General features: G+C 34.3%; 1 protein-coding gene across 1 annotated transcript; it reads left to right on the forward strand.

Annotated features, from left to right (window-relative positions):
* Nucleotides 1-27169: 27169 nt before the first annotated feature.
* Nucleotides 27170-32015, forward strand: LOC118744195 (protein krueppel). The gene is made up of 2 exons (XM_036477027.1): nt 27170-28335; nt 29821-32015. Exons 1-2 carry the CDS (start codon nt 28299-28301, stop codon nt 31437-31439), a joined length of 1656 nt encoding a protein of 551 aa, XP_036332920.1. The 5' UTR covers nt 27170-28298; the 3' UTR covers nt 31440-32015.
* Nucleotides 32016-72089: the final 40074 nt, after the last annotated feature.

Raw genomic sequence — 72089 nt, forward strand, 5'->3', positions numbered from 1 at the left:
AATTTCAAATTTGTTTTTTGAGTTTTAAACATTTATTGTTCACATTTTCACAGTTTACACATAAAATGTTTAAAATTTCCTCTAAGAAATTTTCGTTTAAATTTACGCATATAAAGAGAGGTAACCAGTTTCCTCTCCTAGTGTGTGCAAAATTAAACTCTGTCTGTTTACTTTTACATATCAAATTTGTCACGTAGCGCACACAAGGGGTGGGTTTTGGGGCTAAATTTATTATGATATAAGAAATTTTGATAGAAAATATTTTCTTTTCCATTTCTTGTGCGTCATTTTGTAAGAATTTTTCTTTTTTCTTGAGAGCTCTTTGAAGTTTAACTGCGAATGAAAACATTGTCTTAAAAATATGCAATGTAGGGCCGGTTACTCAATGTCTGGTTAAAACTAATCTGCGGTTGAACATCGTTATCGACGTTTTCGACTCCATGCATACAACAGGGAGTCGGTAACGTCGATAACTATGTTTAACCGGAGATTAGTGTTAACCAGACATTGAGTAACCGGCCCTTACTGTGGGTTTTTACACTTTACAGCTTAAAAAAGTTTACCACTGATATGTACTTAATAAGCATTCGAAGATTTAATTCGCTAACTTCGAATTCGTTCCACCAAAATGAGCTACATGATAAAAATACAAGTTCAGTTAAATTTTCGTTATTCGAAGTATTAAAAAATGAGAAACCAGAAATCGACGAAAACGAATAAAAAAGTGTAAAAATTTGGTGAAATTATTTAATTTATTTATATTAAAATTATTTTGTATTACTTTTGAAAGTTGAGTGCATATTTAACCGTGAATTTTTTCATAATTTAATGATCGGATCTAAACCAAATTACGAGACGACCCTTAAGGTACCATCTTTCCGGTAGAAAAAATAATTAATGGAATCGGTTCACGCGGTGCAAAGTTACGCGGTGGAATAAATAAAAGAAGTAAAAATACTCCGAAGAATTGATAACCTCCCCTTTTTTGAAGCCGGTTTTAAATAGTCTGAGTTCTTTGTAAATTTTATGTAAATAAAATGCAATTGATGATACTTAAAAAGTTTATTTATTTATTTCATACTGTAAATAAAACTTTCATAAATGTATTTTAAAGAGCGAATTTTGGGTATTTGCTGATGATATATATTTAGAAGTATAAACCCTTTCCCCCCAAAAATATATTCCTGCGTGCGCCCCTGGCACTCAGTATTTATTATTTGTAAAAAATATATTTTTACTTTCAAAATGTTTGTAATTTTAAACATTTCATGTGTATATTTTAAACAACTCATGTTCAAAATCAAATCTTGAACATCATGTGCGTATTCTTGAACAGATTCTGGTTGAAAAATAAACACTTTTCAGTAGTAGTTTTACATGCACTTTTTAGAGTGTAGTATAGATGTGCCCGTTGTACTAAAAAAACGACAGCTAACGAAATAGCTGTATAAATCCATCAAAAAACAAACCCTTATACCCACTGTTAGTAATTTGATTAATTTACTCTTTTCCACTTTATAATAGCAGATATTTTAAGGTAAAGTGAAATAATTTAAGAAAAACTCGCAGCTTTTCATGTGGACCACTTCTAATGTGAAAAGTCGATTTGTAAGTGTACAAATCCGGTATCCCCAGTTATACCTATTTATCTTTTATTCTATCTGAAGTGAAATTAATACCAGTATGTGCAAACTTATTAAAGCAATCTGATTAAGATCCTAAGTAATTACTGTTTACTCAAAAAAAAAAAATTATTTGAAATCTGAATAACTTTGATAATTTTTCGAGTTTGCTTTCAAACCAAATGAAATTTTTTATATGTATGTTTGTATGTACCAGTGTACGAAAATAAACTATATTGTACGTTACTATTTCATTTCGTTTATTATTTCAACAGTTCGGTACAATACGAAAACAAAACGGCTGAGTTTACTTTGCGATAGTACACTACAGTAGTTTAGTAGTTACAGACGAAACAACAAACGAAATGAATCGTGCAGATAAAAATATATGTATGTATGTAGTACATGTTTTTTAATTGATTCGGATATGAAAATTGACAGAAAAAAATATTTTTCACTTAATTGAAACGTTTGCATACATATAAAACGTACCCTATGGTACAATTGTCACAAACGAAAAGCAAACGTTTCTCGTTGGGGAAAATGACAGTGAATCTTACAATTTGTTTCTGACTACTGTACAAAACCACAAATGATATGATGATCGATGAGCAAATGGAATTGTTTTGTACAGTTTATTTTCGTATCCTGGTATGCACATTCAATATTTTCCTTATTAATAAACAATTTTCATTATTAAAAATAAAATTCCAAACAAGTAGGTACGTACTGTGTAGCACATACCATGTAAATATGTACATATTAATCAGGTTATGATTATCAGTTTGTTGCTCAATCAAATTAAATTAGAATCTGATTAATCAATAGGTAATTAATCGGAAAATTAATAATTTTGATTAATCAAAAATAATGATTCTTTGATTAGTTAAATAATCGGCTTTCGATTAATCAGCTTGTTCGATTAATTGATTAATCGCACATCCGCAATTGATACGCTTCTAAAGAACGTGTACATATGTGTTATATAAGAATGTACATGTACATACATATACATATATGCATTTCGCTTCCATTGCTATGGAGCGGGTTCACCCAGGTTTGTTATGTTTGAGATTATTGCATTGAATGCATTTTTCATCTTCAGTCGATTGCGAAAAATACTTCTCGACACTTTATTCAAAATAGTATTCATAATCAGTGTTGCCGTTGAGAATTTTCATAAAGTTGGTCATTGACGAAAAAAAGGGTCACCATATTATTTTTGCTTCTCATTACTAGTAGAAGAATAAATCTGCTAAATTTTAAAAGAAAATAGTGGGACAAGCTTTACACAAAACAGGGTTGCAAACATACACATAAATCTAGTTGATGCAATGAGAAGAATTGCATTTCCTTTAGAAAGTTAAGTGATGCATTTTTTCGTACTTACAGGTGGAAATATTTTCTAATAGCTTGGTTCTGTTAACGTTTCCTAAAAAATCTCTGAAAGGGGGCAAAAGTCGCACATAATTTTGGAAAAGGGTAAAAAAAATCAAAATTTTCAAAAATTCGGGTATTGGCGCTTAAAAAGGGGCAAATTGCCCCTTTAGTCCCACAACGGCAACACTGTTCGTTTTGAATCTAATAATAATTAATGTACTCCAAGCTTGTATAACCTTTGAACACTACTTACTCCTATTACCACTAACTTTAACATCCAGTCGATATCGTGTTTTTTTAGCAAACAGCGATTTCTTGATTATTCAAGCTTAATTTTATAACCATACCCTGTGGGGAAAATCTCTAGTTCTGAACTGGTGCACTTCTAGTACATTTAGACCCAGTACTGATTCGCGATAAATCTCTTTTGCATGCAAGCAACTGGCGAATTTAACATGGCGATGTCCTAGGAAGTGTCAATTGCCCCCCGCTGCATCCCTTTTTCGATAGTTCCGAACTAGTCCTAAATTCTATAGTTCCGAACCAGTTCTAAACTCGACAGACGAAAGAAAAAAGTATCATGATTTTTCAATCTTTTTGGTTCTTCCGTGTGTGCGGTTTTAAGTTATTTTGGAAGAAATGTGTTTTCAATTTGAAATTAAATTTGTTTGAATGATTGTAAGAAATGTACGTTTACATACCTTTAGCTGTAGCTGAGTTTGCAGAGGTGCTCGCTGTTATTTCTTAGATTCCAGACGGTCCCAAGATGTTGAAATGTTAACACAAATTTTAGTTTTGTATTACCAAGCTATGAAAAAGCATCTGCGAAGCACAGAATAGAAGCGTATTGGAACGAAAAAGCCGCCGAACACATATCTATGTAAAGTAAACAAGCCCCCGCTGCATCCCTTATTCGATAGTTCCGAACTAGTTCTAAATTGGACAAATAAGATCTAGTTCGTTCTGCATCCCTTTTTCTATAGTTCCGAGCTATTTCTAAATTCGTCACTTTAGATATTGATTTCTAGTGAAAAAAACTGAAAAAAAATTGTTTTTTAAAAGTACCACTTTTTGCCGATTTTGGACTGGTGGGGATCTAGTTCCTATCGGCCTAGTTCCTTTTTGGCGATAAAGCCCTAGTACGGAACTAGAAATTTGATTCACTAGTCCGCGGTTTTCCTGCAGGGCAGGTATGTACAACACTTTATGGTATTCGCAATGTTTTCACATTAGCCCAAACTCTTAGATATGTATGTAAAGGTACAAATTTCATTGAACATAAATATTGTTCTTGAAAATCTATTTAAGTTCATACATTTACAAAAATTGCAATATGAATTGTACAGTTATGTAAATATGTATCAAATATTTTGAAAATTTTAGTTCAATTTTTCCTTAAGAAGACATAACTGCAAGTTAAAGATTATTTTACACAAATCGTCTACATCGTGGTTGATTGCCTTTTTCAGATTCAGTAAGGATGAATATTTTTATGGCCTCGAAATTCTCTTCAAGTAAGATATAAAAGTAACTGGGGCAACCCAACTTAGATATTTTAAGTATCATTAAAATAAGCAAAGTGACGACCGCAAGATCGAAAATGTAGCATTTGGGAGTGCTGGATTTATAAGTTTCTTCCATTATTTCTTTATTTTTTTTTTATTTTGCTGATCGCGAGAAAATTTAGTACATACACACATTTCCACATAGGTGGACGGATTCTAATTAATCTTGCTTAAGAAAGAAGAGAAGGTGTAAACAATTTTTTTGTTGAACTTCCTCTGAAGTTCAATTAATTAAAAGTTTCTTTAAACACCGCCAAAATTTATTTCGAGCAGCTCTAATATAGCTTACATATGGATGCATGTTCAAAGGGAATATCCATACATACATATTTATATGTATGTATATCCATGTGTGCATATTTACATATGTACTACATCCATATAATCAAGGTACTCTTACTCCAAAAAATTTTACTTTTGTTTGTTGTGGAGCTGTTATATCGCAGCATGCGCCGGCAGAACGTGTCAAATTCATCCATTTTAGCCTCCTTTTTACGTACATACACGCACTCATATGTATGAGTTTAAAAGTGAAATGTACAAAAAAGTGAAAATATCCCTTAAAAAGCGAAAGGAATCGTAGAACGTGCTGCCTGCCACCACACAATCAACAGACAGCAACATTTGCGACACCAACTTCTAGCAACCCCAACCGATCAACAAGCCAACCAAGCGCGCAACCGACAATTAAATTGATATCAAAATGCAACAAATTTACACACATGTGTGTATTCGTACATATATACATATGTATACAAGCATTGGCGTACCCAAAAGGGAGATTTTGAGGTTCAAACCCTCCTCCGAAAATCTTGACTGTTGTACGGAACGTAGTTCTATAGAGGAAAAACTTGCTAAAAAATCGAGTAAAATAGATATAAAACTAATAATTTCTTCGAACTAATATATGTTATCTACTTCACCGTAGAAGGAAGATCGAACATTTTCTTACCTAGATTCAAAAGTATTTATATAACATTAGCTCCGTTAGTTTTGCCTTTCAAATAACAATAATAATAATATTTTTATGCTATAATGATGATATAACATAAATGGAGATACCTTCAGTTTTATGCCGCCTCCGAACAGCAAGTCGCCTTGATCAGAAGCTTTTTCATGGCAGAAACACACTCGAAGGCTTGCCATTGCCTGCCGAGGGGTTGACGCTGTTAATAAGTAGGAAAACGGCTGGAGCAAAACCGGTTGCTAATCAAAAAAAAAGAGGGCAGGAAAATAATGGAGGCAATCCAAAGGGCGGGTGTAAGCCATTCCCAAACGACTCGCCCTCGCAAAAGAGTGCATTAAAAAGTCCATAGAGTTTTGGTACAACATTTTTTCAGTACATTTGGTGATATATCTTTAGACGAGAAGTGTAAACCCCCCAAACTAATTTTCTGGTGCGGCCCTGTATATACAGATAGGAATGGGGACTCGCGGTATGAAGGATGGCAACTGTGATCGGCTGCTACCAGTTGTCAGTAATCGGCTGAAATAAATAAGCGTTGCATTACTGTAACTCAGACCCCCATGCATCATTTTAAGAGCACGCAAACCATTTTAACATATTCATACATAAATGATTGTATGTATGTATGTATGTATGTATGTATGTATGTATGTAGTTGCATAATGCATGTGTGCATACACTTAACAACATTTCCTCCTTTTCCTTTTAGAAACCTACCTTTCTGTCACGGTAACACACACCTCCATCCTATATTTTCTTTATAATCTCGTGGGTATCCATTGAAGTGTTTGCAGGAATTCGAATATCCTTCTTTTCACTTTTGCTTTTTATCCCGTATTTCGTATATCAAAATGTGATCATATGTTTATGTATGTATGGAACATTTCGATATAGAGATTTTCGTGCTCTCTCACTAAAAAAAACTGCAACATCTCAGTGATTTTAACTTTGGGCTTAATTTACTTACGCAGATTTCTTGCATTCTATATAATGTTCATTAGTTTTTTACCACCACCTCGACACCAAATATTGAACAAAAAATATTTAAAAATCCTGGAATTTTTCTATATGAATTTTTTTTTACTATATTGCAGCCATGTTTATACTTGACTTAATTTATCCGAAGAAAAAATAAACACAGCACATCATAGCAACAACTTTTTACTATGTTTTCGATTTTTTATATATCTGCTGTTGTACCATATACGTGGTTCATGTGACAGACATAAACTGTCATATATCATGAACCGCTTGACCGACTTCGGGCACACTTCACATAACCCATATGCATGACAGTCCGAATATACCGTTTAAATTTTGTAGAATTCGTGCACTTCTTTTTTTATTTAAGAAGGGTGGTGCCACGCCCCCTTTTCCAATACCGCACATTTTTTCTCCATGAGTATGGAATTATTTCATATGTCTCTATACCAATTTTCAGTAATCTACCATAAATATTTAAAGAGATATACCAGATGGAAATTTTTGTTTATGGGTGGTGCCACGCCCCCTTTTCCGAATTCCGGGAAACTTAACACAAACCATCTGCATAATAGCCCAACTATGCCATATAAATTTGGTTGAAATCTTGCATTTATTTTTTATATACATATAAGATGGGAGGTGCCACGCCCTCTTTTCCAATACCGCCCATTTTTCTCCATGAGTATGGAATTATTTGATATACCTCTATACCAATTTCCAGTACTCTACCACAAATATTTCAAGAGATATACAACATAAAAATTTTAGTTAGTATGAGAGGTGCCACACCCCCTTTTACGAATTAGGGCAAACTTCACATAAACCATCTGCCTGATAGCCTGAATATGCCGTATAAATTTGGTTGAATTCGGTGAAGCTGTTCTCAAGTTATGCAGAGATGTTACAAAAAAGATATCGGAATCTCAGATTGTCGAAATTTGAAACCGATATCGGGTTGAAATGGTGTTATTAAACCGACTTGATTTTACTTTTTTCGAAGATAGCAAAACCGATATTCGAATCAGCTGTTTTGTTTATTGTGAAGTAAGAAATTAAATTGAAAAGTGAACAAATATGACTTCTGCGGTGATAGTGTTTCTTTTAATGAATGGCACTAGGGAATACACTCAAAAAATACAGCGAAAGATTTTGCGAGACAAGAGCAATCCACTGGAGCAGCCAGAGGCAACGTAAGTGCATTCGCGTAGATCTCACATTTACTGCTTCATTGACAAACGTCTACAATTTTGCAGGTTTATTGACCAATATCGCCTTAATAAGGAAGCTTTTGTAATGGTGTTAGACGTAATAAAATGCAAGCTAGATTGGTTATCCATTTCTCCGGTGCTGCAACTTGCAGCGGCTTTAAGATTTTTCGCTGAGGTATCTTATCAAAGATCTGTGGGTAACGATTTGAGCGTATGCTTAGCGAGGAGCACGGTGTCGATGGTGATAAGAGAAGTGCCGAAAGCCCTAGAACAGTCAATTTGCAGACGCTGGGTTAAACTTGAAATGAACGACAACGAAAAACGAAGGGCAAGGGAATATTTCTACACAAAATACCGCATTCCAGGCATTACTGGATGCATTGATGGAACGCACGTAAAAATTGTAAACCCCTCGGTTGATGGGCATTTATATTTGAATCGGAAAGGGTATTTCAGCATGAATGCGATGATTGTAAGATAAAAAAGTAAAATGGTAGGTACATCTATTAACTTTTTATATTTTTATTTTTATTTTTATTTTCGAAGATTTGTGATAACGATATGTTAATTCGAGCGGTTGATGCAAGATATCCTGGTTCAAGCCACGACTCTTTTATCTGGAATATAAGCAGCGCTCGACTATTTTATCTAAGCCAATATGAGGCCGGCGAAAAAAACAACAGGCTGTTAGGAGACGGCGGCTATCCCATTGAACCATTCCTTTTAACGCCATACAGAGATCCACAATATAACTCCCGCGAATATAAATTCAATATGGCACACTCCTCAGCGAGGAATATTGTGGAGAGAACAATTGGAGTGTTAAAAAGCCGCTTCCGCTGCTTGATCAGAACGCTGCATTATAGCCCACAAAAAGTGGTTCAAATTATAAATGCGTGTTGTGCACTCCACAACATTTGTAGGCATTATAAAATACAACATGGTGAGAATGTTTTGGGATCGACCGAACCTTTTCCTGGGGAGAATGTTTTGGAATCGCCCGAATCATTTCTTGATAATAGTGAGGCGTTCCCTACCTTGTCATTACAAAATGAGGGACGAAGAATAAGGGATGAAATAGCAGCCAACCTTCAATAAAAATATTTAAGAATAATTTAATAAAAAGTAAACTCAAAATTATCACATTTCATTTATTTGAATAAAATAACTTATAAAATTTCATTTATTTGTATAAAAATAATACTTCAAAATTCATTTATTTGAACAAAAAAACTCTTCATGCTTGTCGCAAAACACTAATTTCTTTTCGTTTGATGTTCTAGTTTTAAAATTTCCAGATCTAGCTGTTTTTGTTTTAATTCATTTTTCTCCTGCATGGCAGTTAACATGCGGACACTAACGTTATGCAGTTCATTTTTAAATTCTGTTGCTGTCCTTTGAAACGATTCAGTACCTTTTTCTATTGCTTTATATACTCTTCTTATATTGCTAGCGTTTTCCTTTTCTACTTTTATTAGTTCACCTATCATACTATTTAAGCCTTTTTTGTTGTCAGTGTCCTCATCTAAAAATGATGTCAGCCGCTGCGAGACTTCGGGCTTAAGTTTCTTTGGAGTGTTGGGAACGTGTGGAGTCTCGGCCCTCCTCTTTGACGATGTCGTAGGAATGTCGTCGCTAAGTTGATCGCCTGGCTCAAGGATCTGACCTAATGATACCCCCGGCACGCTCTCTACCGCCCGCGTCATTCCACATATTCGGACAATGGCTTCTTCTGATTCGGTCAATGTATGTTTTGTGAAAGGTCCACCACCAGTTGCTCGCGATTCACTTGTATTGTGTGCCAATTTCTTCTTAACTTCGCTTTTCCACTCAGTCCATACCTAGAGAAGACCAATGAATATACCGTTAGAAAAAATTTAAGATTCGATTTTCGAGCTTATTACTTTTTTCCACCCATTTACATCTGACAAGTAAACCGATTAGTCGGTTTCTGTAACACCTAAAATCGATATCAAATCTGATTCGAACATGAAACCGATAAAATCAGAATTTGTAACACCAAAACCAAACTTTTGTCGATTTCAATTCTGATTCCGGTAACAATCAGAATCTGTAACACCCTTGATAAGCTCACACCAAAAACGTGTACTTATTTTTGTACATACGATACATATGCCACGCTCCCTTTTCCAAATTTGGGCAAACTCCACATAAAATATCTGCATGATGGCCCGAATATGCTATATAAATGTGGTTGAATTCGGTGAAGCCGTTCTCAAGTTATAAGCTAACTCACAAATTTGTATATATAAAATAGAGGCGCCGCGCCTCTTTTCCGAATTCAAGCAAACTTCACATAAACCATCTGCATGATAGCCCGAATATGCCGCATAAATTTGGTTGAATTTGGTGAAGCCCTTCTCGAGTTATATGGTCACGCCAAAAACGTTCACTTAATTTTATATTTTAGTTAGTATGGGTGGTGCCACGCCCCCTTTTCCGAATTCGGGCAAACTTCGTATAAACCATCTGCATGATAGATCGAATATGCCACATAAATTTGGTTGAATTCGGTGAAGCCGTTCTCAAGTTATGAGGTCACACCAAAAACGTGCACTTATTTTTATATGTAAGATGTATGTACATTAGACTGCATCACCAAAAAAAGTTGCGGTTTTTCCGCCGGGATTACAAAATGTATTATATTTTAAGACGTCCACCAAAATATTTCGGAAAAATATTAAGATTTAAGTGAGCTGGACCGATTTGAAAATACCTCCAAAAATGTAGTTTTTTATGAATAAAAATAGTTTCTTAAAGAACTTTTTGAAAAAAGTCCCCTCAGATGACAAAACAGATTAAGCTTAAAAAATCTGTATAAAAATATTTAAAAATCTTTTCAACGGAATCGTAAGAATGAGATTTTTGATGCTGTTTTTTTACTTTCTTCAAAGATTGATTTACGAAAAACTTGAATAACTGGGTTTTCTAGTTTTGGTATTCTGATTTAGACTTATGGGATCTCAGTTGAAAGGTATTTACACACTATTTTTATTTCTGTCCAAAAAAAAAGTCATTCGTGTCCCAATATTTATTTTCAAATACCAACACATCTTAATTCAACTTTGAATGACGTTCCTTCATCCTACCTTTCTCTTTCATCCTTTGAATGAGTTTATTAGCAAAGAAATAAAAAGATAGAGAAAATACCTTTCTAATGACACTTCCTAAGTCTAAATCAGAAGAGTTTAGGTTCAGTTATTCAAGTTTTTGTTATACCAATCTTTAAAAAAAGTTTAAAAACAGCATTAAAAATCTCATCATTACGATTCCGTTCAAATTTTTTTTTTTAATTTTTTTAAAATATTTTTCTGCAAATTTTTTAAGCTTAAGCCGTTTTGTCATTTGAGGGGATTTTTTCAAAAAAAATCTTTAAGAAACTATTTTTATTCATAAAAAACTCCATTTTTGGAAGTATTTTCAAATCGGTCCAGCTCACTTAAATTTTAATATTTTTCCGAAATATTTTGGTGGACGTCTTAAAATATAATAGATTTTATAATTCCAATGGAAAAATAGTAGCGATTTTTTTTTGTATGGGGAGTGATGCAGTCTAATGTATTGTTTTTTTCCTTTTCGTAATACATATTATGATATTTTTACATACATACTTATTAGGGATGTTAATTTTTCGGCTTTTTCCGATCCCGGAAATTTCGGGATGGCGTTGTCACAATCCCGGGATCCCAGGATTAGCCCCAGGATTTAGATATTCATTACTTTTCAACAACTTGAATCGAAAAACTTGCTTATATATTGTTTGAGAAGCTCTCCCACCATGAAATAAATAATAAATAAATGAGTTTGAAACCTACTGTTTTATTTAAAGTGACGTTTTTATTTTTTCTCTCTGACCGCAGAATTTATTTTGCAGGTCGTTGTTAATTCAAAGATATGATGAAAAAAGAAATATAGCCAATACTGGTCAAGAAACGGATTTTCTGTTATTGCCATCAGTGCAAATTACAAATCCCGAAAATCCCTGGATTACTTGCCAAGAATCCCGGGATTTTCGAGACCTTAAAAAGTATTATGGCCTCTTCAAAACTGGCGTCTTGTGCCACGCCTACACTGAGGGTAAAGCCGTTTTTGCCATGCTTTCAACGTTGGGGCCTCCGTCGTTTCTTACTACCGTTCTGTGACCGCAACCCAAATAAACCTGCAGCATTCTAAAGCGGCTACTCGGTACCGAGCCCACATTTGTTAGTTTTGGAAGGTAGGAGACTGTTGACCTAACTCTATCCAACTCCTGGGTGGGGTTGTCAATTTTAAAGTGGAGAGTCCTGGGTGAAGATTCGCTCTCGGACCATATGTATGTATATTGAATTTCAACTTTGTTAAGATGATGTATTTGGATTTGCTGTGATTTAAGGATGGGCACGAAAACTTGCTTTTTGCGCCACGTTGAGCAAAATACCTCCAAAAAACAGCGTTCTGACAATGTAAACGTATTTATTGTGAAGTGTGGAATGAGGCGAAAATTGCTGGAGATAGAAATTTAGATTTGAATATCTTTTCAATCAAAGGATACACTACAATGTCGAGTTTCCTGAAATTTAGTATTGGCATTTCAGGCCGAATTATTTGTAATGCTTCAGGCCATGGATTACGTTGGGTAAAGTAGATGGAGAAGCAGAAATTTACGTGTTTGTGGTGACAGCCAAGATGCACTGAAGACATTGGACAGCCCTCTATCCACTTTCAAACTAGTTCGGCAATGCAAAAGTCGACTAAACCATCTTGGAAAACATATCGAACTTATCTTACTCTGGGAGCCCGGTCACTCGGGAGTAATGAGGCATCTGACCATTTAGCCAGAGAGGGATCGGACTAGGTATCCCTCGGTCCGCAGCTAGTTACAGCACTCTCACCTTCGGCCATGGATGCTAGCGTCAGATCCTGGGTGGATATTTGGAGGATTCGAGGGGCTGCAGGTGGGCAAGCATTATGTTGCCCTCAAACTCAGATGGTATTGCTAGTTATTTGCTTTCATTGATCAGATGGTGATAGGCATATATGACAACTAGGGATGCAAATTTTCAGAGGCAATATTGATACATCGATATTTCGATGTATCGTAAACACGAACATCGATGCCGAAAAAAATCGCCCTAAAACTATCGATACATCGATATTTTCCGATGTTTCTCTTTTATAATAAGTATGTTACAGGTACTTCATGATTTGCAGGTTTTTACAGGAAGCTGTTAACGTACGCCACCTTCCATAAGGTTTATTAATGGCGAAAACCGCTTTACTTGTAAAACCTGCAAATCCTGAAATACCTGGAACTGACTTAATGCTTGTTAAAATTTCAAGAAACACCTAGTGTCCATCTAAACTGCTACATTGTTAACATTTCAATGGGTGGTTTTTTGAATTTAATTAGATTTCCTTCCAATGTCATAATAGATTTGCTGTTTACGCGCAGATAATACTTACACTCACCTTAAGTCGTATTGAAATACTGTAACTGCATCATGGAAATCGCCTATGTTCAACGTTGCCAATTGCTTTTATTAAGTACATGGCTGCCATCACCCGTAATACGCTTACCCAAAGGGCTCTGTCCCACGGTCAGTAATTATCACGATATTTGGATCGCGATCCATATTGATGGATTGATGGATCGCGCACGAATGCTACATGTTCAATATTTATCGCGTCAGTATTTACATATTTTTTTTTGCTGAACGCTTATTATGACGCAAGAAAATATTTTTATTTTGTACGTATAATTTACAGATAATGCATTCCACAATTATTTTAAGATTTGTTCAATTTGTTTTGAAAGATTTGAAGCCCCGAGAGTGAAGGCAGAGCCGATGTTTACATTATGAGAGTAAAAGATGTACTGAAGAAATGTATGGATCGCGTTTTGAAAGTGCTACACGTTCAATATTTATTGACGGTATTGCGATCCGCGATCCAGACTTCAAAATTTTTAGAAATTTTGCGATATGGATCACGATCCATCAATACTGCATACTACACCGTCAATAAATATCGCGTTACTTGGATCACGTCAATAAATACTGACCGTGTGACAGAGCCCAAAGAATATAACATAAAGATGTGAACGCAATGGCAATTTTGAACCGAAACTAAAGTCGATGTTTAAAACATCGTTAAAATTGACATCGATATATCGCCAATTTTACGATGTTGAGTAATTTTCAAATATCGATGGTAAACATCGGATTTTTAGCCGATGTTATCGATGTTTCAGAAACATCGATGCATCGTTTGCATCCCTAATGACAACCCATTTGCCTTCTTTCCTTGAAGAGGATCAGACGGCTGAACCCTTTTCTGATATTTGAATGAAAATAGAAAATATTCGGTGGCTGCATTTTCTTGCATTTCGAGGAAAAACTTCATAAGTGATGAGGCGTATTTCACGCTCGACGGCTATATTAATAAGCAAAATTGACGAATCATTGTCCCCGCAAAAAGTGACTATTTGGTATGCATTGTGGTCCGGCAACATCATCGGGACACTCTTCTTCGATAATAATGAAGGAGCCGGCATTACCGAAAATTCTCACAGCTATGCCGCCATGATCAATGAGTTCTTTCGACTGCTGTTAAAGATTTTCATTTGGACGAAATGTGTGTGTCTTCAACAAGAAGGGGTCTCAAGCCACACAACGCAGCCAGGTATGGCTCCACCGAGCAAGAAATTGTCGGGACGGTTGGTTACCAAGCTCCTACGATTAAACTCTCCACGGCTAAGCGAAAGACCGCATTTGTGGCAACAATTTCCAATCATTGCGGCAATTGAATGGCAGATACGCCGAGTTATGGCACAGTCCAAACTTGAGTATGAAATAAAATGTCCATCGAAATTTAAATATTCAGTCTATTTTAGTAACTTTACATTTCCAAAAACCAAAAATATTTTATGAATACAAATTTGTGATCAGAATACTTGTTCTACCTTTCCGTCTTCAACATATCGCCAAAAAAATATATTCAGCCAATCGAGATTTTTTCAGTATAGCGTGTCAACTGTGGGAGGCTTTGAGCTTCTAGTCTGGGCCTGTCGGTTAAATTTTGGATATGTATATAGGTTTAGACAGATTTTGAAAGTATACACTTTAGAATTTAAAATGAGTTGTCAGTCGCTCTCTTGGAGACTTCGGTTTTCTGTTACATTCATGATTTGGTTGATATGGAATGCATATGTATACAGAGACTTGAGAACCTTAAAAACAAACTACCTCAAGATTTGCAATTTTTTAGAGCTTACTGCCGTCATAACAGGACATCCATATTGAATTTTGTCAAAGCAGGCACAGCTCTTTTTCATTTATTCATGATCCAGTTGACATGGAGTGTGCCAGACTAAAAATTTTTTTTGGGTAACTCAGTTGAGTGACTGCTGATCCTTGTTAGAGGTTACATACAAGTACAACTGCGGCTGCAAACGAAGATGGCAACATGCGCTTTCGATCATCGTACATATGTATATGTATACATCCACCCTACAAGACATTGCTGAGCACTTTAGGCAAAAATTCTCACACATTTACACTTTTGTTTTTGTAGTACGGCATAAATGAGTAGTTTGACTATTAGTACTGAGGACTTTCTGATGACAACATTGAGGGGAAAGTACTCAATTTTTTCCCATGGCCTGAACGAAAATGAGGACTTTGATAAGCACTTTTGTGATTAGGGGTAATGATAATATGAGTACTCATATGATACTCAGCTGTCTTGTAGGGCATATGTGCCAACATACACATATACATATGTATACACAGTTAACAAAAAAGAGACGGAAAAAAAGGAATACTACTTTTCTAGTGCTTTCCCCTTGACTTTTTCTATTATTTGCAACTGCTACTCTTTCCGTCCTCAGTGGTAAATATTTTCCGCGTCACTTTTCACGTGGATTGACTTTTTAAAATACAAATTCTAAGCAAACAGCAACACCAAGGACATGACAGGACGCATTATGAACATGAAAGAATTACCATAAAGTGTAGTGTTCATCACGCCAACGAAGGACACCGAAAAGAGATTGTTCTATTCACAAAGCCAATGTGTATTGCAATATTCTGCAATGTTTTTATGCTGGTAGTGACCCTGTTTCCCGTTCATATTGTTGACATATCCGTTTAGAGATCGACACGGTTTGCAAATTTTTCATAAAACTAGGTATGCGAAGCGTCTCGGGCATGCCTGCATTGCTGCTGTAGTGTTGCCAAATGGTGCTCTAATCGCCGTTCATAGATCGTGAGGCCGATAAATGGTCAGTGATGATACAAGTCCAGTCCGCCAATTGTCTGTTGCCTGGAAAGCATGCAATATTACGTAAAAGTCGAAGCATATCAAATTGCTTGGCAAATGTTTTCTTCGAACGCAGACTACATACATATGTACATACATAAACCAACACAATAAAAAGGGAAAATAAAGAAATGAAACTGGAAAGGAAAGGTTGTTCGCAAAAAGAACACAAAAACACCACAATAAGATTACTTAGAAATTCTGCAAGGCGCGGCATTGTCTTTGAGAGCAATTCGGACTACAAAATTATTGAATTGTGTGGATTTAAAAATATGTATGCAGATTTTGCTGTACACCTAAATAACTAGGGGTATTCACGATCCGGTGCATACTGTCTAGCATGGTGCATATATAGCAGGATTGTTGTTGTTTCATGTGTTGAAACAACAACAAAATTTGTCACTCATGCTATTTATGCTATCTATGCACCATGCTAGACAGTATGCACCGGATCATGAGTACCCCTAATGTATTTACATATGTACGTGTTTCTGTATTTAAGTATTTCTATACCTATAATTATACATACGGGCGCTGTAGGCGAGTGGTAACACTCCGAAGGACCAAAGTTCGATCCCTGGTGAAAGGAACATCCCAAATAAATTATAGAAGAAGCTTTTCCGAAAAATTGCAATTTTGCAGTGCACTATGATGTGAAGGGTAGCATTGATACATACATACATGTAAACACCTACACTGAGAAAAGAGTTTATTAATAAATCAATATGAGTTGCAAAATATTAATACTTAGGAATAGAGAAGCAGATCCACATGAACTTCAATCATATGTACCATCAGCTTACAAATAGATATATGCCATGACATGTATCATTATTTCGATTAATTTTTATTTCCTTTCATACTGCAGAAATTTGTATTACTTCTTATATTAGCCTAGGTCGCCGTATTAGTATTCTTCTACGAGTTCATTATCGTCTTCGCATTATCTTCGTCTTCGGATTTGTGCATAAGTTAGCTAAGACTTCTGAAACAGCTGGCAACTCTCCTAAATATATTTAAGAAATAAACAAATCTCTAGCGTATGATATTGTGATACCTACATAAATATTTCATGTGCCTGATGAATTAAGTTAAATTTGATTTTTTAAATACGTGACAACGCTCCTAAATACAGTTAAGAAATAAACCTTTTTAAACCCATTTTCATCATTTGATACCCATATATTTAATAATTACTTTAACATATTAAATAATTTGAGTTTACGATTTTACCAGGTGGCAACCCTCTTTAATAATCTTTATCTTAGACTAAGGATATCTTTCCATCTTGGGTTCACGTAATATTTTAATATTCCATTTAACTCATGCATACTTTAATTAAATTCTAATTTTGAAATAGGTGGCAACCCTATTAAAAATATTTTCAAACCACAACCTCTTTCGTCTGACATCTATATCAGGATATACATTTCAATTTTCTACCATTATTTAAGTCGAACTTGCTTTTTGAAACAGGTGGCAACCCTCCTACATATGTGTAATTAAGAAATAAAGCCTTTTCAAAACCATTTCGATCGATACTCATAGTATGATAATTGATTTAACTTAAAAATAATTTGAATTTAATTTTTTTATCAGGTGGTAACTGTTTTTGAAAAAATAAGAAGCTATTGCACATCAACAGCCCAAGCCCTTTAATTTGATACCTCATTTTATAAAGCCGAACTAACATTACAGATCTGATGATATGACAAAAAAGCTTTCGCGTATTATGCATACATATTAGAGTGGTTCATAAAAACACTCTTTTTGGAAATTCATCAAACGCTACATCAGAATATTTTTACTTGTGATAAAAAAAGAGAGACGTATTTTGTATTATGTCTTTGAAACGGCACACTCTTCTTTCAAATCGCTTCACTAGTTCTCGTGCAATAAGCGATTTCGTGAGCTCTAAAAATTACAACTACAACATTTGAGCATAGGCCTCCATATCGATACGTAAGACGTATTTTACGCCAAAAGAGGAAATAATTTGATTCCATTTTGTTAAAATGTAGTATAAAAGTGGGTAGAAATGTTGGCCAACACAGAAAGGAGTACTGAACAAAAATACTATGGATGGCGTAGCCTTAGGTTACATCTTCTCTGTCAAAGTTTGACCTCATTTTTAAATGCGTTACAGAGGTAGAGGTGACTTTTCTTAAAATTTTGAAGTGATACCTATTATAGCTTTGGTCCGATGTTTGTAAGTACCTGAGGAAAAGGAAATATACCCATGAATCGACTCAGCCATGTCCGTATGCCTGTCTTGAACTTCAGTATTACATACTTTAAATAATCGCATAGTAAAACATAAAAAAATTTCATAAACCTGTATTATTTTTTCACATTTAATTCCAGATACGTATGTACATATGTATGTATGTATGTATTATTTGACTGTCAGAAATTTTCCGTGGTGATAACAAAACGACTGAAAGTGATAAACAGCAAACTAATCATACCTATCGCTGCGGGATGTCGAACCACTTTAATTTATTTTAAAATCTGAAATACTCAAATATACATCTATTTATTCTCGTATTCTCCTTTAAAAATTTACAATATACACTTGATAAATGGTCCAGTGATTTGGTGCTTCTGTTGATAACAGCAAAATGAATTTCAATTATATATGTATGCATATATGTTAATATTTGCAAACAAACCAAACTATTTAAAAGTACACGAAGCTGTGAATGGTATAAAACGTGCAATGAGAATTTTTTAGTTGCGTTCCCTAACTCGCAGGAAGTTGCAAGAATTTACAGCAATTTACCAGAAAACGTTCCCGTACTCGGTTCTCTGGCAAAGTAGGGGAAAAATGGGAGAGTAAAATTGGTCCTCTCTTTGTCAGAAGTTGCAACTTGCAAGATTTTATCCCAAGATTTTTTGCTGGTAAAATGTGGTAAAGTGTGAAACCATCAGCTTTTCAAACGATTTGAAGTTGAATAAGCAAAAACAAAAGGACATCTGCATTTCCAACTTATTAAATATATCGTAGCGAAGTGTAAGTATTTTTGATAATTTGCGAATGATTTAGCAGATCGCTAAGTGATAAAAAAAATTGAGAGCAATTTTACTTTTTGACAGTTTTACAGTTTTTATAAATAATCGAAAACATAAATATGTATTATCAGGACTCTTTCAATGATAATTGAAATTTCTTTGTGATCTTGATGACATTTAATTTGAATTTCTACGCACAACCATTACATATGTACATACATACATACATATTTATGTATGTCTATTTGGCCATGCGTATGTACTAGGAATGTTAATCCCGGGATCCTCTAGTTGCGAAACACCGGGATCCCGGAATTTTTTAGATCCCGAAAATACCGGGATTTTCGGGCAATAATAGAAACTACTTTTCTTGAGCAGTAGTGGCTATATATATTTTTTTTATTCAATAAATAAATATTTTTTTATAAATGTCTAGCCCGTTATACATATAACACCGTGCGATAGTAAATTTTACACACAAAAATCAATATATTAGCGAAACCACGGGCCAAATATTGTAAAATTGTGTTTTTAGTTTTTCACTTTGACGTCAGTAATTCAAAAATGATTTAAACATTTCAGTGAAATGTGCTTAAAGAAGAAATATGGGTATAAAATTAAGGAGGAAATTCTGTAGAATTTAATCAGATTAAATGTTTTGGTGCATAAATTTTATCATTGAAATTTCGCAATATTTGTTTCGAATTTCGTCCTTCTAACTTTATCAGCTTAAAAAATTACCATTTGTCCTTGTGATTCCAAAAAATTTGAATTTTTATTTTAATTCTACCGATATTTTTATTCTACTTTAATCATATCATTGAAATTACAAAATACTTTAAAATAAATCCTTTTAACTTTATAATCTTAAAAGATTACCTAGTCGTTCTGGTGAATCCAAAAAGTTGTTATTTTCTTAAATTCTAAAGAAAATTCCTCTTTCATTGCATTGAATTTTTTAAATAACTTTTGAAATTAATCATATCTTTGAAATTACAAAGCCCTTTAAAATAAATCCTGACATTAGAGAGAAAAAAGTAGGTTTCAAACCCATTTATTTATTACTTATTTTATGGTAGGAGAGGTAGAAGCAATTTTTTTCGATTTAAGTTGTTGAAAAGTAATGAATATCTAAAACCCGGGATTAATCCCGGGATCCCGGGATTGTGATAACGGCATCCCGAAAATCCCGGGATCGTAAAAAGCGAAAAAATTAGCATCCCTAGTATGTACGTACAAATTTATGTACATTTGTACGAATTTAAAAAAAATAAAATAAATAAATAGGTCATTAACTTTTAATAGTTACTTGATAGTGTTCGCAGTGCGTATAAATTATTTTCTTTGATAACTAACCTAGGACAATACGTATACTATAAATATATAAATTAATACATTGGTATGTATGTACATATGTATATGTATATCCTGCCCACGTTTGCTGGGCTGGCAGCACGTTATCTAGTTACCGAATGATTACCCCTTTAGAACCGAATAAAATAAAATTACAGTTTTTTCTCCATCGACCTTATTTATATTAGATTCTTTCCCGTAATCAGCGCGGGACCCCGAATAATCCCAAAACAGCCAAGAAATCTTTCCCGTACTTAAGAAATGGGTAATAAAGAGCGAAAATTGGAATACATTGGATAGTTATGTAAGTGTATTCTTCTTCCTGCACGAAATAGCCCTGACTTTTTCTCTGGGAAAAAATGGAATTGATTTAAATTTCCATTCTTAGCTACCCGTCTCCACAGGATAAAGTTTATATCTTGATACATATGTATGTTAGAATATAAATAGCCAATGGAGACCGCTCATTGCTCTTCAAGAGCTACGTACAGATATCAGAGCTTATATCTTGCCACCTATTGCCGGCAATTTGGTAGTTTGACAGCAACATCATAGATATTTTAATATATAAGCAAAAACTGAGCGGTTTTCTGATAAAATATTTGTTATTATATACTTGGATGTAAAATAGCCTATTTTCTAAATTTTTTTGAGCAGTTTTGGAGTTTATTTTTTGAATGTAATATAAAATATGTATACTTAATCTAGAATTTTTTAAAGTCAATCAAGAAGCAGCAATGCAAAGCATTTTGAGAAATTAGACTGTCAAAATTTCGAAAATCAATTTTGACTTGCTCATGCAATTTAAATTTGGGGTGAAAAAGGTGTCCAAACCCATCTAATCTTGCTAATACATACTTATTGCTAAGTATTTCCTTAAATTAAAAAAAAAAAAACATTATCTCGAAAATCACAAAACTTTGACAAACTCTAAATTTTTTTTCTTATTTCGAGATTTAACTTAATTTGAATTTATTACCGTTTTATTAACCGTTTAAGTATTTTCTAGGCATATTCTTGTAGGGCATAAAATTCTCTTAAGAATTACTTTAAATTTGATTGTCTTAGAGACGATTAAGAGTATTAAATATTTTAATGATATTGCTGAACGAAGTATAGCATTGATACAAAATTAGAATCGAAATTTGAGGAAAGACGCAGAATAAAAGCAATTTCTTTTGCACTTAGTGAAATTATATCGCCAGCAATATCCTAATTTTATTAACAATTAAAAACTGAATTTTACTAATAATTAAATATACTAAAATATCAATATAAAATTATAAATAAATGGATAAAAACTCTCTCAAACAAATCTAATTCATAATAAATATTTTCTATCATTTTAGTGTAAGTTGTTTCATTAACAGGTCTATTCTACACGTTACCGATGATTTTGTAACCGGAAAATTTTATTACTAAAAAATATTACCAGTTCTTGTCACCGCAATTCTAGGTACATACGTTGGTAATGCAGTTAAAATATTCCGTATTTCAGCTATGTAAATTAGTGGAAATTCTGGCATTGCATATTTCACGGAGCAATATTTGGTTACCAGCTTATTAGATGGTAATAAAATTTACCTGTTACCAGAGTGCACAGAATGCGAAAAGGGTTTAAAAATGTACAGGAACTTTATTTGCCGGTTACAAAATGTTTATTACCAGCGCAGACCTGTTAGCATAAATATTTGCCATAAAAATGCCTTAAATATGAATATTTCAGCTTTTTTCAACTTTCAAATACATGGAAAACTTTGGGCGCTTTGAGCGACCGCTAAATATTTATTGATTACAAAATAAAAAGGAAAGGGTATATGTTTAAGGTATAGAACAATCCTAGGAGGTGAGAGCATAAACATTCGAAAAAATTTAAATAAAGCTTTCAAATTTTCAGATACAAATTTATGAATAAATTCGGTTTGAAATATGGACCTTTTTGTAAAAAATACTGTGGTCAGGGTAGCCGGAGTTGGACTTACATTTTCTCTGTCAAAATGCTAATTTTACTCCATTTTTCAATGAATCCCTCCTCCGTCTCCGCTCCCCACCCCAAAACCGTTGCATAAATAACCGAACATTTCCCCTTTTATTTTTGGAAGAGAAGAGGTCTAATGCTTAATAAGATGATAATTGTGTTTCTTACTAACAATAAATCATCAATGTGGTTTCACACCCCCTCCAATATTGAACAGCAAAATATATTTATTTTTACGCAAAGAAACAACGATATTGTCGAAATATACTAGAATTGGATAATACTCACTTCTCTGAAAGTCATGAGGCCAATGGGCCCAAAGTAAATTCCGTTTTCAAGTTACTTGAAAGACAAAGTTGGACAAAGACAATATCGAAATGTGTAATTTCAGTGTTTGAATTATATCAGAAACAATCGTATCCGGCATAGAAAACTATAACAGTCGCTAGCTACATTGTGAAATATTCAGGCGACATAATGACACTAAAGCAATTTTAAATTATGTTCACTAAAATTTTATCAACGTAAAAATAAAGATTTTGGCAAGTCGTTATCGAATTTAATATAAAGTTCAAACGTTTTTAAGATAGGATATTAATTATGTATTTTTAAAGGTAAATGTTAATACAACTATTTTATTTATACTCCCAAATTTAGGACATTAAATCCGCTCCATCAAAAAACTTAAATTGGGTAACGCCGCTACGAATTTTTTACGATTGAGCAATTGTCAAAAATCTCCTTTTTAATCAAAAAGGTGTTTATTGAAACTACCTTCTTTTTTATGTATCATTGTCAAAATAAAGTCGACATTAAAATTAGTTACAGCTTTTTGACATAACTTCCAATGTCAATCTGCCAAAAAACTGCAACTGACTTTACAGTCGACTTTATTTCGACTACGACTATGTATAACCCATAACCCATAACATACATATCGTCACCTGAAATGCAAAAACACGAAGCAAACTCGTCGCTGAACTACAAAAAGTCGTAACTAATAAAAAATTTTAAATCCCACATCATTTAATGAACAAAAAAAAAACAAAAAAATTGGTAGTCACGACTTTTTCCATTTCAGTTACAATGTTCTTACGTCTTTTTGCATTTCAGGTGACGATGTGTACATTATGCAAATAATTAAGCAGCAACGGAGAGCATAGTCATGAATGACGAAAAGGTTCTTCAACAAAAAATCTGCGGAAATAAAAAAGTTCTTACTACTGAGTATGCGCCCAGATCCCCAACAACCACATAAAGAAGAACATCATACTTGTATGTATTAAGATGTGGTTGTATATATGTATATACATATCTATGTATGTACTCAGAAAAAAGGAGAACGATAGAAGTAGCTGTAGGCGCCAAATCGCAACCACTAAGCATTTATATGGACATATATATGTATGTAACAGTAAAGTAAAAATACAAATAAAAATACAAAGTTCCCTTTTTGATTGATTAAGTTGCATTTCATCGAATTATATGTAAGTCACCACATTATTTTGAGCAATACAAAATGTTAGTCAGTTACGGCTTTTTTCCATTTCAGCGGCTATATGAGTTAGGGCCTTTCTATACTAAGGTAACGGTATGTATGTATTTATATGTCGCTAATTTACGAGAAACTGTCGCAACTCAAAAAACGGGATTTTTCAGAAAACGCGTGCAAAGTTTTCGATTAATAAAAAAATAGACGGCCATATTTTCTTCTCTTGCGGAAACTGCACAAGATCTTAGCATGAAAACTTGTATTCTAGGGAGTAATTATGCATCATTATCTTAAAAATCACGTTGTTATAGTCTTTCAGTAAATTAGAGAAATGTATGTACATAGTTACACAGTTACAACAAGAGAGATCTCGAACACGCAGGAGAATTAATTCTCCACGCATACATATGTATATGTACTTACACGTAGATATGTATGTATGTCGTAGCTAAGGGTTTCTACATTCTCCTGTAAAAGGTGGTTTACACATGGATTACACGAGTGTGCATCGGCCAAGTTTAAAGTAGTGTGGTTTCATACAAAAGCAATGGGGTTGATTGCGCACGAAGGAGTGAATTCACTCAAAGAGTGTCTCAGTCTATTGGAGAAATGAGTCATAAGGTCGTTAATTTAAGTACTGGGTTGTGGAAGAGGAATTCGAGTGAGAATTTTCCGATTTTAACACATTGCGTGCCAAGCCATTTTAGGTATTTTAAAAAAGTGCCGTAGGTGTTTGGTTTAATTTGGGATTAAAAATTAAATAAAGCTGGAACTAAAACAAATTGACATAAAGTAAATTTTTAGTAATATTATTGCTTTCATCGTTGTATATGTACATAGATAGACAGTATATATCCAGAAGATAAGTTAGGTAGAACTTTTTAAGTGAAGCCGTTCTAAAAGGCCTATCCAAGAAAGGCTGAAAAAAGTGCTTCCCTGCATGTCTTCTAGAAGGAATTTTACTATTTACAATTCACGCAAATAGGTAAGTTTATATTATTTAATAGTACAAATGAATTTAAGTATGCATTTTAGATTGCAATAAAAAATATTTGATATGAACCTTAAATAAATACCTAAAGGGGTATGATTTTATGAACTAAAGAATGATCGTTATAAGATCTTCTCCAAAAGCCTTCGGAGTAGTTAAATTAATATTTCCTATACCTATTTTTGTGGTAATCTTGATACTTTAAGTAGTGAACTTTTACCGCTTGGAGAGGAGAGGTCATAAAGCATGGGAAGCAAAAAGCTGTTTTAAATTTTATTGCTGTAAAAATTGCTCCTTTAACTTTTTACTTGTCAAATTAAGAAGGTCAGATGTTACAGGCTTTAAATTGAAATTTCCATTAGCCGTTTTCTGCTTTCATACGAATATTAAAAAAGAATGCTTCACTCTTTTAATAAATCTACAAATTAAAAAGGGACGAGTTTAGTCCGCCTGGTCGTCAAGGGTTAAGATATTTAAATAATTTTATTACAAAAATGAGGGAAATCGAATGCATATCCAAAAAAAAAAAATAGAATTGAGTGGGCTATAAACCGCATACTCAAAAATTTGCTTAAAATTCTGAAAAACAAAACGGTGACCTTTTGATGAAAATTTGTTGATTTTTGTACAAAATATTAAATTAAATTTAGTTTTTGTTACATAATTTTAGTTTTGCTACATATAGATACTTTTATAAAACAACTTAAAGAAGGAAAAGGGATATTAAAACTCGAAAGAGGTAATTCCACCTATTAGGTAGAAGCAAACGAAAGGAGAAAAGCAAAAATTAAGAATAAACCTTGTCCATCATCCCATGTTAAAATTCATGGAACTTATTTGAGCTCTTAACTGCAGTTAAGATTTTGGCGGAAATAGGATATAACTCTACATTTATGCAATTGAAATTGTAAAATATGTGCTTTCCGTGTACGTATGGTATTCTGGGTTTTGGTATAACATAGAACATCCAAAGGTTAATTAAGTCAACCCAATGACTCAAAACTGATAAATTTACACATTCATGCTTCTGGCATGAGGGTGATAATATAATACCAAAAATATACCCATAATCGCAACGATCCAGTTCTTGCGACAGCTTAAATTGCAGCATCGTAAGTTTTATAATGGCGTCAATTAACAAAATTAACAAAATAGTTCTATCTGCGCGACTTTAATTTTTTCTTTTATCTCGTGCTCTGGTTTGAATGCAGTGCAGTGCTAGGTTTTTTGCATTAACATAAGCGGTAATAACAACTTTTTCGTGCATGCGTTTCTTTGGAGAATTTTGGTATGTATGTATTTCATTTTATTAGTCTATGTTTTGGTGTGTGCAGCCTTTTACCGTTATTTTAAAAACGAATTTGCCAAAAAGAAATTAAAAATCTACAACTTTTTTAAAAATAGCCAAAATGTAAATTTTGCACAAATACATATGTAGATACATATGTATGTATATGAAATTTTGGTTTCGGTTATCGCAAAAATTCAGTTTCCGCGACAGCTCTGGTTTTTAATCCGTCGCGAATACCGAGCGTGCACTGTACATACATACATATGTATATTAACATATGTACATATGTATGTATTTGAATGCATGCATTCGGCCGATATTTTCCTCATATGACCTCCGTTATAATCAGGTAACAAACAACATAATTTAAAAGCTAAAAAAGTAATTGCATAGAATAGTTACTAGAGCAAAAAAAGATGCAGGACAACACAACGCCCATTAAAACGCCAACGCATGTCAAAAGAATAAAGAAGTGTGCAGGTAGCCCTCTCACTTAGTGATTTGCTTTTTTACGTGGCACATTATTCAAGGACACATTAGGAAGCAGACTTCGGTATAATGCCCAATATTAGGAGCGCGAAATGACTTTCAATGAGTGTTGACAGTATTGCGGTATGTAGTTCTAGAGATGAAGAATAAGTTAAAACACTAGAAGCAAAACTAAGTACCAAGTATCTACCTGCAAAAAAAAACAAAATGTTGTTGAGTCATTTGCATGGCAGGAGTAATTGAGTGACTTCATTGAGTGAAAGTGGTCTGTCAACCTGTACATAACATAAAAGAGGAATGGAATTCATTTACTCATTTTTATATTTGTGTTTTAAAAGCGATAAGATTTTACCCTAAGTCGTATTGATAAAATTCATTGGAGCTCGGCGTCTTATTTAGCTCTCTACTCGTTTTAGATTTCTCCACAATATACACTCTTGTTCACACAATCTACTCAGTGTTCGGCATTGCAATGGTGTCTGTTTCCGCCGTTGCTCGTCACATAGACACAATTATACTTACACATTTGTTGCTACTCTGAGCGGTTGCTTCATGTATTCGTGAAATCAACCCTCTTAACGTGGTGGTTTCCCCGTTGAAATACTTTATGATTTTGTGTTGCCTTTTCACTGGCTGGATTTTAATGTTGTATGGTTACTTAAAGCTGTGACATGCAACCGAAGAGTATCAGTTGTGATTTGGCTCTGTTAGTGAGTGGAAGTGAAATATACATTTTCTTTTGCATAAAAACCTACGATGCTTTCTACATGAAGAAATGACACATACACAAAATTAAAGAAAATCCTTCATTCTTCAACCGAAACGTCAAACAAAACAACAAATACAATGCAGTGTTCAATATTTTCGCAAAAGTGTAACGCGCAAAAATAAATGCAAACATGATGAACAAAAATACAACAAAAACGAAGCAAAAAGGTTTCTTTTTAAATGCATCAACGCGAACAAGAAATACCCAACGTCGCTGTCGCAAAGGATGAGCCGGCTTTGCCTAAGATTTACTATCGCCACTGTTGCCGCCCTACTGCCACTATATATCGACGCAACGTCACGTAAATCATATCAGTCTATTGCGACAACTCGTGCTGTCCGCATCGCAGGTGGACCGAAGGAACATCCGAACATCATTTCAAGACACTTTAAAAAAAAAGACGCGCCATACATAAATTCAACGTTAAACTAGAACAAAATACCTCAAGTTTTCGCTAACTAAAAGAGTTTACTACTACTAATGAAATAAATATATGCAACTAAGAAACTACCTCATTTAAGTAAATTTGTGTGTGCTATATTTGGAAAACCGTACAACGAGCGAAAAGCTATCATCCACGGGCTGCTTAATTTACATAAGTGCAGAACTACCTCAAAGTACAAAAAGTGCTCATCTGGGATAATTAAATTCAATAAAATCAAAAATTAATACAACATCTAAATAAAAGAGTGTAAACTTTGAATGCAATTTAAAAAAAAAAAAATACAAGTTAAGAAAGTCATATTAAAGAAAAGTATCGAGATTTTGCAGTTTGTGATATTCTGCAGGGGACAATAAAACAATAATCAGAGATCATAACAAGTCAGTACCCATTGGGCTAGTTAGTAGCACCGATTACAATTTTAACAAAATAAGAGATGGCGATTTCGCTGCTGCAGGATGCCCAAACACGAAGTAAGTATTTTCAACACTTTAAAAAAATATACATATTTTTTATCTAAGTCTTGTTTCCAACTTAGAAATCTAGTTTTTGCTGTGGTAAACTACATAAGTACATATGTATGTTTTGAGAATAAGAACATTAGTACACAGTTAATTTCAGTTTATTTCGTTATTATATTGCATTGAAATGCATATGTACATACATACATATGTAGATAATGTACTACATTGTAAATATTAAAATATACTACAGCCGGTTGAAACGTCAAACATTTTTTTTGCCCATTTCCCCGAAGAAGTGTTACACGTTCACTTTGCAAATACTCATATGGCGATTTTCTAAACTTACGATGCTCCCTTTACACTTTACCCCACTTCACCCCATCCTGATAGACAGCGGCCATTCTATGCAGCCGCAAGCAATGGCGATCAGTGCACCGCCATGTCCACCCTCTCCTTCCTGCAATAGGCGGCAACGAAAAAAATAATGTAAATATGTATGTTTGTATGTAAAAGCTAGCAATTACGACGTCTCAATGGCCAGGCCAGAGCTGTAGCTTTTACGGTTGCCATAGTTGCGACTGAATATGTTTTCATTGTCTTCGGCATAACCATCGCCATCACCATCATCATCATCATCATCTTATCAGCCGCACACTTGTAGTGGTTATACGTCATTTTTGTTTATACCCATTTTTTTGTTTTGCTTATACATACATATGTACATATGCATGGCTTCACGTGGGTTTGTAGGTATGTATTTATGCACATACTTACTATAACATATTTTGCTCAGCCGGCATTTAACTCATTCACGCGCCACAAAACACTGTTGGTGGGGGTGCCGACGGCAGGGCACAACCAGCCGAAGGCTTGATAAGTATGCATATGTGTGCTTGCTCATACTTATTGTACTGTATGTGTATGGCAAACCAAGCACGTGTGCAGATGAGTGCTATTTCTCTTTGGTTTATAATCTCACATATGTTTTTTTAACAATACCCGTTTTGATCGATAGCGCTCTTGTGCCCTGAATGAGCAAGGAGCATGGGTTCATATAGTAGCACATATACACACATATGTAGCATTGTACGTAAAAACCTTCAGAAACTCCTTTAACGCTTTCAATAACCATATGTGTTTTCTCTTGGAATGTGACGCTCTTTGCTGTGCTCTTACATCATTCCACTCAAAATTTCATAGCAATTATTTCGTTTATTTACCGTCTCCGTGTATGTATTTCGCAAACATTCTCATTAGACTGGTGAGCCTCATTCGATAACTTAACCCCTCAATCCTTCTTCTACGCCTAGCAAAGAATTTTGCTGAAACTTGAATGTTGTTTAATAATTTCCGTTTCCGCTATCCTTGGCAAATGTGTATGTGCCTTCTTCCGTAGATTATTTCCGATTTTAGCTGTCGATTTAAATATTGATTTAGTTTTAAAAATTAAATATTTGCCAACTAATCATGCGAATTTTTCCTCTGTTTCCTTAGGTTTAGCCGCTGCTCTAGTTGGCATAAAGCGGGACGATGTAGAAGCGCATAACGCACTCTCCATGTCGCCGCCAATGTCCGCCAACACTTCCACGAATAGTTTGTATCCCGGTTTGCAGCATGCCGCCGCCGCTACAGCCTTCAGCATGCTGTCGCCCTCACAACTGATTGCCGCAAATCGTCAGGCAGCTGCTGCACTTATGGCCTCGCAACTATTCCCGCAACATCCTTCTATTTTTGGGCAAATGTGGCCTAGTGCAATTCCCCATCTTCCTCTAAATACTGGTCCAAACTCGCCACCCGCCAGCCCACATTCGCCAATCGGCGCAACGCCGCCTTCCAACAGTGGCAAACAAGTCCATAGCTTGATCTCGCCCACGGGTTTTACACAGGCTGATTTGCCCGCCAAGAAACCGCGCAAAATTACTGTTAAGAAAGACTTAATGTCACCACCAATCGAAATGTCGATGAACGTAAACGATATATATAGCCCAGCTGGTCCAATTTCGCCCCCATCATCTGGTTCCTCGCCCAATTCAGCTCATGACGGCCACAGTCGCACTGATGTCACAATTTCTGCGTCGGCCACAAAGGATCCCTCCCGCGATAAAAGCTTTACCTGCAAAATCTGCTCACGGTCCTTCGGCTATAAGCATGTACTGCAGAACCACGAGCGCACTCATACGGGCGAGAAGCCTTTCGAGTGCCCTGAGTGTCATAAGCGTTTCACCCGTGACCACCACTTAAAGACCCACATGCGTCTGCACACTGGCGAAAAGCCGTACCATTGTTCACACTGCGACCGACAGTTTGTGCAAGTGGCAAACCTTCGGCGTCATCTGAGGGTTCACACTGGCGAACGGCCATATTCTTGCGACATCTGCGACGGAAAATTCAGCGACTCTAACCAATTGAAATCCCATATGTTGGTACACAACGGCGAGAAGCCGTTTGAGTGCCCGGAATGCCATATGAAATTCCGCCGACGTCACCATCTACTGAATCACAAATGTGGGCAGAATAGCATTTCTGGTTTACACTCTCCGCCAACCTCACCTGATGCCGTACTTAGCCCAAATGGTCTTAGTGGCGATTACGCGCTTTGCGACCAGAAGTCTGTCATGGGATCTAGCTACGGCTCGGAGGAGTCTATGGATATCGGTCGCCCAATTAATGTCTCAGCTTTGTCCTTTGAGCTCATGGAACACCAGCAGAATGGTCAACTTCATTCCACCATATCGTCCATGGGTGCCTCACTAAGTATTACTGAAGCAGATGGCGATGAGGAACTGGACACACCACTGGATCTCTCCGAAAGCGACGTGAGTATTGATGTCGGACGGAACAGTATCAAGGGAACGCACGATTTTCGCCGTGTCTTCCGTCTGCCAACGCAAATTATGCAGATGCACTGCGAAATGCCCGAACAAACAGAGCCTGAGGACTTGAGCATGCATCGGAGCAACATCAACCTTGCAATCAACGCTACTCACTCCCACGAATCTATGATGATGGTGCAAGACGATCTCGATCTTGAAGAGCTGGACGATACGACGACGGTCTATATGCGCCAGCAACACCATTTGTCTGGGCAAAAGTCAACCACGCAGATGGAGTAGGAAGAGGTTTTTTCAGCGAATTATTCGGAAGATTCAAGCCGACAAGCGTCATCATATTCTCTACTGCAGATGATGAGTCGTTCACCCTTGCTACTGCTGCCGTCACTTCTACGCTCATTCTTAGTTAAAGTGAGCAACAAAAGTACGCAGCATTCCAAGAGGCTGTAAAATGAAATTAGTTGAGCGAAACTTTAAGAGGATTTGCACAAAGGTAAAAAATATCGCTGTAAAGGGCCACTTAATAAGCAACTCATCAATTACCTCAATGCTGCATCTACATACATATATATGTGCAAATGTACATACATATGTAAAGAAGGACCGTTAAATGAATATAAATGCATTGTAAATGTATAATAGTTACACAACAGAAATGTACGATAATCTATTTATGTTTTTGTAAGTTGTTACTGTAAAATTCAATAAAATGAATGTCATTAACTTAATACTTAGTACATATAGAAATTAAGTGGGCGCGAGTTCGATACGGATTCAAAAATCATTGTTTGTAAATTTTTCAGTGCCATTTTTAATATTTTAAGCTTACCTGAATAACTATGCATTTAAGTTTATTTATTGCCCAAATAATTTATTTTAATATAAACTACTTTGACTTTAAAAATTTACTTGTACATAAATAGAAGTAAAGAAAATTTTATGTACATATATACTAGTTTTATTGTGAATTATTATTTTAACTTATGGACATACAAACACCTACATACTTATTTCAAGTATTTCTTAACACTTTTTGTGTTAAAATCGAATGCATTTTAATCAAAACTATAAGCAAAGAAAATCAAAATTGACTTTAAGTTATATCAGCATAAATTATATTTATAAGACACTGTTTTTATTTAAATTTAATTGTTTGTATTTTCTACGTTTTTAAGCTTTCAATAGACAAATTTATTAGTTGCACTTAAATTATAATTTTTAAACTTGAGTGTGCATTTTGTGTTGTTAAAAGTAATAAAAAAATCAAAACGCTTAAATACATACATACAGATATAAAAAAAAAACGATCAACAATGACTTTTTTTGTGTTTGACTGTTTGGTTCTTGTTCAAATTTGTGCTATTTAACCCGAAATGTTCGCAATTTTATTATTCTTTTCTGGTTGCTTTTGCAATATCAATTTTCAGCTAACTTACATACACTTACGTTTTGAACCAATGTACCAATTGCCCAGGTCAAATGAAAATGCGATACAGGAAAATATATGTATGCATAAATACTATAAAACCAAATACCTCCAATACCTCCTCATTAGCAAAACATTAACAAAAATGCAATGGTCACTACCAGTGGCAAACGTTGCCAGAAATCGATGAATTTATATTTGAAAACTGTAAAATTACAATTGTAAATTTTATTAGAAACTATATCAATTTTAGGATTACAAATTATCAACAACAACAAAAAAGATCATAAATATTTGCTATAGGTCTTAAAAATAAGCTCATTACCAGAGAATAAAGTCCGATACAAGGATTTGCTGAATACCCAAATAGAATAAATAAATACATATGTACGTACGTACATATGTAGGTATACCTAGTTTTGATTTTTATGAAGTTTATTTAGCACAATATAAATACGTCATACGAAATGTAGGAAGTATATGGTTATTTAATAAAGCTATTCTAATTATCTTGTACATATATGTATGTACAAAGTCGTTGAACTAAAAAATATAATAAATGATAGTATACAAACGATGACAAACATGTATAATTTCCATTGTTCATTCAAAAGTGTATGGTATAAAAAGTTCCTCGGATTAATTACAAGAAAATAATGACATTGATATAGTGAGCAATATGTTTCAAATTTGCGCAAATTTATTTTAAATAAAAAATCAGAGCATTAAATAGAGTCCTGGATTACTTTAAGTTTAGTTTTTTTATGCAACATGTGGAAATAAATACATTGTTCTCTTCGTAATTTTTTCCTAATCACAATGTACATTTTCAAAAGTTTGGTTTTGTTTATTTGGATTTTTTTTTATGAATATACTTTATTAACTAATTTTATTATAACTCTGTTTAATAAACATTCATTATATCCAAACCCTTGAATTTATTATTTAAAAAAATTTTGCGCATTGAACGAAACACATTTGTTACACTACCCCGCTTTACATTCATATATTGTAAAGAAATTTCAAATTTAAAGCGCTGCATTAAATTGTAATTAATTTCACACAAGCATAAATCATTGCGTGCACATTAATTAGGTAGGCATGCCATCTAGAATAGACATATGTAGATATAAAATTTAGGTGTTCTGTCAATTTGAAAAATTAAAATATTTAAAAAAAGGTTAAACGTGCATTTGAACGAAAATATAAGAAATAAAGTGTGCAATATGTATACGTAAGAAATTCTGATATGATTGTTTCAAGTTTAGTAAACACTCGTATTTGTAAGGAAGTACTGTAAACAATAGGCTAAGCTCTCAATGAGCTTTGAACTAGTCAAATTTTTGGAAGTAATACGACTGAAAATGTAAATAAATGTATGGCTTCAATAACATCTTTTAATATTTGAGATAAATTACAATTGTAAAACAAAAGCCAAAACTGTAAATATGTACGCACTAATATACATATACATATAAATATCTATCATAAAAAGTGTTTAATAATAATAATTTGGTTTCGTTGTTAACTATTCTTTACCTTTTATAAAAAAGTATATTATGTATGCATGTATAAAATTAAATTGATGAAGTTTATTAAAAAAAAAGTCTACAATTGAATCATTGCTGAAAATGCTGGCATGCTTTTTTGAATTTATAAATATTGCAGGAAAACTTTTTGTTACGCGATTATACACATACATATGTACATATTGTCGATGTTTTTGCAAAACGCCCATCGACCAACCGCAAAACCGCCTATCTGACGGCACTCAAATTTTACAGAAGAGCGAAAAAACGGTTTTCTTTGAAGGTATTGGCTATGATAAGCGATACTTTCTCTAGTTATTATTTTACAAATCTGTTGTTTTAATAGCGATTTTACAATTGTTATGCAAATTGGTTACCAAATCTCATTTTTAACACAAACGGCAATAACGCAAAATTTGCTTTATTTCACTTTAAAATGGGAAATAGTTCCAAATTCTGAGTTTTGCTTTTGTCCCATAGAGTTTCTCAAATATTTTTTTATTAATTTTAGTTTTGAAAATGATCCTTCAGCTGTAGGCACAGGAATTGGAACAAATAATATTAACGCTTTCAAAAAACAAGGAAAACATAAATTTCTATAAACTTTTTTTTTATGTTTTGGTAGGATTTTGCTAGGTATATCTTCGGCGCAGGGGGGATGATCTTTCGATTTATATTTTCCAATATGTTAGCAACAAGCATGCGATCGCGAACGTACGAATAATATTGGAAGTTGCTTTTGGCTGCAAATTGAAAAATGAAATAAACTGCGAAATGGGGCAGAATATTTTAAAACGATTAATTTTATATTAAAGTGGAATAAAGGTACTTCCTCCTAACTAATGGCGCGTTGAAATATCTCTATTAGTTTTTTATTTATAAGCTGAAGTACCGGTCGCAAACGTACGGGTCGCGAGCGTACGATTTTTCCGTCATTTTTTATACCTTTCATGAACATGAAATGGTTTTATTAATTTAGTCCAATGTTTGTTATTACCAGAAGAATAAGATATAGACCCACTAACTGTTTGCCAAATTATCAGAACGTCGAGCTGAGTCAATTTAGCCAAGTCCATCTGTAAGTCTGTTTGAATGCATTTAGTCCTTCAGGTTTCGAGTATTTGACTGAAATTTGGTAAGCAAGTGTATTTTTATAATGTAAATATTAATCATTTGTCGGAACCGCCAAAATCTGTCCACTACAACTTATAGCTCCTGTACAACTGATTGTTCATTTTACTTCTCGGTCCTGGTTGACCATTCTGTGGAAATGCGCATATGGTCTTTAGTTGTGTCTGACTTTTAATTGATTTTAAAAAATTATAACTTTTAAGTACTCACTTTTGTAAAAAATTTAAGGATATTTCTGGGCTCGCGGTCTCTTGGGCCGGAGCCCCCTCGGATCGGGGCTAGTGTAATTTGCCAGGTGCACGCGGACTGCCGCGACGCTGGGTACTTTCAAAATTGTATACATACTTACAAATCCGTCAATTTAACTTGTTCATGTACTACTTTTTGTCAGATGTAACCTATGTATGTGTACTATTTTGCTTTATTGCAAAGTTAAAAAGTTGGTTTTATTGCTCAACGATAAATGAAATAAAGTAAATTTGTGTTATTTCACATTTAATTGGGAAATAACACAAATTTTCTTTATTACCGTTTTTGTTATTGCACCACCCATTTAAATCAATGGTGTTCCAGAAACAAGTACCTAAAATAAAAAATAAATCAAGTATTTGAACAATTTTGGTTTTAAAACGTTTATTTTGATGAAAAAGTATCGAATTTACATATTTTTTCGTTGTCACTCAAAGAAATTATATTTTTTTAATAACTTTGGATGGTTTCCAAATTAAGTGTTCATATTAATAAAGGCAATGGCCGTTGGCATCAAATACAAAATATTTGTGAAGTTTCAAGAGTTTACTACGAAATTAAAAAAAAATGGCAGCATGCAGAAAATCTGTCTTTTGTAAATTTTGAAATTTTACTATTTTTTAATTTCAATAATTTTAGATTCTTCAAAATGTTAAAGTTAAACGGTGAAAATGTTCTTCTTGTCAAACCAAACGAATCTAGTGAAAAAATTGCATTGCGTAAAATGTAATGTATAGTAATGGAAAAAATAATCAGTAAAACAACCCTTTTCACATGCGAAAATGCATTTTTGTTTTCCCAGGGCTATGTCCTAAGAAAAGTGGATCATTCAATTTTGCATTACCTAGTATCGAGAAATTAATGTGTTTTTTCGTTTTAAATGAAATTATTGGAACTTTTTGAATATATTAGAATGCTGATTACATAGTTAGCAGTGATACAATCGATAACTCATAAGAAATACATTATATTATTTATCACGCATGTAATGCATTACTACTTTTCCAACTGGGCGTGTTAGATGAGTGCGTATGGTGCTACGGGGCGTATGCGTAACATACGCAACTACGGGTATATGAGCGCCAGTGGTTATTTTCACTTTTTTTAGTACATATACATACATACATATCGCCGATATTTTTGTAAAACCGCCTATCGACCAGTTGCAAAACGGCCTAACTCGCCGTTGTGGCAAAAATTAGATTTGGTAATTCTGAACTCCAGGCATCGAGATTTATGCATAAAAATTTTTAAATCTTTATTAAACCAAAAGATTTGTAAAGTAATAGCTAGAGAAAATACCGTCTTTCAAGGCAATGTCTTCAAAGAAAAACTGTTTTTTGCTCTCCTGTAAAATTTGAGTGCGGTTGTGCAATTGGTGGATGGGCTGTTTTTAAAAACATCAACGATATGCACATATATCTTTTTCAAAATTTTCATTTAAATACAATTTCGCGTTGGATTTTTTTTTTATATAAAACTAAAGATAATGCATTTTCTAAGACAAGTGAGCATTCATTTTCGACCAAAAACACGCTTTTGTCGAATAATGTAACAACTCTTGATATTTTGTCTTGAAATGAACATTCTTTTAATTGTTTGTAAGTTGGTTTATTCACCGTGTGCTAATTTCCCTCCGCTTGAATAGTTGCTGATTTGCGCCGAGTTCTCGATGGTACTTTAATTTAAATTTTATTAAAAAGCAACAATAGTCTAAAAAATGGGGAAGCAGAGAGAAAAAATATATGTACATACATACTCCACCAGTGCTTCGTTTGTTATACATATTCTCTTCTTTACAGCCATCGATTAGATAACTGCCTCTTGCTGGAGAGATGGGGTTGTGCGCCGTAATTCCAGCAGCAAATTGTAACGTGCCTTAAACAAACTTTAAAAAAGTTCTCTGCGCTTTTAAAAAGGCAGATATGATTTCTTATGTTATCCTTTTTACTCATTGAGAAGGTAAAATGCTGAGAAATATGTCGTGAAGAAATAGGGGAGGGACTAAGTTTAGTTGCTGTGTAATATCCCAAACAGACAACAGCGTTAATTTGCATTAACGAACACAAAAATTACTATTGAAAATATACACTGACAGACATTTTCGTGTATTTCGTGCAGGCAGTAGACATTGACTTTGTTATGAAAATTGGGCGAATAAGACGAGCCATTTCTAGGCTATCTGTTTGCGGAAAATCACAATCCATTTTTACTAATAATTAAATTTTGCCAACTAAGTGTTTGACCGAGCTTCTCGAAACATTTGTTTTAGAAATATTTATTTTACAAGAAAAGCCAACAAATATAAGTATGTACATAAAATAGTCTCATAAAATAAAAAAAAATTGTACTTTGATTGAAGCTTTGATTGAGTATTTTTTGTTGGAGTTAAAGAAATATAGGGATCGATAGAAATCGTGAGTATAACGGTATACTTAATTTTTGGGGGATAAGAACTTTGAGAGTTATGGAAGGTGATTGGTCAATTTACGAGTTTTTAAATCGAAATATCTCAAAAACCAATGCATATAAATTTTATCTTTGGAAAATTTAACAAGATCCACATTTTTAATATATATAAGTCCACTTAAAGGGATTTAGACTTTCTATCGAATGACATCAACATTTTTAAAATCCATGCATGGATTTTCGAGATATTTCAGCTTCGAAATCCTCAGTTTGTCCTTTGTAATTCCTGTTTAACCTAAAAATAAGAAAACCGTTATGCTCAGCTTAACAATTTCTATCGATTCCTACATATGTACATACATATGTATATCGTCGTTTAAAGTACAAAACCGCGTATGTGAGGTTGCATAAATTATTTTCTAGAGAGTAAAAACACTCATTTTTCAAAATGGTTCCCTTTTTTTATAAAGCAATTGTATTTCTGGCTAGTATATTTCAGGACGGACGAATAAGGATTGAGCCAAGAGCTTGTGTGAGCAAATCCAATTTTTGGCAGCAAACGTCAGTTACGCGGTTTTGCAGAACGACGATACACGGTTTTGTACTTTAAACGACGATATACTTTTTGTTTCCGACTTTTACAATTTTATCAACGTCTCTTATTTTCTCCAACCCTTTGTTGGTTTCCTAGCGTATTATAAATCTTATCTAGTGTAAATCTGTTGCTAGGATACGCCACAGGGCGGTGTCCTGTCTCCTCTTCTGTGGGTATCAACCATAAACCATAGAGGGAGGAGAATGCAGGGTTGCGCTGGTTGTTAGGAGAAAATGCCCGCAAACCCTATGTAACGTAATACAGGTAAATATAACAAAGATCGAGAATTGGTCCAAAGGAACGGATTAGGAGTCAATCCAAATAAAACAGACCTGGTACTTTTTAAGCACCCCACGCTAAAAACACTGGCGTGTTAGCAAAAATGAGGATTAATCTAAGCGAATCTCAAGGTAGTTTGGTATATTGAAAAGCTGAACTGGCTGGAAAATGCCCCGGAGTGGGCGCACGAAGCTACAGTGGGCTAAGCCTAACGTAACCATACGTCCCGCTTTGAGGCTCTGTCCGGCTGTCCCCAGCGAGAGCAAAAATGTCACGCTTTCACAAACACTAAATGCATTTAATAGATAAAATATGTCAAAATTTTAGCCATTCTATCAGCTTTCCAATGAAACTAAAGTCTACCGGTTTTGGTAGGAAAAGCTGTTATATTAACTAGCAAAATGTAATCCTTACTTCCTTACTAATATTATAAATCCGAAAGTGAGTTTGTTTGTTTGTTACGCTTTCAAGCCTTAACTACTCAACCGATCATCATGACGTTTTGTACACTGCTGTCATTTAGCCCATCTTAAAATATAGGATAAATTTAATCTCGATTAGACAAGGGGGCGTGGCACCTCCCATACAAAGGGAATATTTTATACTGCATTTCTCAGGAAATATTCTTTTATAGATTACTGGATCTTGGTATGGAGATATATACAATCATTATCTACTCATGGATGAGAGCTGCCACCTTTTAAAAAAATCAAATTCAACTGTAACGTAGGGAGTTATTTATTTGTAATTTATATTAAAAAATGGATGTCAAGAGGTCTGTTTAAAATTTCAAATTGAGTTCAGGGGATAAGTTAATTAAAAAAGTATGACAAGTGAGAAGTTTAAGAAAGTTTTTGTTTAAATATATTTTGAAGATGGTGAAACAAATTTTGAACCTCCTGTTTTTTAATTGAGTTTTCCTGAAATAAATTTTACTCAATGTAGCACGTAGAAATTTCATACACTCAGCAAAGCGGGTGAGGGCGATCTAGTCCACTTATAAAACAAAGAAGTGGTGCCGCAGACGTTACGTGCGAATAGTGTCGTACTGATTTAAGCGTTGCCATGGAAGTGCCAGAATATTGAAAACATTTAAAATCGAAAAAACACGGGCTTTCTGATCTAGCTGTCGCATCTAGCTAAGCAATGATTGATATATTTAAAAGAGCCAATTTGGCGACTTCCAAAGATTTGGATATAGCTGCAGCAGTTGCGGGGGTGTACCACAGGGTGCAGAAAAAAACAGTCTTTGTGAAATCCAGAGTTTCGAGAGCAACCAGGCGAATCATGTGATGAGGAAAAAATGGAAAAGGGAGACATAATGGGATCAGATGTGCAAACTATCTGCCTGTAGATTTCGAATGCATCATTGTGAAAATTTATTCATTCATCTGCATCTACAGCGTTCGGATAGAAGCTCTGAAAGAGTTTTATGATTTCACCGATACAAAGTATGAAAAACTGTTGGGCTGTGGCTTACGTTAACGCAGATCCTTGAGACAATTTTGCAAATGATGCAGCTATTTTCTGATTACATTATATTTTATGCACGCACAATGTTTGAGTTGTGAAATTCGACAAAAGTAACTCATTAGGAAAAGATAGAGAATGTGACGGATGTGCTGGTCATACAAGGATTGGTTAGTAGGAGCCAATATTCAATTAATTTGATTTATATTTGCTATCATCGTGTTCGAATAAAAAGAACACTGAGAAAAAAATCAACCAAAAATTGATTCATATTGCAAAATTCAAACTTGAAAAGGAACCGATGTGATGTTTTTTTAAAATTAACAATGTCATGGTTGATATTTTCAACAAGGGCTTGGCGTTTCTAGATCCTACCCTACAATAAAAATACAATTTCGGTGAAGAGTTTGTTTATTTTTCGAAAAGTTGTCAAAACGTGGTATTATTTTTGAGATGTTAATATTCAAATAATTTTCAAGCTGAAGTTTATTTCTCTTTTTAGTTTTAACGTCCACCACTTCAAAGAAAGTTAGTTCATATAACTACATACATATGTGGGTACGAAATGGCGAATGCACTAATCATTTTTAAGCGTCCCTTGGCAGGTGTGTATATCCTTGTTTTCTTCTCATACAGAACACGTCAATATTTTGCTACTGAAATTCCATTTTAGCATATTGTCAGCGATATATAACACTTTGAAATCGAGTCATAAATGAGAAATTTAGGAAAAAATTTCCATTTTTGCTGTTTTTAGGACTCGCCAAGGATAACAATTTTTATGACCCTAAAATTCTCTCAGAGTAAACTTTCAAACTAGAAGGGCTGAACTAAAACCTAATCTAGTATATATACAATGTATATGTTCATATCGGCCCGATTAGAAGAAAAACATCAAAATAAACCAAATAAGGATTACATATGGGCAGGGGCGCACCCAGGAATATATTTTAGGGGGGGTTTATATTTCTGAAGATATATCACCGGAAAATACTGAAAATTTGCTTCAGATAATACCCTCTTTGAAATACATTTATGCAAGTTTTATGTACAGTATGTAATAAATAAATAAACGTTTTAAAATTCATAAACTGCACTTTATTTACAGATTAACAGAACTCAAACGCTTTTAACCGACTTCAAAAAAAAGGGAGGTTATCACCTCGCCGGAATACATAACTATGGACCAAGTGAACCGTTTTCAATAATCCTTTGTTTATTAGAAAGATAGTACCTCAAGGTCGTCCCGTAATTTGTTTTAGAGATCCGATGATTGGATCATGAAGAAATTAACGGTACCCCTAAATTTGAATATGAGAATTGAAGTCGGTTGTGTTCTTTCCTTAAAAACTACTTGCTTAATAAAAAGTTCTATAAACTCAAGATGCGCTCAACTTTCAAAAGTACCTAATAAAAAATTTTAAAAAAGAGTCAGTAAAAATAAATTTATTGGGCACGTTCAGAAGGCGCAACAGCTCAGTACTGTTGCGATTGCACCTTCTGAACGTGTTGTTTTATACTTCTGATCAACTGAACAGTTGCGTGTTAAATGATCGTAATATTTTTCTGATCATTTGAGACAACATGTTGTGTGTTTTGAATTTGACAGCTAATGTATCAAGCCGTTCAGAAGACGCATTACGATCACTGATTTTTTTAGCAACGGTTGCGCTCAACTGCTGCGCCTTCTGAACCTACCCATTGATTCCATGAATTTTTGCACTTCTATGTTCATTCTTTCGATTTCTGGTTTTCGATAGAGATGGTGATTTTTCACGATTGCTAAATTTTTTTAATATTTCAAATACCGAAAAAATTAACTGAACTCTCAAGAAAAACGAAAAAATCATATAAAACGACGGACGAGAAATAGAAAAGAAATTTTCTTCTACCAAAATTTCTTAAATCAGTTTGCAGCTCTCAAGAGCTCCAGGGGTTTGAACCCCAAAACCCACCCCTTGTGTGCGCTAATGCATATGGGTGTTTCCATGAAAATGTCAACCAGGACTTAAAAAATAAAAACAACTGAAAAGGGTTTTTAAGACGAATTAATAAGAGAAAAATACTCGAATTTTTATATTATGGAAGTATTTCAGCCTATTGGAATTTTAAAACTCAAAAAATGGAAGAGTAAAACTGAATGTCTCTTCAACTCAGTTTTCTCTAATGAAATGAACTATTTTCTCTTTCCTATTAACTAAATTAAGAGATTTGAAACATTACAATTACATCTTAAAATCAAATTTGCAATAACAACTAACTATAAAAATGAGAAAAAGGAGAAGTTAGAGCTCGAATAACGATAATTATTTGATTTGCTTCTGATAGTATTCTAATGTCGCGTACGTTATGCAAAAACATTGTTTGTCTATATCATTTGTATATTGGCAGTCGCAGGTAATGCAGATTACAATTCTTAAGCGAGAATGCTTCTAGTTAAAGATATACAGTAAAATTTTCTTTCCAACCGAAGTAAAAATATATTTTATTACCCTTTCAAGTTTGTCGCATACGTTATTGTAAGTACGAAAATTTCAATCAAATACATCAAAACCAATGTTAATTGCAAATTTTCCATTTAAATTATTTAGAATAGTTGTAAAACAATGAAACGGTGGCGAGAAGAGTTCTCAATAAACACATTTTATTATTTACGAAAAAAATTGTCGCGTACGTTATGTCGCGTAGGTTATTGTTTTTTTTTTAATATAAAACTAGCTAGAGATAATTTCTCTTAAAATATGAAAGGATTGTAAATGTACATTATTTAGCTTAGTTTAGGAATTTTTAAACAAAAGAAAAACTCCCATGATTAGCAGACTTTCGCATATATGCGTGTTTCCATGAAAATGTAAACCGAAAATGCAGCAAATGAATTCAAACGGCTTTATAACTTTAAATTTCGTATTCAGATGGCGGAAAAAGGTTTTGAAAACGCGAAACGGTGGAGAGAAGAACTGAAAAAATTTAATTTAGTATGTGTTACTAGTAAAAATATTGTATGGGGGAAAAATATGTCGTGTACGTTATGTCGCGTACGTTATTATAATTTTTTTAATAAAAACTAACCAGAGATAATTTCTATAAAAAAATGGAAGGATTGTAAAGGTACATTATTTAGGTTAGTTTAGGAATTTTTAAAGAAAAGAAAAACTCTCATGATTCGCAGACTTTCACCTCTATGTATATGTGCCTTAAAACCACTTCTTTTTTTGTCGCGTACGTTATCACCTTGTTTTGAACGGATATTTTCCACACCAAAGTTTCGAGGCTGCTTATTTTTTTCTCAAACATAGTACCCTTTGGTTGCAACATAACCGTAATCTTTTTTTTCTGTAACTTCTATTTTTGATAGATTTACGTTACTCTATAAGCGTACGAATGTCGCGTACGGCTGTATGGAAACACCCATATGTATATAAATATGTATGTCTGTGTGTACGTTTGCGTTTGTCGTATTCTTTTGAAAGTTTTCACTACTGTCACGTTAGGTATAAGGCTTTAAAATGCCTTTTTACCTGGCAGAAGACATAAAATTTGCAAAAGCTTTTCGAGTCTTAAGGCCGGTCCACATAGTACTTTCGCGCTGGCTTTAGCGTTGGCGTTGGTTTGACATAACCCACATTAAAAGTATGCTTGGCAGCGAATGCGCTTTGCCCACAAAACTTAACATACAACGACAGGTAAATTAATATTTCATATCAATAATTACATGAAAAACGGTTTTATTTTTTGCCCACGTTTGATTAAAAATTAAAATTTTATTTATTTACAACAGCTGATTGGCAACGCGCGCAAAAAGGTGAGTGATGCCCATCTTTTTGTGTGCGTTAACTTTGGTTCATTTCTGCCATGAAAAACAGGTTCATATACAGACGACAACAAGGCGCACGTCACAAATTGGAAAAGAAGCTCGGCCAAACATTAACATATTGTGTAAGCGCCAATCCATTATTATTATCACTTGAAAACATTGAGTCCTGCTGGTCAAACATCCCCCAAACAATCTGCATGTGAATATGCACAATTGTCGGACAGAGCGTATGAGTAACCCTTTTAAATTTTGAGGCGCAAAATAAATCCACACATACATATGTATGTATGTATGTACATACCCTGTGGGGAAAATCTCTAGTTCTGAACTGGGGCGCTTCTAGTACATTTAGACCCAGTACTGGTTCGCGATAAATCTCTTTTGCATGCAAGCAACTGGCGAATTTAACATGGCGATGTCCTAGGAAGTGTCAATTGCCCCCCGCTGCATCCCTTTTTCGATAGTTCCGAACTAGTCCTAAATTCTATAGTTCCGAACCAGTTCCAAAACCGACAGGCGAAAGAAAAAAGTATCATGGTTTTTCAATCTTTTCGGTTCTTCCGTGTGCGATTTTACATTATTTTCAAAGAAACGTTTTTTCAATTTGAAATTAAATTTGTTTGAATGATTGTAAGAAATGTACGTTTACATACCTTGCTGTAGCTGACTTTGCAGAGGTGCTCGCTGTTATTGGTTAGATTCCAGACGGCCCCAAGATTTTAATATGTTAACACAAAGCTTTGTTTTGTATTACCAAACTATGAAATAGCATCTGCGAAGTACAGCATAGAAGCGTATTTGAACGAAAAAGCCGCCGAACACATATCTATGTAAAGTAAACAAGGCCACCGCTGCATCCCTTATTCGATAGTTCCGAAATAGTTCTAAATTCGACAAATAGGATCTAGTTCGTTCTGCATCCCTTTTTCTATAGTTCCGAACCATTTCTAAATTCGTCACTTTAGATATAGATTTGTAGTGAAAAAAACTGAAAAAATTAGTTTCTTAAAAGTACCACTTTTCGCCGATTTTGGACTGGTGGGGATCTAGTTCCTATCGGACTAGTTCCTTTTTGGCTATAAAGACCTAGTACGGAACTAGAAATTTGATTCACTAGTCCACGGTTTCCCTGCAGGGTATATAATAGAATGTATGCAAGATTCCATTAATATTTAATACTCTTTAAAATATAAATACATATATAATATGTATTACATATGTATGTATGTGTATTTACAAAAAATTTAAGTAAAGAAATTAATTTTTTAATTTACTTGTCTTGTCTGCGTTAACCGGACCGTCTACTCAAGCTAGGGGTTACATGTACGTACGCCAAATCTTGGTAAAGACCCGCGAAAGAAGATCGAAATTTATAATCAATGCAGTCGACAAGCAATACAACCAGCTTAGCCAGTATCGGGAAAAACCTCACTGTGCCGCTTGCTACCAAACGGGGTTTCAGACAGGGCGACTCCTTTTCTTTAATCTGATGTTGGATAAGAAAAAAAGAGCTTCAAAACTGAACCGCTCAGGAACAATTCTTTACAAGGGCGCGAAAATTTTGGCGTATGCATAGCCATAATCGGCTTTCGCGCCTAGGTACCCACGCCACTGTTGGCAGTTAAACGAACACCACACCCAATCAGTCACTCATCAGGCCCTTCATGGACCCCGCTGGTGGTAGCAGAGGAAGAGCGAGGCCCCCGCTGCGATTGAAAGACCGAGTGGAGAAGGAACTGGTTTCACTTGGCATTTCCAATTGGCGTCAGTTGGTACAGATGAGAAATGGCTGGCTTGCTTTGTTGAACTCGACCAAAATCGCTTAGGCGGTTACAGCGCCAAATAAGAAGAATAAGAAATGTAATTTAAGTTAAACATTTGAAAACGCATTGGAATTGTCTGCATATACTTAATATAGAAAGCAACAACTAATTTTCTTAAAGCGTTTTCTTTTCTCAAAAAAAGTGCTACCCTTTTATATGGGAACTCTTGCTTTGCGTTGCCCTGAAACCTGAGAAAATGTTGCGTACTTTATATGAGAATGAAACAGAAAATATACTACTCCATCACAATTTATTTATAGAACTTAATAAAGCTGAATTATTCACTTGGCCTGTAAGTCTTTAACAATCTTATTTCTGATAGGGAAAATAATTGCATTTTTACAAGATTAAATTAAAAATCAACCATGCAACTCTCATCCTCACGTTTATTTGAGGGCAGAAAAGGCAGCACTTTCGCTGGATCAGAGCGCAACCTGCTGAGAAAAGAACACGACGCCTTGTGAAAGGGCTGAGAAAAGAACATGAAAATTGACACCGCTGACACAAGGCAGAATAAGTGCAGCCTTTTTTCGAGAAAATAAAATGCTATTAGACATCTCAAAGAATTTAAAAATAATTGTAAAAATATTAAATTGCATAATAAAAATAGCATTTGCAAGAAATTGGCAACTAAAAACTGTCCTTTTTATCCGACTTTAAAATTACTATGTGAAGAAGTAAAAAATATTAGATAGGGCCTTTCTTTATATAGGTAACGTACCTCATGCGCAGTGTTGCCACAACATTTTTTTATTTTTTACCAAAATCACCGGGAAAAGTTACCAAATTCAACAAAAAATTGCCAAACTTATTTTATGTGCAGAACTGTACAAACATACATTTGTGTTATATGTACACACACGAAGACACAAAGCTTTTCAGGCAATCAGCGCTCCATTCACCTAACATTTTTATAACTGCGTTAACTCTGAAAGTCAAAACACTAGTAGCGCGATTATAATTTTTCCTAACGACCGATAATCTGAAGTTTGCAGTAGCGAAGAGGCTATTCTCAAAAACACACTTAAGGAATTCGCTTGATATATCGATAAAGAAGTTTGCGACGATTGTCGTTAATTAAATGATAAATATGGCAATATTGACGTATGGCAGTCAATATTTAAAAGAAATTTTGATTTTTTTTGCGCGTATTATTCTTGTCGGGTTTGTTATTTGTGGATACAATAAGAAAAAATATATATGCGCAAGATTTACTACGGAGCAGTACCATAGGACCCTTGGACTTCTTCTTTGGCAATAAGGGCTGCACTCTAAAAAATGTGTTTAAAAATGCTACTATAAATCGAGTATATATTTGTTAATTTTTTAAATTTTTTGGTAAATTTACACGATGAATATGTATTTCTCTCGTTTACACATTTTCGTGTGTAAGAATCCTTTTTGTTAGCGGCTTTACATAATTCTACGGGTGAAATCAAACAGCAGATGTATATTTCGTAGCTTGTACACAGCTATATTACACTCTAAAATGTAAGAAAATTAAACAAACTATTCGTTGAATAACCGAGCATGTAATTTCGCGAATAATAAGGTAGGAAATCAGTAACCTACCTTTTAGCTAGGAAATCTACGCAATTTTTTTTAGAGTGTGTATATAACTAAAAATTACACTAAAAAATTATACGCACAATGACAGCATGAATTACAACAAACACAACATTTAAAAGTTATGCTAACGTAACGGTACTTGAAAATTTGCTTAAATTTAAAATTTTTTTATAAATAACTCCCACAGTTTTAAAGATATTTTACTTAACTTTTGCACGTGACTATTTTTTAATATTTTTCTTAATATTACCTTCACTATATATAGTCACATTCAAAATTGTATTAAACTAACACTAAAACTGAGAAAGTTGTTTACAAATAAGTCAAAATTTAGGCAAATTTACAAGTACCGTTCTCTCGAAAACTCGAGCCAATCAACTTTGCCTAAGTTTTCAACTTAAACACTGTAATAAATTAAAAAAATAATAATAAGCACATACATATGTACATATGTATGTATGAAATGTTTGTTTATTAGTCATTTTTTTATTATAATAGTTTGCTTATTGATGAATTTTGCCTAATTTTTCTCAATAAAAATTTAAAACAATTTTATCGTTAGATTTTTCAACGACAAAATATTCGTAGCTACGCTATCGACAAACAACTGTCAAAGCTTACGACAAAAATTCGCTAAGAGTGTGCTTGAGAATAGCAGTTAACGAAATTTGTCGGAGTCGTTAGTTAACGATACGAAAATTGTCGTCAAGAAAAATGGGAATCGCACTACAAAATCGCTTGGTATGGATTTCAAACCTAAGTGTGGCCGAAGAAACAAATTTGTCGATTGCGCGTCGTTTTAAGAACATGGTACTGCCTTATGGCTAATTGTATATTTTGCATTTGAATATACATCTCCATCCAAGCTCAGGCCACAAAAGAACTGAAGGCATTCAGTGCCAGGATACGGTTCGTTGTAACAGAGGATTATCAGGTGCATAATTTTCCGTAGAGGGGATGTCAATTGACCACTAAGATCATCCGACTTGCCACCACTGGAGTTCTTTAAGAGGCTATTCTAAAAAATCCATCGGTAATTTTTAGCGATTTAAAACTTGTTTTTTATGCTACTAGAATTCAATGGGCTACAAAATTGCATACCCAGAATCTTTCTAGGAGATCTAGGAAATATAACAGTTTGTTGGATTTTTTTTTTTTAATTTGAAAAAGTGTGCAGTTTTGATTTACACGGGTTCTGTTGTATTTTTATAAAAAAATAACCAAAATTGAATTACAAAAAAAAAATATGTAAAAACTTGTCAAAATATGGTGCGGCTACAATTTTTTCAACCACTTTATGTGAAAAAATTTCTCGAAAATTCAACGCTGGAAGACAGTCCTGAAAGATTTCGACTCACACATAGACAAAGTGAAGTCCCCACGGAATGACGTAGCTTTTTGAACGAGAACATACATATTTACATAGAATTCAACTCGTATGTATGGTTGCCGGGTACACCGGAAAATTTATTATAATTGCAAAGCTAATAAACTGACAGGAAAAGGTATGACCACCCGAAACATTCCTGGAAAGGACATGGTAGATATAGCAATAGCCACTTTCAATCAGTTTGTTAAAGATCACCCCATTCTAGTAACCAAGGAACGTTGGAACAAATTTCCGCGAAATTTTCAAGACCTTACGGGCCACTTACTAATGTGGAATCATAATAATGTGTATTGACCTATGTAACATGTAGGACCGAATTGAAAAAGTTAGCAAATTGAAAAATAAATTATCTACCAAATTTGACAAATAAAGAAAAAAATTACCAATTTTAGTTAAAAAATGAAATTATGGGTTTACAGCAAAAATGTTCAATGGGTGCCACTATCCAATACCTTAATTTATCTTAATATAAAATACGGCAAAGAAAGCTAATAAAATTCTACATAAACCGTATATACATCACCTTCCGATAGGACTTATAGTTTCTGACAAATTAACTAATCATTCCAGTTTTTTATTTTTTAATTAAACAAATTAAAAAAATCAAATTTCAACAGAAAAAAAATTAAAAAAAATAACAGGTTGTGTGCCAATTTTTGGCATTCGTGCTAAAGACTGTTCTGTTACAAAAAGTTACTAATGAAGAAAATCGATTAATAAATTTTTTATATGCAAAATGAGCAGCGAAAAAAAGTTACTCATACGCCACGTACACCTGCGCAACCACTTTTCTGGTACCACTTTTTGTTTTAAGCTGAATTGCGGTAAATTGCAAAGAACTCAAAAACGTATCCATAGAAAAAAAATTAACTCGATTTTCGGAATCACCGAGCAATTCTACATAGAAATTGGATAGTGGCGTCTGGAGAACAAAAACCAAAATAAAATTTGTGATCCAGTATTACCAAAGCGGCAACCCAGCTCACGTGTTATTCTAAAGTGAATTCACCCATAATTTCCCATTTTTCACGAAGCAAAAACAAGCTATTTCTAAGCCAGTGCCAATCATTTGGAGAATAGAGGCTTTATTTTGGTATTTTTCAGCAAAACAAATCATAGTATTGCGTCAGATTTTTTTTTTTAAGAATATGTGCGTTATGTACAGGTACCCACTGGGAAAATAGGTAAGCACCTTGCGAGGTAAGCCATGTTTTCTTTCAGTTTTTAGTACCAAAATTGTCATCATGGCCAATGTCATCTACTAGTAAAGGGCAAAATGAACACCTCCGAAGACACATTACGTTGTCAGTTGCAAAATAACGTGCAGCCGAAGTTATTTCCAAGCACCGAACTACTCCGAGCGACTGCTCTGCATTACACGTAACTTACTTTGTAAAGCGGCTCAGAAGTATGTCTGATACCAAATGTACATTCTAAATTCCAACTTACATAAGGCGGCCATGCCTTTGTAAAAGTAAGGGACGTTCGGCAGGGAAATGGTAATGACTGCCAGGTGAAGAGTAAGTTGCTAATAAGGTATTATTACGTGCTCCTAATTCCCACTGGGTATACATTTGTATCTATCTACATACATACATACATACATACATAGTACGTATGTACAAGAATTGGTACCCTGCTTCTCCAGTAATTTCGATCGGCTTATATGTTATTTTCAAAAGCCCTTTCATTAAAGAAATACATAGCAATTAATACCGAAATTCTACAGCCTTTCTATATTCTTACTTTCGAATTTTAACCAGGAATTTACCAAATGATAGAAACCAATTCGACTTACTTCGTCGAAAAGCACGCTTCCCATTATTACTATTCCTCATGTTTTACTTTCTTCTTTAACTTTCATACAAACTCAGCATCATAAGTTCAATTTTTGGCTGCTCGGAATTTAAATTATTTTGCCCTCTCCACTTTGTTTACTCCTCCTCCTCCTCCGACAACAGTGCAAGCATTACACCAAAAATAAATTAATACTATGACATTTTTCTTTTACAATTTCCCCACCGCCACCTTTAGCATTACCAGGAGGCACATGGTAAGCACTTATTAACCGTGGCTACGCTTTCCGCTCTTCTTTTCCTTTGAAAAACTTGGTACCCTTTGCACGATTATGTTACGTTTTGCTTGGCGCTGTGATATATCTTCCCTTTCGACTTTTCCTCATGGCACATCTAAAAGTTTCATTATGTATTTATGTATATGTATGTATGTACATATCTTTTAAGTGTAGTGGGGCTAACAAAGTGACTTTGAGTTGCTTTCACAATACGCCGTCGCAACAGAAGATGAAGACAAAGTAGAAATGAGAAAAATTAAAAAAGGAGATAATGAAAGGGGAATCGAGGGAAGGAAACAAATTTTTTTTATTTCATTTTTGTACTTTTACTCCTTTCGTAATTTATGCAAAGCAACATTACTCACCCACCTACTCTATCCGTTTGAAAATTAAGAAACAGCAGAAAGAAAGACAAGACCATGGTGAAGCCACACAAATGCAAGAAAGAATATTAGTGAAAAATGCCAGGACTGAAAATCACCCCTGCCTGAACAAATTTCTCTGTTAGACTGCGCGTGCGGCTAAAGGAAGGGATTTTATCCAACCCACTCGGATGGCTGGCTCGCGGGTATAAATGACTTTGACGGTCGCTACACTTCCATCCTTTCGCGGTTCATTTGCATGCGCTTTCGCTTTCCACGTTTGCTGCTGATAACAAAGGTGATGAGTAAAATTGGCGGACCAAAGGGGCGGGTAGATGGCGACGTTCGGTAATGGCGGCTAAGTGTTAAGGATTCGTTTTTTTTTTGCCTTTTTGGTGGCAGCTGCCGCAAAGGAAGCAGTTTTTTTTTATTAAGAAACATACAGCTGCGACCCCTTTCGGTCATGAAAACACCTTGAGTTGAAAACAAAAAGTACAAATATTAAACGATGAAAAGATGAGTGCGACGGAGATGAAATATAAAGTGCGTCATGAATTTCGAAGGACTTATCTATTTCCTTTTCTGCATGAAGAAAACACATCCGCGAAAAGTATTCGTTTCTTCTACACGGTTCCGGCTATATCAGCAACTATTGAAGGGGGAAGTATGCTAACTCCCATAAAAAAATTCAAACTAGATACGACAGAAAATATTGATGAATACACAAAATCCTGATCCACAAAACTCTCTGAATATTATCTAACTAGTGAATTTTTTAAACAGGTGAAACTCTATTCAAAAACCTCTAAAAATATTCCTAATGATTAATCTAAACCATGATGAAAGGTCTCGCATGGTGCAGGTTTTAATTTCTTCAAAATATAAAACCTGTGCACATCTATGCAGAATCCCAGTTTTTTAATTTGTCTTCTCATTATGGAAATTCGAAATAACGGTGCAGATGTGATGACCTTCAAAAAAAAAATAGATGGCAACTCTAATTAAAAATATTATCAGCCTATAGTTTTCTTAAAACTCTTTCGTTTGACACTAATATTTCGATATTTCATTTATGTATCTTCAACAACAAATTCGACTTTTTAAACAGGTGGCAACCCCTTTAAGAGTATTTTCAAACTAAAATCTTTCGCCTAGCATTGTTTACACATTTCAATTAACTGAATGAATGAATTAAGTTGAATTTAGTTTTTTTTAAGCACATGGCAACTCCTAAATACAATTTAGAAATAAATTATTTTCAAACCCAATTCGATTGATAACCATCTTTTGATGATCCATTTAACTTAGTAAATAATTTGAGCTTAATTTTTTCAACAAAAAAAAACCAAATCGTCACTAGACACGAATAAAGGCTCGACCTCAAAAGTTGACCGCGAAAAAGGCGAATAAAGATTAGGGGATAAATTTTAAGCATGGAAGCGGTGAATTTATGGTGTGGGCCTATTTTTCTGAAACAGGGATAGGCCCTTGTCAAAAACTTGAAGTTCTATTTTAGAGACAAGAAGTAATTTTTAAGCAAAACACAAAACGGACTTCAATTCTCATATAAAAATTTAGGATTATCGTTAATTTCTTCATGATCCAATGATCGGATTTAAGCCAAATTAATATGGGACCACCTGTGAGGTAACACCTTTCCTTTAAAAAATTATGGAAATCGGTAAACTTGGTTCAAAGTTATGCGGCAACATACATAAAAACAAAAAAACAAACAATATTCCGACGAATTGATAACCTTTCTCCTTTTTGTGAAGTCGGTTAAAAATGCTCCCATATGCCGAGTGGGTATTTCAGCATGATTACGATCCGAAACACACATTAAAGTTGGTTAAAACCTATCTCAGGGATAGTAGAGTTAAAGTTCACGAATATCCTGCCCAGCCACCGAACCTAAACCATGTTGTGAAACTGTTTGGTATCTCAAAAAGGAGAGTTTCACCTCAACGCCTTCGTAATAGGGATGAACTGCTTCAAGCCTTAAAAATTAGTAGGAAAGGAAAGCATTTCACAATCACGGTAGATAATTTAATAGCGTCAATCCCTCGAAGATTTACAGGAGTTATTAAGAATTAGGGTTCTTATAACAAGATACTGATTTGCTGATTTTGTTATGCACACATACCAACAGGTTTGAACCAGTACGATTAATCAAACCTAATTTTTTGCTTTTATTTTGCACTAGTCGGTATTTATTTATTACGTGTTGAGATTGAAAAAGTCCCACATAAATGAGTTATATATATTAAGCAATACCTATATTAAGAAAGTACATTTTTTTATACCCGAGCGCACTTGTGCATTAGGGTATTATAACTTTGTGCACATAACGGTTGTTTGAGATAGATATAGACAAATGTATACATAAATGATCAGAATGAAAAGAGAAGTCGATTGAGCAATGGCTGTGTGTCCGTCCGTCCGTCCTTCCGTCCTTCCGTCCGTGAACACGATAACTCGATCAAAAATTGAGATATCTCAACGAAATTTGGTATGTAGATTTCCCTTTATCCAAGGTAGGTTGGTATTGAAAATGGGCGAAATCGGACCGTAACCACGCCCACTTCCCATATAACGGTAATTTAGAGAAATACGAAAGCTTCGATAAATCAGTAAATACAGAAGATACTTTATTCAAACATGATGTTTGCAATAACTCTTTAGCATAAAATACGTTTACGAAAAAATTTTGGAAAATGGGCTTGGCACAGCCCACTTATGACCAGGTATGTGTATCTCGGTAAGCGTTTGATCAATTTGTACCAAACTTGGTACGGTTATTTCGTTTGGCACATTATAGGAAAACGTTAAAATTATTGAAAACGGAGTAAAATTAGAAATGCTTGAAACTTTGATATTTAGAAAGTTAATGACGGTAATTTACTCGTAATTGATACTAACAGCAATCTCTGGAAAAAGTAACATTACATATATTTAATACTTGCGCCGGGTATTTAATGTTCGGCTACGCCCAAACTTAGACTTTTTTACATGTTCATTTTAGATAGAATTTTACCTCAATTCAGGTACTATTTAAAATTTTCATTGTCCATCCCTGGTGTTTTTAGCGTATTCAGCTTCCACTCCACGGTGGAAAAAAAACTCATGCATATATGTATTTCCTAAAAAGAATTTTTTTTAAATTCAACCCTTTTTCACTTTGATTAACAGCTATTTAGTACGTACATATGTATCTACACATGTGCATACGTATGTATGTACACACTTAGTTGCATAGATATTGTTTATAAAAAGAAAACTCGCTTACTTATTGAATTTTATTCTATTCCAGAACAAAAGAAAAAAATCGCTTGATTAATGTGAAAGAGTACTGCAAATTATATTTACCCTAAACAAACTCAATTATCCTTTCATCTACTGCAAGGAGCGAAAATATTGAAAAAGGCCGGGCAAAATATTACTTAAAACAACACAAGTTGATGGCGGAAAAGAAAGTGGGAACGGTAATATGTTTAACGTATGTATGCCATAACAGAATAAAGGGATAGTGGAAGAAGGGAATCGACTTTTCGTCTGAATATGTACATAAATATAAATGAAGTATGATGGGAAATGTAGGGAACTTCCCACAAAAATTAGACAGAAAACTTGCCATATATTCAAAAAAAAAAAAAGATTTTGTAATGCCTTTTTTGAACTTTTCAATGCAGATTCCCTATAAACTTTATTAAATCAGCCACATCATAATCTAGTAGGGAAATATATTTCATCAGCCAGGCATTATATTTCGCTATAAATTCTGAATTGCCTAAAAATATTTCAGATAGTCCAAGTTTTAACGTCACTTACTTTTCGTACCTCCGCAGTAATGTGTCTTGGATACCAGAATACAATTTTTATTTCATAATTTTTATAAAGTGCAGCGATACTCCAATTTTCTTCCGTCCCACCATTGAAAATATTCTCCCACTATTGATATTACCATTTCACACTACACATATTACATTATTCACGCCATGCTTACAACCGCGCCTTAGCCACACCACAAATCATTGAATAATAGCATCAACGATTTACATGTGATACCGGCAAGGTTCCCCACCTCCCAATCTGTTAGACCTCAAAATCACACATGTAAAATCGCACATACTCGTACATACTTCATTTGATAAGGCCATACGCGTTTACTAAAACATTCGACCTTCCAGCAGATGCAACAGTTTGTGAACATGTATACATACATAAATAGTAGTAAAATGTCCCAATTTTTGCATGCGCTTCTATGCAGCCTATGTCAACACCAACAATCTTCTCACCCTGATATTTATGCCATATGGGTGGGATATTTCATACATATGACCATGAGCCCTTATAAACACATATGCAAATTTTTTGTCATTCGGAAGTCATACATCCCAGTGGGAAAATGAAATGTTTGTTTTAATGTAAAGGTAATGTATCGCCCTTATAGCCGATACATTAGAAGATGAGTAATTTTTTGTACAAACTTGCCCCAGTAAGGTAATGTGTTGTGTGTCGCGTTTCGCTTTATAAAACTATAAATAGGAACAAAACCTAAGAACATAGCATCCGTGGTGCAGGATTTGAACCCCCAACCAACAAGTTGGAAGTCGAATAAGTATATATTCCTGTTAAAACTACACATTTTCCCTTCAATCGCTTAGGAATGCAATAATTGGTTTATCTCATTGATACGTCTTTAAATATTCGGTTACATATTACCCGCTTACCTGCATTGCAATCAGTTTTTTCATGGTAGAAAAAGGAATCCATTTCCCATTTTCCCTACTGGGATATATATGTAGGTACATATGTACAAGTATGTGTGTTAGGGTAGCTCAATATTTGTTCCAGCCATCCACAGAACTGGAGAATATCGAGAATAAGAATAATGGTGGCGCCACAGTTTGCCATGTATTTTATATTAAGAAAATGCATTTTTTCCTAAAATGGCTATAAAACAAATATTTTGTGATACAGAATGCTTCAAAAAATAAAATGATGACGCATATTTAACTATTTTTTCTGCTTGATGCGGTCATAAAATAACTGATTTTATATATATGTACATATGTAAGAGATAAGATTATCGGTTATGAAGAAATACTGAAATTTTAAGTTTAGCTATGCATCTTAACTGTATTGTGTAAAGGTCTCTGAAGAGAAATATTCTTATTCGCTCGAAATATATTTACTTTTACGATGTTATAGAAATTCTACGAAATAATAGGGCTGCTCATGATATTGCATTTGCATATTTCGGTGCATTTGTAAATTCACAACAATAAATGCAAATTGTTATAGTAGCAAGTCTAAAATTTGCAAATGCAAATGCAAATGTAAATCCAAGAGTATTTGCACAATATCCTGAACAGCCCTAATGATTTTCCCCATGTACAGGTGGCGACACGAAAACTTCAAAACGTTGGGCCATCCTAATATACATGTACTTACATATATATGTATGTACATGCATATGCATAAATCTGTGCGCTTGCCCTCCTGCCAACGAACAGCAAACATTCATACACTCGTATTAGCGGGACGTTAATCGTACACGATGAGAGAGAAAGGACAGCGTCAGAAATGTACGTACAGTGACGAGCAAAACTGTAACATGGTGTAACTCTTTTTAATGCAGCCATCGCTATATTTCCAAGTTCAAAAGACTTTCATCCTTTTGTTGTATATTCTTGTTGGTACATCCCTGCTCCCTCTCTCATAACGATTTGAAGTCAATACAACAACAATAAAAAAACCAGCAGACAAAAATTTAAATTGAGGCAGATGTTACAGTTTCGCATTCACTCTCAGTTTTGCATTTGACAGTTATCTCTTACTTAGTTGGAAGTCAGATGACTTTTTTCTGTATTGTAATTTATTGAAGAAGTGATCACCAGTAAATAATATAGTTAATCAGGAACCATAAATGTAAATAATAGATTTACTGCGGAAAGGCGGGACCGCACGAAAAGTGGCAAACAATTTTGGAATTTGCTACTTGAAAATGTTAAGACTGAGAAAAAATATAGCCTAAAGTGTTCCCAAGAGCAAAGGAAGTCTGTCAAAAAATATTACGGTACGGTATCTTGTGAACTTAGCAGCAAGTAGCGATGCAGCCACTATTACAGAAGCGCTTAAGGTATTAAACTTTAACGCAAATCAATAGACAGCGAGGCGAAGAATTGCCAAATTGAGCGCAAAGGATCATAAAAGAAGAAAAAAACAAATCTGATCAAAATACATGTGCGAGTGCGGCAGCATTTTGCTGCATCGCACGAAATCCGAACCGTTGCCTATTGGGATATGTTAGGCCGTTCAGAATGCAATAAAAACATATTTTTAAGTTTCAATTGAAGGTTATTTGGTCCGACAATAACTAAAACGACTAAATTAATCGCTTTCAATCAGATGGCCGGGCATGCTATTGGGTCAAAGACCCAAATTAAGCCCATGCGCAGCATGTAAGGCAAACTGTGAATAAAAGTGGTCGGTCAATAATAGTTTGGGGTTGTATTTCAAACATTTTCTTGATCTGTTAGTACAGATTATGCGTGAGGAACAGTATCTGTTCATATTTCAACAAAATTTTTCAAGATGTAGTCGAAAAAATTAGAGTTTCTGCTGAAAAATCACCCAAAACACACTGCACATATTCACAAAGACTGGATACAAAAGCAAAAATTTGCTGATTTCAAATGACCTCCACAATCCGCGGACATAAATCTCATTGAGAATTTGCGAAAACAACTAAAAGCACAGCTTCCTAAGTATCCAAGTCCGTAAAATCGAGTATATGAGCTGTGAAAGCAAACTAAGGATATACCTCCAGAATTTTTACAGAGATACAAATAAGGTATGCCAAATCGTATCCAGGAACTGAAACAAGCAAAAGAGTACTGAACATTGTGTTAGTAGTTCTTTTTTTCGTGAAAATTGTTAAAAAGTTCTTAAAAATGTATGTGTGCAAAACTGTAACATCTGCCTTAATTTACATTTTTTTCTGCTGGTTTTTTTATTGTTGTTGTATTGACTTCAAATCGTTATGAGAGAGGGATTAGGGATGTACCAGAACTTGGAAAGATAGCGATGGCTGAAGTAAAAAGTGTTAAACCATGTTACAGTTTTGCCCGTCACTGTATGTACCCAATAAACATTGGGCTTGTTTAGCCATTCGAAAGTGATTGGAAAACTAACATTTTTTCGAGTCTCACTTTCGATAACGAATGTGCAATGGGTTACTATTCGATTCGAGAACAAGGCCATTCTCCAGCAAAACGGAACCCTCGCTATACATACAATGTATTTTCCCCTCGTTATGAATTCGAAATCCAGCCCATAATCAAATTGAGAGTGTGATTGTCTTATATTCCCTTGGAGAATGAGCTAGATTTCACTATCTCTCTTGTTACTATGGTTTCCATATTTTTTTCCGAACCCATCTCGAGTATATTTCCAATATACTATGAACGTTGGAAAACTAAGGTTGGTTATGAGTTCGCTCTCAGTCCAATATGCATACTGGATATCGAAGGTCATTTTCGAACGTTCGCCAAAATGTTTATAGGGTACATATGTACATCAGGCATATGATATTTTCTTAAATTAGGTATATGTATATACATAGGTTTGAGTAGAGGATGAGGTGAGATGAAAAACCAATAACAATAATGGTTTTGTCAAAATTTGGTACTCGGGAACTCCGAGAAGAAACCGAAAAAAACCATACAGCACTGTCCCGGTTTCTGCAGCAAAATTTTTTTACTTAGGGTCAATCGAAAAGTGGAACGCCTACATTTTTCGATAAGCATTCGTTGCTTTTGGCTCAGTTGGCTTTGTTTTTAGTGTGTATTTGCTTCTAGTATTATTCGATTTCATTTGCCAACTTGTTTCAAAGAAAAAAAAAAAATAAGTAATCATTAATTCCTTTTTAGCTACATACTTAGTACTCAAAATCTATGTACTGTATATTACATATATACAAATTTACCTAAGCTCAACTTTCAATCAAATTTTCTTGTGATAACTTTAACGTAATTTTTCATCCTTTGTTAGTTTTTCATCACTCCAATCCTCAACTCTAAAAATATCATATGCCTAATGTACATACGTTACATATGAATCGCGTGTTTACACAATTATCAAATCGTGTCTTTTGTAACCAATAACACAAGTGTTAATAGGCAATAAAGATTCCGCCGGTAGTGGTGAGGAAAATGTTGACAAATATTCTAAATGAATGTTTTTACGCATGTACGATTCTGGTGAGATCCAACTCGATTTCATGGATCCAGCTGGGTTTGCGAAAAATTGAGTCATATTCATTTTGTATGGTATTTGTATTGTTCACCTTTTCATTTGTAGGCTATTTTCATGTACATACGTGTACATATGTACATAAACATATCTATGTTTTTATATCTGTACACATATGCATGCATGTAAATTCATATGCGCTAATTTCAGAGCTTCACTTTAAAAAGCAAGCCATTAGCTGAAATAAGGGAGGGACAAAATAAAATATACTTGTTAATTTTTTTTTATATATTTTTTATTTATACCCCTATTTTGCAACTCTTTCGTATTCGGATGTTGATACGAATCGTGTAAATAGTATGCTGCAGTCCGAATCGTATTTTCGAACTTTCGAAACTCGTAACAATGGCATGCCTAAAAACGAAGAGTAAGAAATTTACAGCTTTTTGCGTAATTTTGTCCGAAAAAAATTCTGTGTCGGAAGCGAGATAAAAGATGTAAATCAATGTGTCTTTCCAGGAAATATTAGTGGTTCTTTCTAGCAGCAGAGACATTCGGCAGGAGTTGGCATAATATTAATTAACATCTTTCAGATCGTACAGAGAAAAGGGCAATTTTCTTGTAAATACATAAATATGTAAATATGAACATACATGTATTTACTGCAACTGAAGTCATTGAAAGGCAAATTAACCTCTTCAAATTATATAGCAATCAAAAGTATGCATCCTGTAAAGGCAACTCTGTAAAAACGAGGGAATAACTGCATTCATAAAGGAATTAACAACGTGTTGAATAAATGAAAGGATGATAAGGATGTTAACATTGCAAAGAAATTAGATCAACTCCATAAAATTGCGAAAAGGACTTCCACCAAACACTGCTAACAGCAATGACTACCCCGCAAACAACAACAATGTAGAAAAGGTATTTTTTTTTATACGAACTGCGTCTGCAATATGTGTGTCCTATGGACATTTTTTGTATATTGGACATGACTACGAAATGAAAAAACCTCTCAGTGGTTCGCAAAAAAATGTTCAAAATTAAACAATGCCTTTCTCGCCTTTGGTTTTTTTACTTTTGATGGTTGCAAAATGACATTCGGACTCTTCTTACCCGAGTTAATGGGCTTGCACGGACTCGAAGCTTATTACAAGGCGCTGGAATAAGAGGTGGGTGGCAAAAGGATCCCATTGCTGATTATGAATATTTAACAGCAAAAATATCTCTGCCACTCATAACTTAAGGATCATCAAAGACTCAGCGATGGCCAGCAAGCAAAGATGAGGGTTAAATTTTTATGTTGGCAGCTGCCGAACATGGTCGAAAGGGATGCCGCCACCTTTCAGCCTTAACGTTAAGACGTTCACGCCATCGCCGCAAACTTTCGCTTCACAATGTTCTATTATTGTGTCGCTCTTCATCTCTGTTCGCTTTAATCCATTAAAACAACAAGCGAGTAATTTAATATTCCCTTATTAAGGCCACTATTAATGACACTCAAGGAACCAGAACAAATATACACGCATACATACATACATATGAATGTAAATACATACAAATTATGCGCATGCGTATATTTTATTCTGCTTTATTCGTTTTTTTTTTGTTAATGCTTGTTTATGGTTAAATTTGGAAAGCTGCGGCAACTATGTATGATAGCTTAAATGGATACCTCTCCTGCTAATGCCATTGCAATTTCGCGGCTCCTAGCACTCAGTGAAGGAGTTTCGAGGTTCAAAATGCAGTCAAAACCGTTGCGGCAAGCGAATAACAAAATCTTAATTTAAACAGCTCAATTAAAGGTCTATCGCGGAACTTTTTCCTCAGAGCAAAAATTATGTATTCCCTAATCGTGACCTTACGGCTCGTCTTCACAGGCAAACGTTTTTGCCTAGCAACTATCATTTTTATTGCCTGATATAAATTTTATCAGAGGCAATATTTGTGCGGGGGCATTTTTTATCTTGATAAAAGATTGAATTGAATTGAATTGAAAAAGCAATTGTAAGATCGCTTCGAACAAGTAATTTTGCCGGATTTAATCACTTAAAAATTTTATGAAATTTTCTATTTCACATCCAAGTACATTATAACAAATATTTTAATAGAAAATAGCTAAATTTTTGTATATTAAAATATCAATACTGTTGCCGCCACGAAGTTTTCGAGCAAATGAAAATATAAATAGATGTCAAACGACCAAATTGCTGGCAATATTTATAAAGATAATGTGTGGTCTTCATTGGCAAAATATTGTCTGATAACATTATGAAGATAAAAACTTTTACCTCTGGAGTTAGCAAGTTAGGGAATGTACAACCAATATTCATTACTTAAGTTCTGCTCATATTACGGACAACTATTTTGTGTTTTCGCTGCGGTCCAGCTCACTCACTGAAAAATATTTGGTGTCTCATAAAATTTACCACATTTAATGATTCGCTCGGGGTGGCAGAAACCCGTTTTCGGTTATCCAAGTTTCAATAAAAACTTTATATAAAAAAAAAACAAGAACCCTTACTACTCTTAAGTTCCTAATGTCTCCTAATACTTGTCTCATCCACATTACTTCCTTTAGTAAACCTTGCTACTTACTAAAGTACTTGAAACCCTTACAGTAGCTTAATTTTTTTGGAAGTGAGCGTCACATATACGCTGCATTCGGGTAAAATTTTCTTTCAGCTACTTAAGCAACCTTTGGCAATCAACATGTCATTAGTTTAACGGGTATTTGCGTAATATATGTACTTGTACTGTATGTATGGAAACAAAAATTGTCCTCTCCTCTTTCCCATTAACAATTCACAGTAGAACACTACCCTTCAGGTCGCGTATTTTTTACCCGACCTGGCTGAACTCGGATAAATAGCCGAGTTTGTGTTGTTGCTTTGCTTGTATCTACATATTTCGTCATTTAAGCAAGTGTTCTTTTATAGATCGGTTGCAAAATAATGCACCTTGTGTCTTTTTTGCAGAGGATCATCGATAAGTAAAACAGTCGCAGGTTGTTTTCGTTGTGAAATACTACGCTGTGTTTGACCGCTTGTTTACCAAGCTTCTTATTGAATAGCGTTGCATTTTTTTGGGTTTTTTCTGTTTCCGAAGATGGTAGGATTTCATTCGTTTAAGTGGGTTAAGTAACATTCAAAAAGGTAAATATCCAAACACACACATATGTATCTATCTACATATACGTAACATGGTAATGGGGATTAGATGAGCCTCACACTGTCCTGGCTGTCTTTGTCCTCAGCGCACTTTAAATTTGCCTGAGGACATAATTTTAATCAGGAAGGATTTGGATATATGGTTCTGTGCTGGACGCACGAGTAGAGTTATAGCAACGACTAATCCTCGTGATGTTCTATTAACCTTCTCAATATATTTTTTTTGGTAAAAAAGGCACTGCATAAAGGTCCCACAAAAATAATTTACATACATACATATCGACTGCTGAGTGGAAGATCGACCTATCTCGGCAGCCAGTTCGAAAACGCCCTATTTTAAAAAAAATTTTCAAGAACGCCCTATTTCAGAATTTTATTGAAAAACACTCCATCTCAGAATATGGTTGAATTTCAGAATACGATTCAAAAATGCCCTATCTCACTTCAAAATGTATTGAAAATGTGCTTTTGAAACGAATTTTGAATCACGAATTTTCTTCAACCAAATTCTGAAATAGGACGTTTTGCTTATATCCGGGAAACACTGCAATTGGTTTGTTCCTAATTTTGAAAATATTTGCGAATTTATGAGTATATTTATATGTTTTAAATGGCAGAACAATAAATATGTATATTGATTTAAGTATTATTTGATTTATTTCAAAAACGCTAAGATAATAATTCCTAAAGTCTGGGATAGTAGGCACTTGGGGTCGCCAGACCAACAAGTTGCGGTAATAAGGCTAAAGTAAAGGTTGCTGTGCGTAAGAAAATGACGCCGTTGTATACCATTAAGTAAAGAGCCTTTTAAATTAGTTTTTGCTTATGAGACACAAAATACCAACGGCAATCGAACCGAACAGAGTTACAGTGAGCGCAAAAATCTCGAAAGCCATTAAAAAGTAAAAAAAAAAATAAAAATGAAGCGAAATGGAAATTTGAATGTCAAGCTAAAGGAAGATAGAAGAGTTGGTAATAAGCGCTAAAAGAAAACAAGAGCAGCAAGAGGAAAAAGCACGCTTTTTTGGTGGAGTATTTTTTTTTTGTTTTCATTTCATTTTTTAAGCGTTGGTGTCTCCAACAGCACCGTCATCTGTGGTAGTACGCCACCACCCACTCATTTGTCGATTACAACAACGACGACCACACAAGGAAACTCTTATACACAGCTTATTCATTTACAAAGGGTGAATGGAATTAAGAACAAGTGAAGAAATAGGTACATGTAAAAGTGAAAGCAGCTGTGTAGAAAAGTTAAAATTCAAAACGAACGAAGAGTGGAACTTGTGGGCAATAAAAGGGATGTAAAACAGCAGAGGCGAGGTTCGGTAGGGAGTAGCAGCATCTTTATACATGTGTCCACCATAGGAACAATTCCAAAAAAAAATTTGGATTTTAGGAACCACTTTAAAGCCAATTTTATAATTGTATATTTATTATATACTTGGGGTATTCCATGAGTAAGTGAACCGTTGTGCCTAATTATAAAGTTACGTATTGAACATGGAATGCTTAATGAATCAATGCTTAATATCTCAAATTAACGTATTTTCCAAGAAAAATTTGAAAAATGCATATAAAATTTCATGCGTTTGCAAATAATTCATTCTCCCATACATTTTAGTACAATAATCTGGCGACTTTTAGCTATCGTTTGGTGTAACTATTGCCCGCTAAAATAGACACTGAGGACTGCAGTATATCGCTAGTCTTAAAATGACTCTACTGTGATAAAAGTGGGTCAATTGATCTTGTATTTGGCCTCTAACGTTTATCATACCTAAGCCCTTTGATGTGGACCTCACTAGATGCTCCATTTCATGAAGAACACCGTACGTGTCCCACCCGTGACAAAAGTTGTCCCACCCATGAAAGGAGAATTTTGGATTTGTTAATAATAAAAAAGTAATTTCCTTATGGTTTGTGCTTTTTTAGGATTGCTGGTTCTTTTCTGTGTAATAAAACATCTAATTCGGATAAAAATGTTAAGTAAATTCACAGACTTTCCGTAAAATATATGTATATTCTCCAAAAAGCAGTATCTTTTCTTTGTCCTACCCATGACAGAAGAAACAGCTCAGAATTTTCCCCTATAAAACCAATTCGGAATATTTTTCGTATTTGGTAATAACTCGTATAACAATGAACTAGGTGTAGCTTTATCCCAATGCAGAATGGCTGAGTGCTTTATACTTAAATTTAAAAAAGAAAAACTATTTTTGCTGAACAAATGCCCCACCCGCGACTATGGAATACCCCACTTACACGCACATGTACTTAGATGCAGATGTATGTACATTAGGGTGGCCCAAAAATAGTAAAGTCGGAATTGTAATGCTCTCACCCCCTAGGATTGTTCTATATCGAAAAAAGTAAACCCCTACTTTTTTATTTTGAAATCAAAAAATATTTAGAGGTCGCTCAAAGCACTCAAAGTTTTCCATGTATTTTTGCATGGGAAAAATAAAAATTTTCGTAGAAATGGTATAGATTCTTGAAAATCAATATTTTTCGATCGGAAAACTCTGGTTCTGTTCCGCAGACTTTCAATAATAATACTCCATTGTTTATTTAACCATTTTTTAAAACTAACGATTTTTTATTGGTCGCCCCATTGCATTTTTCGGGTTTTTGGCGGACCTATAAATTATAGTTATATAGTCTCCTGTAGATAAACAGAGTTTTCTGGTAGAAAAATATTGATTTTAACTATTCTATACCATTTTTGCGAAAAGTTGTTTTTTCCCCATATAAAATACATGAAAAATTTTGGGCACTTTGAGCCACCTCCAAATATTTTTTGATTTACAAAAAAAAATAAGGGTATACTTTTTTTGGTATAGAACAATCCTAGGGGGTGAGAGCGTAAAAATTCCGACTTTACTTTTTCACATGCATTTTGGACCACCCTAATGTACATACGTATGTATGTGCTTATTTTGGAGCAAAGCAAATGAAATGGAGCTTTTTCCTCCTTTCACCTTTTTCTGCTCATTTACATACTTTGTACGCTTTTTTTTACATTCAGTTGTTCTCATTATTTTCTTTTCCTACATCCATTCCAGTTAAAAGGGTAGGAGTTAAAAACAACTCGGTAATTTCGCATTACTCTTTTCTTTTATTTCTCCCCATTTATTTCGCCGACTAATAATCGATATTTTTATTTAATGCCTCCTTTTCAATTCATTTGTAATAGGTGTGATAGCGCTTGTTTCTTTTGATAAATCCCAGTTTTCTTGGGATTTTATATTTGTTTTGAAAAAGTTGTTTGAAGCATTGTGGGCTCTTATAATTTGAGCCAAGACGGTCAATGTTCCCCTCGTTCTTCCAGTTACTTTTATTATTGAATAAGACGTCTCAACACTATAAATGACTCAGCAGTAGATTTTATTTTTTCCATATTTTTAGTGAAAAGCATCTATATCTCAACGGTTAGTCTATTCTGCCAATGGGTAGGTTTTCTTTTAATCAAATATTGCTTGCGGGAGTTTTCAAATATCCGTAGCAACTCTTTGATGTCACTCAATATAAATTTAAAAGCTGAAGGATTTAGAATAAAAATAATCTGCCTCTGACAGGTCACACCTCGTAACCAATTGGCGACATAAACTTGATGTGGGTTTGTTATAGACTTGTACATACTACATATACAAGCACAAACTAAAATTCGGACACAAACAAACCCTCACCCGTATGCACATTAGAGTGACCCTTCGTTGTATTGACGGTATCCCAGTTCTCGGCCTCCCGCCATAGTAATTTGCAAATATGGAAAACGTAACGAAATACACATTAGAGCGAAATAATAGAAAGTATGAAAAATACAACTTTTTCCGTTGAATTGCGTTTTACATTGCAGAAAGGAACGAAAAAGTGTATTCCTTTCAGTGATGCCACTCATACATACTATCTTCTACTTGCATGCCTTATTAAATCAAAGAAAACCCATAGAGTTAAACTGACAACAATGCGCGTTTAGCAAACTACATCGTAAGTGCAAAACCGCGCATCAACAAAATGCAAAACCGCGTATGTAAAGTTGTAGAAATTATTTTCTAGAGCGTAAAAACACTCATATTTCAAAATGGTTCTCTTTTTTATAAAGCAATCGCATTTCTGGCCAGTATATTTCAGGAGGAATGGATAAGGATTGAGCCAAGAGCTTGTATGAGCAAATCCAATTTTTGGCAGCCAATATCAGTTATGCGGTTTTGCAGAATGACGATACGCGGTTTTGTACTTTAAACGACGATATATCGATGTCTGAGGATTTCAATAGAGTTTAGCATTCAATAGATATGTAAAAGTAAAAAAAAAATCAAAACAACAAACCGATTTGGTAGGCCAAGTTCATCTCTGAGCGCGTTGAGGAAAGCCACAACAGCAACTGGTTATGCTCCAAGCTAGATACGGCTTCTGGTTTTAGAAAGGACAAGTGTAATAGCTTTCGAGAAGGTATTTTTATATCAAGACCCGAAACTCCTAAAATTCACTTAAAACAACGAACCTATCATAAAAAATATCCCAACAATTTTATTAGGAAAAGCCCTTAAACGACAACACTGACTGTCGTATACTGACATCGCACATCCATCAATTTACTTACATTTTTTTGTAAACACCTTCAAAGACGCTGACTCCTTTCTTCTTATTCCTTTTTTTCTGCTCACTAACGTTTTGACGTTAATTTAATATCTTACGGCTTGTAAGTGTGCTGAGAGCGAGGGGCGCACACGGAGCGCACACGTCTAGACAGAAGGATGCAAACAAAAAAAATAAGCAGCACTAAAGAAGCAAAAGGGTTTATTAAAAATTCTCATGTGTACACAAAAAAATGTGTAGATACAAATGTGCCACCCTAATTTTTTGCTTATTTAATGAACGCTGCAGAGCCACCAAATGAGTTCTAAAAAAAAAGTGGGGATGAAGCGTTGTTAGCATTACGGTTCATGGAAATAAAAACAGTCAAAGCCAAATTTTTAAAGTCGAAAAAATCGATTTTTTGTAATTTTACATTAGCAGAGAAGTACTTTTTCTACCCTCTGGTAAGAAAAAAACCGCGGATACCTTATTTTTCACGATTACAAACCGATAGCTATTTCTTCGTCAGTAAGCTTTTTTAACAGCAACTCTTGCTGCGGATTGTGCGATGCATATTTATAAAATTAAAATCGTTTCCCCTCCCCTTTGCCTTCTACCGCTACTCATCTGTTATGTGCAGCACTTAAAAATCGTATACACAATATTTCGTTTTCACTTTCGTGAAATTAAGTCACCCCTCAGCGTCTGCTAGCAAAAAAAAAATCAAAATAAAAAATGTGCCCGGTAAGCACTCAGCCGAATTCACAACCGCGACGCACAATCCTCTCGCTCTGTGCCCACTTTTTTGTCTTTCAGCTCTGGGTGTATTTTTTTTTTTTTTGTTTCATTATTCAAGCTTTTGTGATTACCTCGCTTTGAATTTACATTTTTTCATTCACTTTTTCATGTGCCTATGGATGTACATACATTTGTGTGGATGTGTTTCTATTCTAATTTGCATTCGCGATATTGACTAATGTTAACCCCACCGTGCTTAACTCATTTCCGTGCTTCTGAATATCTATTTTTTATTCTTAAAGGTGCCAAATTGTTTCATATGTAGTATACTCACGGTTTCTGGAAACAAGCGCCTAAGTCGACGTAAGCAAAAAATTTTTTAAAAATATAATACAAAATTTCGGTATTATTAGTTACATTTGCAATATACCAGAATGACAACTGTGCAACTTTTTTGCAATTAAAACGTCATTATGCATATTATGCTTTTTTATCTGTTACAGGTTTTTTACATCGGTTTTAAAAAGACATAAAGATATTTTTTCAGTTTCCAGATGTGTTTTGTCAACTCATATGCATGTGACCCTTTTGTATTTAGTGTGCGATACCCTGCAGGAAATGGTTCTAGTTTGTAGCTAACCGTTAACTATGCAGCAGTCAGCACAAACTTACTATTTTGGACATAAAATATCAATAAGGAAAAATTAACGGGATATATGCACATTAGGGCGGGTCAATTAGTATGGGAGATTTTTTCAACTATGCGCGTATAGTACAGATGGATTCTACCGTAATTATTAGCAACTTTTCCGAAGAAACCATGGGTCAAAAATCAATTTGGAGTTTGCCAAATTGCGAAAATAGGTTTATTAGCATTTGCTCTAGTGCCGTAACGCAGTGCTTAAATTTTGTATAAAAAAATTCTATAATGAGGAAGGAATCTATTCCTTCACTTATTTCTTTCTTCCACCAGAGGGCGCAACAGTGAACATTTTCACATTTTTTTAGAAACCAATTTTCGCGATTTGGCAACCTCAAAATTGATTTTATACCCATGGTTTCTTCGGCAAATTTGTTTGTTGTCTCTCAAAAACCTAATTATAACTTGGTTATTTTAATCAATTAATAATATTTTGCCGCAGGGTATGTATATGAACGTATTTATGCATGAGTGAAAACCAAAAATCTTATTTTACTTAGCAATCATCCTGTATTTCCTGCCCCACCATATCCCAAATACTCTCCTTGCCGAATTCGTTCACACAATTTTGAATTTTCTGCGTAAGTTGCCAGGCAGACTATTTTTTTATAATCGCTTTACATTTTTAACCCTTCCATCTGATAGTGGCAGACTACCCTCAGTTTTTTTTATTCAAAACGAACCACATGAATATTCACTTGTATAGTTCGGAAAACACCAAACGTTCGTTATGACCAAAAAAAATTTAACATTTGCGTAGCCCGACATAAAAGACCCACACACAATATTCATACATACACAAGTGTGAGTTCACATACCCACATGCCGAGTGTAAAAAACAGCGAATATAAATCAAATCGAAGGCAGTGAAGGGAAAGCAAAATGCAAATTAGAAAAATTTTTTGTGCGATTGTAAAAAAGGGTTCAAAGTAAAAAAAAAAACCTCAGGCACAGGCGTCGGGCACAGAAGCAAAGCCAAAAAAAGAGCCGGCTGTACATTTGGCGAAAGGGTTGCCGTGAGCATCTGCAGGACATATCGCTCATTTGCTGCAAGAGTGTCATAATTTAAAAAATCAAAAACTCGAGAAAAACGGATTTAATGTTTAAAGTTTACATACGGTTCCATAGTAAAAATGAGGGCACATTTCCTTCTAATGCGATAGTGTTAATCGATACAGCTGTGAAATTTTTACACAACATAGAAGAAGAGTAATTTCTACATACTTAACTAAAAATAAAAAAAATTTTTGTATTATGACACTCTTGCACATATGTAAGTAAATAACAACTAGTTTAAAGTCCTTGAATTAGAAGGGTGTGTTTGATGGGTCCTTGAACAATCACAACTGCTAAAATGCTTCGCTCTTAACTACATAAAGAACGTTTTATAACTATAAAGTTTTCGAAAAAGGTTAAGGATAGACTTTTTAAAGATGGGATTATAAGAATTATGAAATCCTGAAAAAATCAAAAACAGAAGTAAGGAATTTTAGGTGATTTTTTCAAGTATGTAAAACACTCGAAACTCTAATAAATGTTAATATCTGCTGTGTTTTTTTTAAGTTATAATATTCATAAATTATGCAATAAATACCTGGAACTAGTGGCAGTTGAACTTTCCGTGCTGCGAAGTCAAAAAACGAGTTTAGCGTTTCGCATCATGTTAGCCATGCCATTTACAGCCAGTCCATTTTTCATCCACACTCTAAAAAAAAATGATGTAGATTTCCTTGCTAAAAGGTAGGTTACTGATTTCCTACCTTATTATTCGCGAAATTACATGCTCGATTATTCCACGAATAGTTTGTTTAAATTTCGGACTTTTTAGAGTGTAATATAGCTGTTGTGGTGAGCGTAAATTTACTTCGAAAGTGTGTACAAGTATTTCGTATACACATCTGCTGTTTTATTTCACCCGTAGAATTGTGTAAAGCCGCTAATAAAAAGGATTTTTACACACGAAAATGTGTAAACGAGAAAAATACATATTCATCGTGTAAATTTACCAAAAATTTTTAAAAATAAACAAAAATTTATTCGATTCATAGTAGCATTTTTAACAGATTTTTTAGAGTGTACTCCATGACTAGTTTTTTTAAGGTTTTGTAAAACAGTTTAGACGTCATTAAATCTGTTATTATTTTTTCAGGATTTCGCATTTATTTTAATCCTAAACCGCAATTATGAGTTTTTTTCGGAAAAAAAACGATCAGGTAGGATTTCAAGACAAGCAGTTTTTATATCTAAAAATATCTATCTAAAACCTTTACCACCGCATATCCGTGACCTTGTCGTTGCTTCTCTCTCTCTTTATTAACATACATATGGATCTACAGGTAAAGGTAGTCCTTAATATCCTTAATTTAGTTTCATAATATGGACAAAGAGTGATTTTTTTTCTAGTTAAAGTTAGAGTTAAAAATTGCTGGAAAAATAAATTCTATATATATATATATATATATATATATACATAAATATGTAATTGGTCGATGTCGTTTTGAATAGTTTCTAGAAGTAACTGTGCCAATGTGTACAAATTACTTTTTCCCAACTTGCATACACACGTACGAATATAGATACATACCTAATAGGTTTACCTATGCAGATCCCTATGTACATACATGTGCGGTATGAATTTAAAATTTCCTTCTTTATTGTGCAAATCTTTGATTTTCTAATCTTCATCTGCCACCGTCTGTTAACTAATTGCAAGCACCTCGAAAACTCATAAAATTCATGCCACATGCATTTTATATTCGCATAATCCTTACTTTCCTCAAAAATGCCATATTTTAATCTTTTACAATTTGGTACGGTTTCACATGCAAACACACTTCTTTGCTTGATTGTGGCTCATTACTGCGCTGGTGTGGCATTTTGCAATTATCGCTCAATCTCGACTGTATATCCTTTGTGAAGGATCCTTCAGGTATGCATGTTCAGTACTCTATTCAAATTGGCTCCTTTGCATTTCTTTCGCTGCATACTGGGCTGTCTGCTTATCCCTCTAACTGACGCGTTGCCAGACAGACAGGCAATGCTAATTTAGTTCAGCCATCTTTGTGCATTTCCTCAGATACTGTTAATCCTTTTCGCAGCAGAAAACTACAAATTGTGCACATTTAAATACGTCGTCAGATTTTACCTTGCCAAGTTATCGTATTTGTAGATCATAGTAGCACAACGGCACAACATGCCGCATATGTTCCTTAACAGTGTATAAATTCAAAAATATTATCATTTTTTATAATGCATTCTAAAAATATTCATAAATCTTTTCTAACTCCCCGCCGAAAGCTGAAGCAGTATTTTGTTTGTATGTTGTTTTGTTAATGCAAATAGTTTGCACTTTAAAGTTTTCAAT

The sequence above is a fragment of the Rhagoletis pomonella genome, unplaced genomic scaffold (genome assembly GCF_013731165.1).
Source record: "Rhagoletis pomonella isolate Grant_MI unplaced genomic scaffold, Rhpom_1.0 Rhpom_scaffold_00008, whole genome shotgun sequence".
Taxonomy (NCBI): Eukaryota; Metazoa; Arthropoda; class Insecta; order Diptera; family Tephritidae; genus Rhagoletis; species Rhagoletis pomonella.

Coding starts and splice junctions, on each gene's coding strand:
- LOC118744195 (XM_036477027.1), top strand. CDS start 28,299: ATGGCGATTTCGCTGCTGCAGGATGCCCAAACACGAA. Junction 28,336..29,820: donor GCAGGATGCCCAAACACGAA/GTAAGTATTTTC, acceptor CTGTTTCCTTAG/GTTTAGCCGCTGCTCTAGTT.